This window comes from Chenopodium album, chromosome 3 (genome assembly GCF_948465745.1).
Source record: "Chenopodium album chromosome 3, dcCheAlbu1.1, whole genome shotgun sequence".
NCBI lineage: Eukaryota > Viridiplantae > Streptophyta > Magnoliopsida > Caryophyllales > Amaranthaceae > Chenopodium > Chenopodium album.
Window position 1 is genome coordinate 25,107,541 of NC_137836.1, and position 72,089 is coordinate 25,179,629.

Below are 72,089 nucleotides of genomic sequence, written 5' to 3' on the forward strand. Positions count from 1 at the left end.
GTACATGATTCACTACTGGCATATTTTTATACTATTTTTTCTATGTCCTTTAAATGATAGTTAGGAGTCAATGATGTGGTGTTTATTCTGTATGCTAGTCTCTAGTGAATACAAATGAAAATACGACCATTAGATCTACTGGTTAAATTTGTTACCTTTAGTTTGACTGGTGTTCTGAACTGCTCGTATCATACTGTCATGTCCTGTTTTATTTGAGCCTGTTGAGCCCTGTTCAATATTAGAATAGTTGAGGAAATAAGTGAAATGGATGTGAAATATGTTTCGTACCACTTATGAACAAGTTTCAAATTGGTTATTTGGTTTCTAATTTTCACGTTTGCTTGATGTCCAGTTCTCATGATTGCTCAGTCTTTGCTTTATTACCTATCTGTTTCTAATTGGTCACTTGGTTTCCAATATCAATATTTATCTGGTGTTTTCCCTATTTTTATCGTGTGGCTAATTTTGATGAGACCACATGCTTCTTTTCTAAACAGCAGCATTTTTATGATAGTCATTTCTTATAAATTGCCTCTTCTCATGCTTTTTTTCTTTTCCTAATGCTTTAGGTTTTGGTTATTGCCAACCCTGCCAACATCAATGTCTTGATTCTAAAGGAATTTGCTCCATCAATCCTAGAAAAGAACATTTCATGTCTTACAAGGCTAGATCACAACAGGGCCCTTGGCCAGATTTCAGAAAGACTTAGTGTTCAAGTATCTGATGTTAAGAATGTGATCATCTGGGGAAACCACTCATCATCCCAGTACCCTGATGTGAACCATGCATCCGAGGTGCTGCCATCATCAAAGCAAGAAAGCTCTCCAGTGCCTTGTCAGCTGCTAGTTCAGCTTGTTATCACATCCGTGACTGGGTCCTTAGAACTCCAGAGGTTAGTTTTCATTTGTGCTCATTTTGATAACAAATCTACGCTACTAATATTTCTACTGTCGTACGGTGGACCAATCCATAGTGAAGATATTTATGTTTTCTTCTCAACTTTAAGTGTTGTAGTTGTGTGTAATGCTTGCTTGATTACTCTTTACAAGGTACTTGGGTTTCTATGGGTGTGTACTCTGATGGCTCATACAATGTACCAGCTGGAATCATTTACTCTTTCCCAGTGACATGTAAAGATGGAGAATGGAAAATCGTAAAGTTGTGTTGGCCACAAATATTGCAGAGACTCTTCTCTGATAATTGATATGATGGGATTAAATATGTTATAGATCAAGGATTCAACCATGCATGTATATGAGACCGAGTTAAGAACAGAGTGGTGCCGAACTAATTCTACAGTTGCTCCTTTGTTTTTGCGGGAAAATGTATATGAGAAAGACAAGGGTTTCAATTTTTGTGAGAATTTTTAGGGCTTTATAAGACTTTGGGCGGTTGGTTTGTGTAAATGTTGTTTTTGCGGGAAAATGTAACTGGCGGGAATTCTTTTTTTTTTTTTAAAGGATCTTTGTTTTAGTTTTAGTTATTAGGAAATAATTAAAGCAGCTTTTGCTGATTGTACAGTACTCGTTAATTATTAAGTATATACTATACTTGTATAATATATATATTGATAAAATAATTAAGCAAGCTGTTGTCCAGCATGTGCTGGATTTTTTTTTAATTGGATCTCACAGTATTCGTAACGGGCACCTAAAAAGCCCGTTACAAATAATGGGGTTATTTGTAACGGGCACCTGAAAAACCCGTTACAAATAACGGAGTTATTCATAACGGGCACCTGAAAAACCCGTTACGAATAACCCATTATTCGTAACGGGCAACATAAATGCCCGTTACCAACAATGGGTTATTCGTAACGGGCTTTTCAGGTGCCCGTTACGAATAATTGGTTATTCGTAACGGACGGTGCCCATTACGAATAAGAAAGGCTATCCGTAACGGCCGCATACGTAACGGTCGCTGCCCGTTACGGATGGGCCGTTTTTGCCCGTTACGGATGGCCTTTTTTCCACTAGTGTTCCTTTAAAACCAATTCCTCACCCAAGTGTGCACACCCCCCAATCTAGTCTCCTTATGTTACAAAGCTATTCTTGAGGAAAGAGTCGGTCATACAAAGTCCAAAGTCTTATCAAATAAACAAAATCCGCATAGTGGGATTACTAACATGTTTATAAAGCTTTAATAATAATAATTTAATAAACCCTCTTTAAATCCAATACTTCCAACTTTTAATAATAATAATTCAAACTCCTTTTGATTTAATTCCACATGCTTTCAAAATCAAACCTTTTAAACAAGAATAAAAATTTTAATTATCCAAAACATGATATAAAATCAATACTCAAATTTAGTTATTAAAACCAATTATTTAAACATGATTTTATTTCATAAATCATAATTCAATTCAATTACTTTAATTCAATCATCATAAAATTATCCAAACATGCTTATTCAAACCAATCACTTTCAAGGTATCTAGCCACCTAATGTACCTTGATCCTTGCTTAGCAAAACACACCAAAATAACTACAAGAATCTTGATCGAACACACTCTACAAATAAATATAACCTTAACCAATATAAGGTTAACAAATAATTAAAAAACCCCAGCTATGTGTGCATGAACCTTTTAAATTATTTTCTCATAAACATCATTAAAAATATGATTTTATATAATTAAACTACTCATAATAATTATTTATAAATCCCTCATAATAAAAATTGAATAAGAGAAGATCACCAAGGAAAAAAGAAGAATTGGATTTGCATTGGAAAGAATAAGCAGAACTTGCAGAGGTTGTAACTCCTTTGATATTATTTCGAATTGGGTGATTCTTGAGCCTCACATCAAGGATTTTTTGAGAGGAACACTTTTTTGTGAAATAGAAAAACCCAAAAACTGAACAAAAGTGCCTAAAAATTGGCTCCAAAGATTTACGAGCTGATTTTCTTTAGAAAAGAGGAGAAGAAGATCAAGAGTAAGAGAAGAAGAGAATTAGTGTGAAGAATGTGTGAGGTATGTGAAGGAGTTGTGTCTTCGATAAGTGCAATTACTTGATATATCAAGGATCACTATTATGGAGATAATCTCTTGGGGCGTCATCATCTATTGCTAGACTATGAGAGATGATCTTTGGACTAGTCAAATAGTCCAAAGCCCGCTAGAATGGATGCTATGAGGTCACACACAAGGGTATTGGGTTAAGCAAGTTAGAGACCCATTAATAGGCCTTATGAGTAATTAACTAATCATGAAATGGATTGGGCTAGCATAGTTAGATTAGAATTAGGTTTTGGGATTTTGACATGGGCACTTATTTAGAGATGAGATCTATAAATAAGATCCATGCCTAGGGTTGCATGCAAGCAGTCATAATTCACACACAGTGTATTTTGACATCAAGGCAACCAATCCCAAAACCCTAATTCTTCTCTCTAACTCACGGCTTTCTCTCTTCTCCCCTCGTTTGTACGGCCAGCCACCTTGGTGGCGCGTATGGTGGTTCGTGGTGGTTCATGGTTGGTTCGTTGCCCTCTCTTCTCCGTAGAAGGTCAATTGAAGGATTCAATTGCAACTAACTAGCATTAGCGGAAGTCTTAATCTGTGCCCGTGGACCAAGTAGAGGAATCACGCTAAGGGTTCTTTATATCCCATTATTCTTTCTCGATCGCACGTGGAATCACGCTTCAAAGGTACAATTATATGTTCTTTATGTGTTATGCATTAGATCTTGGGTTTAGGTACTATATGAATATGATTCATGTTTTTCCGCAATTAGTACCTATAAACTCCTACAGTGGTACGGTATATTAGTGTGCCTATTGCACTTACTCATATTAACAATAATTCTTTGATAATCCACAATTTTAATTCAATTAGGATGGGGAATAATTTAATTATGGGGTAATTATTATATTAAATGTGATTTAACTCTTGGAATTGATTAAATGTGATTTAATAATGCTCAAAATAGCCATGAAGAGGACCGAATTAAGCCCTAGACCATTCGAAAATTTCGAACTCTTTCGGATTTTCGAAAACCCTAACCCTAATTTCGAATTACTTCGAAAATTCCTAGCCCTAAAATGTTATTTTGTGCTTGATTTTGATTTAATTCAATTTGTCTTATGTTTCATAATTTTAATCGGATTGATTTATGCATAAAAATGTTTTGTGTATGATCATCGATTTAATTTTAAAAGTTAAAATTAAATTGGGATTAATTTTATGATGAACCCTAATTTTAAGATTGAATGTTGATTTTAATTTTAATTTTTGGACTGATTTGATTTAATTTTAATAAATGTTATTTTAATTAAATTGAAAACAAAAAAAAATAGTTTTGAGGCCGGCAGCCGCGGCTAGGTGGCGCAGCCACGGTGGCTGTCGATCTGGTGGCAGTCCAAAAGGGAGGGAGGGGAGGGCGGCGGTCCAAGGTGGCGGTGGGCAGCACCGTGCAAGCGTTGCACGGCTGCTGCCACGCTGCTGCCCTTGCGGCAGTGGCTGCTATTGGCAGCCAGCACCGTGGCTAGCTTCGGCTGGCCAACCACGGTGGCCGGTGTGGTGGTGCACGTTTTTCAAAAAAAAATTATTATTATTTTATTTTAAATATTTCAAGATAAATATGATTTATTTTGGAAGAGATAAAATATTTTGAAAATATGATCTTTTATTTTGAAAGATAAAATCAGTTTTATTTGGATAAAATCTTTTATTTTAAGATAAAATCAAATCTTTCAAAAGTTGTTAAGTTTGATACTCCCTCCTTTTCATAATGTTAGTCCCATATGGAATCAATCACATAAAATAAGAAACAAATATATTTGGAATCTAACATTAAATTTTAACATAATTCATAATTAGTTTACCTTATTTAACTTTTTTTTATTTTTTATTAGAAAATCACAAGTCATAATTACATAATTTAAGATAAAAATTTCCTTACTTAGAGTGATGTCATCAATCCACAATCAATTAATTCCAAAAAAATCAAGTGATACATGAAATATATTCAATGTGGTTAGATCGTTTTGAAACGCCCAAAATAGTATATGGGACTAACATTATGAAACAGAGAAAGTATTATCCATATTTAAAGTGTTAATTTTGATAATTATCCATAATTAAAGTGGTTACTTTTTGATAAGATTTGTTAGAATATTCTTAGCATATTCCAAAAGGATAATAATTGATTTAAATAATGTGATTATCCCATAATTTTTTTTGGATATAATTGATTTAAAATTATGTGATTGGCTAGTAATTAGGATAGAATTTCCTAACTTTGTTAGGATAATCTTTGAGGATAAATATGATTTATCTTTTAAGATTAAAATAAGATTTAATTCTATTTCATGACTAATTAAAAATATACGATATTTTATTGATGGTCATGAATAATATATGATATTATGTAATTGCATTAATTAAAATATGAGATATTTAGATGCCATGTTTCCTTAATTGTGAACATTCGATGTTGTAGTTTAGGAAAGCATGATGAGTGATTTATTATGTGGCAATTTTATAATATATGATGTTGTTTATTTCTATATAATGACTAGTATGACCCAGTAGATTGCTAAATATGATATGCGCATCGTGATGTATTTTTGTAATCTAAGTACGGTTTACGTACCGATAAAGTATTTTTGTAATTTTATTTCATTTTATTTAAGTAGTAGATAGAATAGAGTAAAATTACAGGTTGCAGTTAATCCAAGAAGCCCATGAAGTGAAGGCCTAAAGGAGCAAGGTGGATGAGATCCATGACGATTCAAGTGGGAGCATTTACTTTATTAGTTTTCTTAAGACTAGGGGTCATGTTATGTCTTGTTTATGCATTCAGTTTATTATGCATGTTAGATTTTATTGATGTTTTGTGATGATGCGCTAGAGTTCACTAAATAATCACAACATAATAAATCTAGGCCCCGGTAATATTGAGGTCGCTTTTCCAATTAAAAACCCGATGAAACCTTTGATATTTATGATGGGTCATGCCTCAGCTGGGTGTCATATTATATCTTTGGGGAGTGGGGGTAGATCACGTTCTACGCTTTTGATTGGTTATAATCAACAAGGTTACCTAAAGGGTTTAGAACCTTGAAGCTAAGGGTAATAATTAAACATGTGATGAGTAATTATTCAATCAAGAGTTACAAAGAGTTGTAATCAGTAAAGAGTTTACTCACCTTGAAAATGTAATAGGGCCTCAGTCCGGTCAATTATTGCACAAATAAAGGATCTTGGAATCATTTTATTCAGTAGGGATCAAATTAATATGGAATAAATGACGAGGGGAAAACTAGGTCGTTATCTAATCTTCCCTCAGACAAACTAAATTTATAAACACTTAACAAACCTAAATACGAGTATAAAGGCAAGTCAAGGGTCGAACCCAAAGGAACGGTAATGTTCAAGCACTTTCAATTATGCGCCTAAGCTAGGTCGAAATCAAAGGGTAAAGGGAGAAGACTAACAACTAACAAAACAAGTAACCAAAGAAATAAAACACTAGGAACGGGGATCAACAAGTAATCATGTCAATTGAAACAACTTGGAAAGATCAAGTCAATCAAAGGTTGTGAAGAATAATGATAAGAGAAATCAATTGGAATCAAAGAGCTATCTCCTAATTGTTAAGCTAGGGTTCACTATGAATAACAAACTAAGATAATCACAATCAAAACCAATCAATAATTGCAATTACTAAATCAATTGTTCGTGTCATTAGCAATTACAATGCAATCTAGCATAATTCTCGAGGCCTAATCGAATTACACACATGCAAACCTTCATTAATCACTTTAATCTTAACAATCAATCAACACAATTCCCAAATTAATCACAATTAATCAATCATACAAGTTTCACCCAATTCCTAGCCAAACAACTATTCAAGAATCATCATCTATCAACTAACAACTATGGAAATCAAGAATCAACAATATATCAAGAATAACTACACTAATTAAACATCAAACATCAAAATCAATCCAAACAAACATGAAATTAAACAAAGCATTACGGTGAGATAGAGTTAAGAGTGCTCATTAATAATAGAGATCTTGAACACAATTGTCACCCTTGTATCTTCAATCTCTCAATCACCATTGAAACCCTTCACTTTATCTCTCTAAACTACTCCTAATCTAGCCTAATCTAGAGAGAGAAGCTCTCAACCTAAGAGAGAAACTAATCTAAGACTAAGAATTACATGAATGAATGATAATGAAAACCCCCAAAAACTATCTATAAACAAAAGGAGAAAAGAAGCTTAAAATCGTAAAAGACCCGGAAGCCCGCGCCCTCAGAGAAATTGGTCGCGCCCGCTGAGGGGAGCGGACACCCCAGAAGCCGCGCCCGCGGGGAGCCTGCGGCCAGCCCTCGGGGACTTACTGCCTAAAATCGGCATAAATAGGTTGTGGCAGATTTGCAGGGCCAACTTTGGAAGGATGTAACTCCCAATCTAGGACTTGTATGAAGGCGTGCAACCTATCATTGGAAATCTCTTCAAGTCTAGTTTCCAACCCAACTTGAATCACCTCAATCCGATCTATAGAACTCGAGATATGGCCGAAACAATGCACAAAGGTCCTTTTTGATACTTTGCAAGCCTTCATTTTCCTTTGTTTCTTGGATTGGCTTGACTTGCGTGCTTGGCTTCCCTAACTTGGCTCCGTTAAATTTCTTGAATGCACTTGAGCTCCCTCCTTGATGATTAAATCCCGGGAAGCTCGGCACACCTACAAAACAAGTCAAACAAACGGAGAAGCGAGGGAAATAGGCGAGAAATGAATAAAATAATAAGAAAACCATTAAAAGCACGCATTTCTCTAAACTAACACACAAACACGCAAATCAAGCATTATTCCCTAAAAACACGACATAAACGACTAAAAACGAGCATAGAAATATAAAGAAAACATAGCCTAAAGGTGCCATAAATGGCACGGATCAATAAATGCTTTAAAGTTACCAATATTTAATTCGCTTATGGTACTTTAAATTTTATTAAATATAATTAAATTTTGTGTTTACTTATAAGTAACATGTCGCTCTAATTTTATTTTATATATAATCTCCTCGATTGAAAATAAAGTTGAGAAACATTCTCAAAAGGTTAAAAGATAATCCATAAACCTATATTCCAATTTTACTAAGATAATTTTAAAAGGCAAGTTTTAGAAACCCATGTCACATTTCTAAGGTTGGTTCTATTCAAAATGTTTGAGTAAATTGCCAACACATCTTCATTTTTGAAAAGTTTTTCAAGGGATATAATGAGATGGGAGGTAAAAACCCTCTAAAAGACAAGTATAGAAGTCCAATAAAATCTCTTATCTTCAATATGATTGAATATAAGAAAGTGATTGGAAATCTCTATGATCAAAAGTTGATCAAATGATGCTATTCTTCATCCATTTTATATAAGAGTTAAATAGTTGATTAAACTCTATTATAAATAATGATTGAATAGACTTAGCAAAATCATGAAAAGTGCTTAAAGTAGTTAAGCAAAGCATCATTTTGAACCTAAGAGAAATGTTCTAAATGACTCAAATGGAAAAAGGTTTAGGAACATATGAGGATTACATTAAGAAGTTAGAGGCTAAGTAATGAAAACATATTGCTACTTCTCAAACCTAGACTACTTACATGCTAAGACTTGTTATGAACAACAAATGTTACAAATTAAATGGACCAATTCCAATTGATTAGAAACTACCTCATATAGTTGGAAGGTAAAAGAATGGAAATGTTCCAATTTAAGAATTATATTATAGAAAATGATTTAGATAAAGGAGGAATTAATCTACAAGTTTAGAACCAAATATTGCTGCTTCACAAGTAGAATCTACAAGTCTTGAAGCAAAGTTGCAACTTAACAAGTAGAACCTATATTTCACCTTACCTTATTATTGGCTAGAATTAAGTAAATGGTATTCATTCTTGTCATTATCAAAACACCCTTCAATGTTAGTAGTGACTGAGCATCGAAGATTCAAAGACGTGGAATAAATGTTAATATATGCTTCATTGAATCATAATGTGTTTTGAATTGCTAAATAAGTTTAATGCTCTATATGATAGAAATAATTGAACCCTTTTTATATATATAAATTGTCTCTAAAATGTCAATTAATTCGAATAAAAATGAACATTGCATGCGGAAGATCCAAAGGGATGGACTTTCAATATCATTAGATTATGAATCCATTGATATATGTAAATATCATTCTAATTTGAAAGTATTGACAAAGTCACCATTTAGATAAATGATGATGCAAACTCGAGGTCGAATACATATCGATGTAAGAAAACCAAAGGTTCAAAGGCTAGAGATGGACAATGAAACTTCATTTGTGATATGATCACTATTTATGCTTAGTTGAAGCGTGGAAGTGAAAATTTTGAAAAGTTCAAAATGTTCAGTATGGAGTTCAGTATCAACTTGTGAAAGTTTAAGTCATGGAATGTACTTGGCAACACATTCAAAGTATTGTGATATGATCGTAATAATGAGAATTTAACCAAGACTTTGATAAACATCCAATAGTTGTGAAATTGTTTTATAACAAATTCCATTACAAAACCTTATGAAATGTTCATAAAAAGGAGCTATCAATCTATATGAGATATATTTTGATAATGGATGTAAATTACCTATCTTCTAACCATTGTTCAAGGGATATACTTTTAAGATAAGCTACAAAACTAAACAAACTACATAGGTCAAATCAAAATGTAGAAAAGGTTTCATATGTGATATGGATAAGAAAAGTTCTTATTAAATCTTTCTACAAAATAAGGAATAAAATTTGTATTAAAACTTTTAATGCACGTTCGATTCCTATATAGAGTAAGGGGTACTACTACACAAACCATACTTAGCACAAAATGTTTGTTCCTCAAGTAGGTGCCCTTATGGAAATTGTTCCAAAAGGTCAAATGGGAGTAGTGTAAATCTTAAAAGAGTTCGAGAAAAGCAACAAACAAACATGGTTCAAACCATGGTTGGTTCACCCAATGCTGAATATGCCTCCTCAAAAGGCAAGTGGGAGTATAAGAATCTTGAAAGGTTTGAGAGCATTGAAAGAGTTCAAGAAAAGTTAATTAAAAAATCTTGAAGAAATTCGAGAAGTATTTGAATAAAAGCAACAATATGAGCATGATTCACCTCATGTTACAAATGACAACGCGTGGTCCCATTAAGTGTAATGGGAATAATAACCATGTGTCGAAGGTAGTACATTCCAAGTGCACATCCTCAAATTGTCGTTTCTCATTGAAAACAAAACAAAGATGTTGTATGAGTTTTAATTGTTGCATAAAAACCCACAATGATGATTAGCATATGTAAAACTTAGCAAAAGAAATATGATTTCATATTGACTAAGAGTTCTAAAATATTCATTTTGGAACATGATGATTATGCAAGTAATAAAGATGATTTGACAAGTTATGACTCCAAGTGGTTTAAAAACCAGGAAATCTGAAATAGATTCTAAGTTTGTAAGCAAGTGTATGACACTTGAATAATTTGCCTAATTGGGTAAGACCCATTATAAGCAAAAGAGACAAAAAAGAAAAATGTTTTCTAACTAAGCAAAGACTTGTTAATGGATTCAACAAATTCATAGTATGACTATGATTACGATGAAACCTTTACATTAGTCACGTTGCAAAGATCTATTAAAGATATTTTAGTGATTACTACCTTATGAGATTTGGTAGATGGATTTCAAAACACTTTCTTGAAATTGTTCGTGAAAGAAGATTTGTGTACGATACAATCAGAATGGTTTTGAAAAACAATAATCCTATGGATTCATAAAAGATCCTTAATGGATTGAAGTTAGCATCATGGAGTTAATGTTCTTAATTTTGTGAGTTAATCAAATCGTTTGATGTTCTCGTAAAATGAAGAAAAGGTGTTGTGTGTACAAGATGTTTAGTGGGAGCTATAAAGTCTTCTAGGTCTAGTATAAAGAGCAAATTATTCATTTCTTGAAGAGTCAAGTGGTGGGTAGTGCATTTTGTATGAAAAACCTTGAAGAGGATGATGAGTACATTTGGGATTCAAGATCTACAGTGATAGGTCTCGAAGGATGTTTGAGTTTGGTTAAGAAGCTTATATTGATAAGATTCTTATATTGATAAGATTCTTATAAGGTTCAACATTATATTGAAAGGAGTTTCAATCCCATGTAACATGACATGTTGCTTAATGATTCAATGCTTTGAGAAAGGTTGATGAAATTAAGGTTTTGAGTGATGATCCTCATGCAATATGCAAAGGATGCATCATGCATGTCATGGACTATACTCGTCTATTTGATTCACGCGTTTTTAAGAACAAGTGATGATAGATTTCAATCGAAATCCAATGTGATGTTGGAATACAAATTAGAAATTCCTAAGTTCCTTGTATAAGGACGAAGGAAAATCCTCAGTGTATGGAGATGAATATGATTATAAAATTTAGAAAATGCGAAAATTCATGTTTATGAGAATTTCTTGTGAACTCTACTTACTAAACCCCTTCCATGAACAAGGTATGAGAGTCATACTAAGATTCTTGGATTGTAGCAAGTTATGTAATTTGAGTTGTGTATGTTTTGAGAAAACATGTCACATAAGTAATACATTAACTAGCAGAATTATGTTTATTAATTGAAACAAAGTTTCAATCTTATTTAATCGTGGTTTCAATATTAAATAAAATGTCCAAAATAATTATGGATTGATGGGCTTATTAGGTTAATGACCTGGTGAATGAAACCCCACAGGTGAACAAAATCCATATATTATTATAGTTCCTAGTTCGGAATCATGAAAGTGGACATAAATGATTTTCATAAAATGAACTAGCATGTAAGATTGATTGGATAGCGCAGTTTCATGGGCTATAGGAGCATAGTGATGATGCTCGGTCAATCTCATGGATATGCATGAATGATGCATGATCGAACTATAGACCTACTTTGAAGTTCAAGTATAGCACTTTCGGATATATTAGTGGATTTCTTTTACATGAGTGGAGCACTGATTCCATTCAATGGATGATTTGACTGTGGTACATTTCAACGTCTGCCCATAACTGGAGATTATAAAGGATGTTTCCTGGTTACTTCAAAAGTTGAGTGGGAGCTTTGGTTGCCACAAGATTGGATTGAGTCTACCTATTTAATTAGGAATGTGTCTTGGCCCCTTGAAGAGGGAGAATTCTGAAAATGCATGGTCGTGCTCAAATGCATTACATAGTAATAATTTGTTCTGTGAATCTAACTCAGTTTTTCAAGAAAAGATTTGTACACTAATATGATCACAAAATGAGATGCAATCATATTACCAAATCGACACACATTGACTTAAAGAATTTGAATATTGCGCACTTGTCTCAAACAAGTGGGAGATTGAAGGAGTTGTGTCTTCGATAAGTGCAATTATTAGATATATTAAGGATCACTATTATGGAGATAATAAGTTTGTTCTCTTGGGGCATCATCATCTATTGCTAGACTATGAGAGATGATCTTTGGACTAGTCAAATAGTCCAAAGCCCGCTAGAATGGATGCTATGAGGTCACACACAAGGGTATTGGGTTAAGCAAGTTAGAGACCCATTAATAGGCCTTATGAGTAATTAACTAATCATGAAATGGATTGGGCTAGCATAGTTAGATTAGAATTAGGTTTTGGGATTTTGACATGGGCACTTATTTAGAGATGAGATCTATAAATAAGATCCATGCCTAGGGTTGCATGCAAGCAGTCATAATTCACACACAGTGTATTTTGACATCAAGGCAACCAATCCCAAAACCCTAATTCTTCTCTCTAACTCACGGCTTTCTCTCTTCTCCCCTCGTTTGTACGGCCAGCCACCTTGGTGGCGCGTATGGTGGTTCGTGGTGGTTCATGGTTGGTTCGTTGCCCTCTCTTCTCCGTAGAAGGTCAATTGAAGGATTCAATTGCAACTAACTAGCATTAGCGGAAGTCTTAATCTGTGCCCGTGGACCAAGTAGAGGAATCACATTTGGGGTTCTTTATCTCCCATTGTTCTTGCTCGATCGCACATGGAATCATGCTTCAAAGGTACAATTATATGTTCTTTATGTGTTATGCATTAGATCTTGGGATTAGGTACTGTATGAATATGATTCATGTTTTTCCGCAATTAGTACCTATAAACTCCTACAGTATTGTAGGCGTCGCTCGAAGTGTGCCTACATTAAAGCATGTTGTGAATATGCTTGGCATTCATAGGAAGTGAGAATTGACATTACGATTAGGGACAAATAAAGTAGGGAGTCGCCAACAAGTTTTTAAGGAACTTGTAAATCGTTCACGGATCATAAAAGGCAACCACGATAAGGGACAACGATAGGCAACAACGATTGACCCGTAAAGGTTACACCCCATTCATAATCCATGAGATTACTAACTCCATATGGTTCGGAACCACGAAAGGAAGATCGGGGATGATGGTACGAAGTGAGTCATGGAGTCACATTCGCCCGTATTGGCCTCGACTCGATTCTTATAGTGAAAAGTGATTCTTGCGATCTCAAAGGCATACAAACAAAATATTCAATTTGCTCCAAACTATTATTAAGCTAAATTGGTTGAATATTAATGCAAAATATAATTCTAAAATATTGTGATCACTTGAATTAATAACAAGATTAAAATGGAACCTAAACCGGTTGTCCAAATTATCTTATTAGGCGTGATTTTCAATTACATATTCCCTTTAACATACAATATGATGATCAATAAATATAACAGAATAAACATTAATATTGGAAGCAATTCAACAATAATAGTGTTAGTCAAATCAAATAATAATAATAACCCTAATCATGATACTAGCAACAAGAATAAAAATAAGAATAATTAAGTGAATCAATTACTCACTTTCCGCATTTCCTTTAATTGCTACATCATGAATAAACTGTTAGTAACTTCAATAAAAAATATAAAGCAAATGAAAATTAAATTAAATAAATGTAGATTTGATTTGGTCCAAACCCACAGTTATTTGTACCTTTCACACCTTGGTTAAAGTATATAACTTTGGGTATTGTATGAACTCCTTGGAATGCTTAGGGAAGGAATGGAAGAATAGGGAGGCTAGTGTTTAGGCCAAAGAGGGAGAAGAGAATGATTTGATGATCAAGCTTCTTGATGATTGAAAAAAGGGGAGATATGACCTCTATTTATAGAGAAAAAATAAGGGTCGAAGAATTAAGAAAAGATAAGAATTCGATTTGAAATAGTACTCTTGCGATAAACAGCAGTTTTAGCGGCTTTTTTTTTATCATATCTTTTGATCCAGAAATCTGAATAAGATAAATAAGATGTCATTGAAAATCTCTTGAAGTCTACTTTCTAACCCAATTAGAATCAGATTAAAATATTATGTAGAATAAAAGATATGGCCGAAATAGTGAGACGGTGTCAGTTTTGGATAGAGTTTGACATTTAGTTCATATCTTTTCCGTTATAGCTCGGAATTGATATTATAATAAATCACTGGAAATATAATTTCATGGGATATCCAACCATATAAAATTTGGATAAAAACTATGAGGCAAGAAAATAATATCTGTCTATCTTTGAACGTCTTTCAATTCGGATAGAAATAGGATTTTCAAAAAGAAAAGTTTTATTCAATTTCAAACTCTTTAATCTTATCTTTTCAAAAAGGATAATTAAGATCTTTTAGAAACTGGTAGAAGCTTCTAATTAATACTAATTGATTTAGGAATGGGATTAAATAATTTGGACCCTCCACATGATCATTGGGTCGTAGGTAAGATGGGTTTAGGTTCGGTTTGGGCTCAGTTTAATATTTTGGTCATAACTTATTCGTTATAACTCGGATTTGGGCTTATAATATATCGTTGGAAAGCTCTTTTAAATCCCCATCCAATTATAATATCATTGGACCCAGATTATGGACCAAAATAAACTGGATTAAACGTTTTTATAAAAAGGACACAAATTAATGATTTTAAAGGACACGAAATGAATTATTTTGGGTTAAAAAGCACGAAAAGAGGAAAATAAGTTATGGTTTGGGGAATGGGCTAGGAATTGGGTTGGTTTTATGAAATGGAAATATGGATTTAAGCACTCCAAGATTAAATACTCAACCCGACCAATAATGGCGGTGAAAGGTTGTTCATCATCAGGTTTGGTTTTGGGAAGACATTTTTAGGTGTCTACAAGTATGAAGGGGTATTTATAGACTAGCTCATGCGAGAATTATGACTAGAGAATTTGGGAATAATTATGGAAAGTAGGGTTTATGGAATTACTTGGAAAAGTGAATAGAAGAATTAATTAAGGAAGGTTTTGATATTAAGGTGATTGTGTGTAATTAAATATGGAAGGTATGTTTGTCATGAAAAATAATATGGAAGTTAGAAATACTTGGGGAAGAATTAGGAAGAATATAAGTCAAGAAAATATGATGATCAAAGATTAAAAAGATTGAGAAATAGAATTAAGGAAAATAAGAGATTTTGGGAGATAATTAAAAATACAATTTTACCAAAATAAATTCTCCCAAAATAATTAGAGAGGGCCGAACATCGAGCTTCCCATAGGTCAGTTTTCGGGATTTCTCTAGGATTATTTAGGAAGATTTTTGCTCGATTTTAAGGAATAAATAATTGTATTAATAATATAGAATAAATAATTAATTAATTAATTACCAATTATTCACCAATAAATAACCAAGAAAAATTATATTTTCCATACATGGATCCCACCTGAATCCCTGTGCCAGCGCCAGCGTGATTCTGACCTCCTTAAACCAGCCTAAACCACCATTCTCGCAACCGAAAACCCATCCCTTCCTCGAAAAAACCTCCTTCCCCACCTGCGCTCCAAACCCCCTCCCCCATTCGACCCTTCAGTAGCCCCTTTTCCCACTTCACCTTACTGGTTGCAAAAAATTACCACCATGAAACCTTAACCCAAAATCGAAACCCCTAATTTTAATTTTAAGGTTTTGATTTTGGTTTAAATAAGGTTTTAGCGTGTTGATTCAAGGGGAAAAAGGGCGAAAATGGATGGTGGAGTAGCGAATTCAGTTCCTTGGCGCAAATGAGGAGGTTTGGGTGTCGGTAAGTTGTGATGAAGGGTTTTTGAGGAAATAAGGTGGTTTTCAGGTAAAGGGAGGATGGTTCAGGGGAAAGGAAGGGGCGACGATGATGCAAGGGGTGTTGGGGTGGCACCGACACTGAGGTCTAAGGTGGAGCGCCGAAGAGAAGATAGTTAGGGTGGTGAGCATGTGGCTGGCTGAGGAGTTGTGGGTGGTTTTAGTGGTGGTTTTTTTTTTAAAAAAAAAATTTCGAGGTTTGTTTAGTTAATAATTAATAATCAAATAAATTTAAACTAAAAACCCGATAAGATGCAGCCACGTGTCAAATATTAGCCTTACTGACTAACGTTGTTAACTTTCGTTAGTCATTTGGGCATTTAGTGACATTTTTATCAAACTCAATGATGTATGGTGAATTTGAAAATTTTCATAGGTATATGGTGAATAAAAAAAATAACTCAGGAGCATTTGGTGAAATTTCTGTAGTTAGAAATTCAAATTAGTTCTGGCTTAACCTTATAAAAAAAAGTTTAAGGTCTAATAAGTTTAAATAAATTCATATTAGTACATACTTCCTCCGTTCTTTATTACTTGACCCGCTTTAACTTTTACACTATTCACCACCCCTCCTTTGACCGTCTTTTGTGAATAATATGTGAGAAAAAATGTATTTATGTATGATTTTTTGGATTCGTCTAAATAAGTACTATCATAATATATAACTTTTATAATTTTTAATTATGGAGAATTTAAGTTATTGATCATTAAAGTTTTGCATTGACAAGCGTGATAAAAGAAACAGATCAAGTAAAAAAAAACAGAGGAAGTATAAGTTACTATAAGTTTATAAGGTCCAATAAGTTTAATAAGGTCAATAATAAGTTCCAATAAGTCAACACAAAATCTAATAAGTTCTAATCAAGTCTAATAGTAAGATTCAATAAGTTTTAATAAGTTCAATTAGGTCTATAAGTTCAATAAGGTCTAATAAGTTCTGATAAGTGCAGGTCTAATAACGTGAAGAGATTACACCGTACGTAAAAAGCGGAAAAGAATTTAAAGGTAACACTTTAAAAAAAAAAAAAAAAAAGAGTAGTAGTAATGTAGGGAATAATTTCAAGCGTTAATCCCCTATCTTGAACCCCACTGTGATCATACACTAAAGTACGGTGGCGTCCAAAAGGTAAGAAGATAGAGCAAAAGAGTCGTCAACAAGTTTTAGGAACTTGTAAACCGTTCACAGGGTGAAGGTTACACCCCTTAACGATCCAAGAGATCGTCAACTCCATCAGGTCTTGAACCAAATATGGGTTCGGGGATGAAGGTACAAATCTAACCTAAAAGAGATTGAACCTGCCCTAATAATAGGCCTCTACTTTATTCTGATCGTATTCATGTGCGCTTTCTGATTAACATGCAATCAATAGGATTAACCCTAAACCTGTTTAACTATGTTGGTTGAATTTAATGCACAAATAAATCTATTATTGGCGATCACTTGAATTATAATCATATTAACCCTAACAAGATTATTAAATATCTTATTATGCGTGATTACAAGTACCAAATTCCCTTTAAACATGTATAAAAGGTGTGATCAAGCAATAACAATAAATATCAAGCAACATAATAATAATCATAACAATAATAAATATCATCATAAAATTATAATCATAATCAAAACAATTATAAAAATAATCATGAATCATGTTAAAGAATAATAATAGCAAGATCCTAGACATGATACTAACAAGATTAATAACAAACCCTAGCATGTCAATAAACAATAAAAATTAAATATTTAGCCCTAACATGATACTAACAATCATAAATATTAGGAAGAAAATAAAAGGCATTACACTTTTAATCATATTTGATATTAAAGTTACCCTAGACATGATACTAGGAATTATAATAACAATCTAAACATGATTTCTACATCATAACATCAATTAAAACCATTAAAGCACTTACTTTGATGTCTCATACCTCTTTCTAATAACAAAATACACGCGTTAGTAACTTCAAGGAAAATAATGAACAAAACAATCAAATTAAATAATGTAAAGAGAGATTTAGGACCAAACCCTCAGAAATTAAAGCTTTCACGTCTAGGGCGAAGGCAACTTCGAATATGGCTAGGTGTTTCTAGATCTAATGAATGCGGAATTTTTATATTTGAGAGAAGCTAGTTTAGAAAAGAGAGAGAGAGGGGGAGTAATCAAGAGAACCGGTAGATTGTAGATGAATGTAGATTAAAACTAGTTAAAACTGGTTTTTAGATTAAAACTGGTTGAAACTGGTTAATGAAAACGGAGTTTTTAGCACGTTATTTATAGAGAAAATCAGCCAAAAAGATAAAATATCAAAACAAAGTCTGGCGCACAAAAAACCGAACCAGCGCCAACGCTGGCTGTTGGCGCCAGGCGCTACAGCTGGCGTTTGGCGCTGATTTCAGAAATTCACGCGTTTTCTTAAAATCAGATAAAAATTGCCGTACAGGAGGATAAAATCGTATTTCCCTCAAAAAATGCTCTTTGATTCTAATTAAAACTCTGAAAAGTCAACAAAAGTCAATTTTTCAATGCTAATTGAATTAGGAATGAAAAGAACTTTCTAGAAGAATCTAGAAGACTAAAACCATTCCTAATTGCATTAAGAATGATAAATCTATATTAGGCCCTCCCCTAGATCATTGGGTCGTATATAAAGCTCAAACCGGGCCCAGTTCAGTAAATTGGCCATAACTTCCTCATTATTCATCGGAATTGGGCTTATAATATATCGTTGGAAACTCTTGTCAAGCCTCATCCAACTACACTACTATTGGACCCATATCACGGACCAACCAAACTGGATTGGCTGTTTTCTTAAAATAAGTTTTAAAAAACAGAGAGAAGAGAAAAGAAATTAAAACTATCCGCAACACTAAACTTTCCACACTTTCGTTTCATTCGATTATGATTCAACGTGAAAGGTACTCATCACTGGGTTTGGTTTTGGGGAGACACAAATGGGTGTCTACAAGTAATAATAACAATAACAAGTTCTGATAAGTGTTTATTAAGGTAAAGTAATTAAGCCCTAAATTAGTTAATTAGGTTATTTTGAGTATCTGTTAATTTTATAGTCGGGTCATTTCGGGTATAGTTCGGGTCTCTTCGGGTCAGTCGATTTATATCGGGTTGGGTCAATTTAGATATCGAGTCACTTCGGGTTAGGTCAATTCGGGTATTGGGTCAATTCAGGTCGGGTCAATTCGGGTATCGGGTCAAGTTCAGGTTAATTCCACTTTGGGTCGAGTCAGCTTTGTGTTCGGGTCAGCTTCGTGTTGATGTTTTTGGGTCAATTTCGGTTCACGGATCGGGTCGTTCGGGTCGGGTTAGGATTGCTAGCTCTATTGACAATGATTATTGCAAACACCCTTGCTATAGATCAGTCAAGGGACTTACAATTAAATTACAAGGATATTTTAAATTATGAACATAAATAATATTGTAAGTCATTAAAAAATTAAATGAAAATAAAAAAAAAAATTCAATTCTTGCAATTTTTTCTGTACAAAATTACATTCGAAGATCGAACTCATTTATAAAGGACAAAAGGAGAAGAATATTCACAAGAATCACAACTTCTCTCCGTGTAAAACAAAATAAATGACTACCTCCGTTACAGATTATGTGAAACGATTAGACATTTTCTCTCTCTGCTTTATGTCAAATCATTGTGCATATCTGTGACGGATATAGTAATACGAAGTTAAAAAATACATTAAAAAAGAAAGATAAAATTACTGTAATGCTTAAAGTATTGAAGAAAAGAAAAAATAAAGTTAATGAAGAAAAGAGTAGCATGTGCAATTGTACATCTATACGGAAATCAAGGAATCCTATGATGTGGGTTTCAAATTTTCAATTATCTAATTCCAAGCTTCGCTTGGTCCAGCTGTCAGACTTCTGTCATTTAATGACTTTTAAGATTAAAACAAAAAAAAAAAAGTAGAGGATGCCTTTATCCACTTGCTCAGCCAGCTCGATTTGACCCTCTCTTATAACATTGTTCGTCAATGTTACAAATTTTTGTAACATAAAAAAAAAAAAAATTTGGCCATGTTCTTATGGCGAACATTGTTGATGTAATGATCTATCACATTATTAGTGAAGTGTATTTGTCATTGCTTTGTAGATTGAAGTATAGTTCCAATGGTTTCGAGTTCAAACCTCTTGATACTTGGGGTGATCAATCTCATGTTAGTTTCTAGAACGAAAGGGGTGTCGTCTCCTATTGTTATTGAAGTGTCGTTGGTAAATTGTTGACATGTATCCCGGCGAGTGGCTATTGTACCATGATAGTGAAAATACTTGATGAGTTTTTCGGTTTTATGAGCAGACTCACCCTGGAAGTTCTTAGACAAGTGAACGCCGGTGGCAAATACGTTTCGTGGTTGTACCGCGTACTTCCGGTCCCTCCTTGCTACTTTCTTTACGTTTCTATATACAAGCTTCTCCATCACCCATTTTCTGAAAATGATAGTGTAGGTTAACCAAAGTGAGTATTGTGTCAATTAGAAGCATCAACGGTGTTGCAAAAGGAAAGATCAAGTCAAATAGTGGGAAGTTCAATGGATTTATTACAACACTGTTATTATTATAATAAATGATGCTTTTCAATCAAGAATCTTATCATTAAGGCATTTTAAGAGAAAAATCAAATGCCAATACTCACACGTTTCCCTGTCCCTACAAGCGCAGCTCCTTACAAAACATTGAAAACAACCCTTTTTTTGAATTTTTTTTTTTAAGTAATGTTATATGTAATTCTAAAGGCTATATATTCTCTAAAATATTAATAATAATAATAATAATAGTAATAATAATAAATTCTACTCTTGAATTTTGTAAAAAATTATAAATTTATGACAAAAACACGTGTAAATCAGTGTATTAGTGTTTATTTTTATGATATTTTTTTTAAAAAACTTTTTACAATTTTCAAATGTAAATTTAATTATTATATGTAGCCGTAAGGTTTATGTATAACATTTTTTTTTTAAATGTCTCATTTCTCAAAATTGAAAACCCTAACATTATAATATGTATACTATTTCTCCCTCTTCTTCTAAACCCCACTAACATTCTATAATATTTTTCTCCCTCTCTTTTTAATTGTAGTAATTCCCATTCATATTCTCTCTTACTTTTTCAATTTTTTTAATTCTAAACCATATCATCTCTTTTACGAAGTATTATTTTATTCTTTTGCCTAAAACTATATAGTTAAGGGTATTGGGACAATTTTAAAAAATGTACTTTTTTGGTCACTTTAGTTGATACATTTACTTAAAGTATGTTTAGATCACATAATTTCATTAACTGGTTTCATATTAGATTATAAAAACACGTCTGTGTATGCTGCACATAATGTCTTTAATTTTTGTAATAAAAAAGTTTAAAAATATGTATTTGAAAAATAAACATTAATACAAAGCTAAGACTTAATTTTATAAGTCTTCTATTTTTTTCAAGTGCACTTAAATTAGTCTTTTTTAAGTTAAGAAAATTTTTCAATTGCAGCCATTTAAAGTTTTTTATTTTATTTTATTTTTTTTTTAATTTTTGCCAATTGAAGCCATTTAAAATTAAAAAATCCAAATTGCAACCCAAAAGTACTAAAAAATTGTAAATTGCGATCCAGTTTGATTTTTTTTTATATATATAAATTTTCATGCCAAAAAATGTTCCGTTAAAATTTTAGGGCCATTTTAGTGTTTAAGGTAGGGGCGGAGCCAGGCATATTAAATCGGGGAGGAGGGGGGATAGATGAACATTACATAGTTTGACAAAAATATTCGGGAAAAAACATCAATACTTACGTGTACAACTCAAAAATTCCAAAATACTACTTGATAAAAATTCAACACCATATACCAATTTTTCCTCCAAAAATAACCGCTTATGAGTTCGGAATTTTTGAAAAATTCGAACATTAAATAATATAGGCTATTAAATGCGGTAGTCTTAATTCATAATATCCTATGACAAACGTAATTTAGGGGGTTTTGTTCATGCAAATTCATAATTAAAATTATTACTTAAATATATACTTAGGGTCTGTTCTCTTCCGTTGAAATTCAGTTCAGTTCAGTTTAGTTCAGTTCAGTTCAGTTCAGCTCAGCTCAGCTCAGCTCAGCTCAGCAACAACAATATTAATAATAATATTAACAACAATAATAATAATAATCAATAAGTAATAAATAATAATAATAATAATAATAATAATAATAATAATAATAATAATAATAATAATAATCAATAAATAATAATAATAATCATAAATAAATAATAATAATAATAATAACAATAATAATAATAATACTACTACTAATAATAATAATCAATAAATAATAATAATAATCATCCATAATGAATAATAATAATAATAATAATAATAATAATAATAATAATAATAATAATAATATGTACATTTGTATATACACATATGTATAGTAATAAATAGTTAATAAATAATCAAAGATCACTAATCCGTAGTTAAAAATCACTAATTAATAAGTTCAGTTCAGTTGAGTTGAGTTGAGTTCAGTCAATCGGAACAGACCCTTAGTATATACTTAGTATATGTTAATAAAAAATAAAATGGAAGGAATACTTCTTAAACATTAAAAAAAATGTGAATGGAAAATACTTCACCAAATGACAATCGTAATTTAGAGGTTTCGATCATGCAATATCACAATTACAATTATGTAATAAATATACTTAATACTTGTTAATAAATAAAATGGAAGGATTTTTCATTAAAAAAAATTAGGGGAAAAAACCAGAAGAATGGAAAGAATACAACACCAGGATTGAATCTCTAGTTTCTTGTAAACAATTCCACTCATCACCACTCCATCACATTTGTACGGAGTATCCTATACTTCCTCTGTTCTTTATTACTTGACCTGATTTGACTTTTACACTATTCACCCTCCTCCTTTGACCGTCTTTTGTGAATAATATGTAAGGAAAAATATATTCATGTATGATTTTTTTGGATTCGTCTCAATAAGTACTATCATAATATATAACTTTTGTAATTTTTACTTATGGAGAATTTAAGTTATTGATCGTTAAAGTTATGCATTGGCAAGCGTGATAAAAGAAACAAGTTAAGTAAAAAAGAACAGAGGAAGTATATACTATCCTACACAATAATGTATGTAGCTAATTTTTTTGGGGAAGTGAGGGGCAGTTGTTCGTGTCCCCCTCTAGCTCCGCTAGTGCCTTAAGGTTCCGAATTAAGCTCAAAATCGACATAATATTAAAATAACGTAAGTGCCTCATTTTGCATATAAAAATATATCAATTTCTGTGCAATTATTTTTTGCCGCGAAAATGAGGCACTTACATTAATTTTTTGACAATTTTGAGCTCAATTTGGACCCTTTATTGCTAAAATGACCCTTAACAAAACATTATTTTGGCATGCAAATCAATGAAAAATTGAAGTAGGCTGCAACTTACAATTTATTAGTACTCTTGAACTGAAATTTGCAATTTTTTTTAAAGGCTACAATTTCCAAATATAAACTTTAAAATTTAAATGGCTGCAATTGTCAAATTTTTCTAAGTTAATAAATATATTCATTTTGTTTTTTCTAGTGTTATGCTCGCTAAAATCGATTCTATTTTAGGTTATCATATACACCAACAATAAAAATAGACACTTTAAAAAACGAAGGGAGCATTTTTTTCATTAGAGCATCCACAATAGTTGTGCATAAGAACCTGCTAGCAATTTCTAAATAATTGCTAGAGACATGCTAGCTATTGTGGAGCCACAACCTCTCTTGTGGCTAAGCCAACTACATAGCTCTATAGAGCTATATAGTTTTACTTCACCTAATGTTATTAATTTTTTTTGTTTAATGTATTTATATATTTTGTGTCATCATGTGGGATATAATAAAATTACAAAAGAAATAACTTGTCATAATAGAGGTTGTAGTTAAATCATGTAGCTTGAGAAATAATGATGTAATAATCTTTAGCTACATGTACATGTAATTACCCATTGTAGATGCTCTTATGTACTACGTTCGTTAGCGCAGCATACATATTAGATCAAAATTTAGACCAAGCTGGATATTTATTATTTAATGGGGTCCAGTACTTTGCACCAAAGTGTGTGCATTGCATAAACTAGGTTAGCTAGATGCCTAGATATTGTTCCCCCCTCCCCCCAAAAAAAAAAAAAAGTATTAACAAGAAACAAGGCCATCATATTATCAGTAAAATAACTAATCCTCCAACAAGTCTTGACATGTTTCGATAGACAAGAGTAATTAATTACTATGAATAATACGGATTATTTATTTGCACATAATTATCAATCACATTCACGTACACATGCAGTACGTCATGTGATAAATGAGTCATTGGACAAAGTTGATAGCCATTAGCCACATAAATTAATAAAATTGAAACTAGTACAGCTGTTTTAATTTTTGTAATTGTTCGGTGCAAGTTGTTTAGAGGAAGATGGCTAAAATAACATTAAATAAAGGGACAAAATATTAATATACAAATCAAAATCTACCTCAGTTTTGGTGTTAAACTTGCAAAGAATAGGTAGAGCCGTAGAGGCATAAGAGCAAGTTTAGCCCCAACTCTTAATTCTTTTTCCATTTTTTTCAACACTCCCAAATACTTAAGACTTAATATACAAATCAAAATCGACATGATTATTTCGAGTCTTAAGATTTATACTTAACACATTTCCCATTTTTTTTCAAAAATCTCACGCAAGTCTCAAGTTGAGTCTTGAAATTTCAAGACTCAACTTAAGACTTGAGATTGAGACCCGTTTCACCTACTTTACTTTTATTTTTATTATCCTTTATTTATTTTTTTTACACTTTTCTACATATAATATGTCAAATATTTAAGTCTTAGGGCTAAAGTGATAAATTTGTGTAAGTCTTAGTGAGTCTTAACAAGAATTTGATGACATCATTTTTAATGGGGACTACCGAAAATAATGTCACATCCAAATCTTAAAACTTGGGCTAAACTTGCTCTTAGAAGCAATATGGTAAAGAACTAAAGATGTATCTAGAAATAATTAAATTCTTAATTAAGTATTTAATACGAGCAATAAAATATTTATAATGAACTCAAACGAATTTGAAAACAGTTACAATTTGTCCTTTTCAAAATAATTTGATATCTTGGCACAAAATCAAGCTTTGCCTATTGTGGACTATGAAATTAGTTAAGTTCCGTCAAATATCAAAATTCTAGAATTCAATTACAAAGCCGAAAGCACCATCCAAAATTAATTTCAGAAAATATCAGCATACCAACTTCGGTTATCCACAGCGTTTGCTTAGCATGTTGGCTAATACGGAATAGATTTATAGCATGACTTTGTAGGGAAATTAAATATAGTCTTTGTAGGAAAATTAAATATAGTTATTAAAAAAAAAAAATCTACAAATTCAATACATGTTTTAATTTCTTAAAGACTTACCAAAATAACTATTCTCTTCGTCCCCTTTTGATAGTCCCTTATGGACAAATTTTAGTTCTAAAATGTTTACCCCATTTGCCTTTTCCAACAACTATTAATATGATTCCCTTCGTTTCTGAAAGAACGACCCATTTAACCTAATTTTAGTCCCAAAAAGAATGACCCATTTACATTAAAACATTCACCAATTTGCAACAATATTTGTGTAAAATTAGCTTCCCCATATAAAAATTTGATTTTCTATGTAATTTTATTACTTTCTCTTTCTATTTTTTTTACAAACCTTATGTAAATTTATCTTTTCAATATACTTTTGGATAATTTGCCAATTACTACCACAAGTTAATACCACTTTGTAAATTACCAACGCAAATTAAAAAAGTTGTGAATTACTACCGCAAATTTTTTTGAGATATTGCGATTACTACCAAACCCCCATTAAACCCAACTATGACGTCATTATAGCCCTTTAACCATACGGAGGGAGTATATTATTTTTTCGGAAAATAATTTTGACACACCAAAAATTGATTTTCGCACAACTTTATGTGAGAGCACACTTTTTTATGCTTTTCTCACTGGTGTGCCAAAATTAATTACGGATGTACCAAACTCGATTTCCCTATTCTTCTTTTTGTTTTATTTTATTTTATTTTATTTTATTTGTTTTGATTTATTTTTATTGTTTGATTACCAAATTTACTCCATAAGTTTGATGAGATTTGATTCCAAACCTCATGCCCAGAAATAGGAGGCCTAGCTAAGACATCTAAGCTTCATATCTATGTTACTCTGCCATCCTATTGTGAGGGAGCCTCAAATCTAGTAAATCAACCATGTCCATTACAAATTTAAATGATAACAATTTCTATCAATAATAATCTTAATATAAACATATGAACAGAAATAAAATTAAGATAGAGTAAGAAATTGAAACGTACTTGGATGTTTTGCCAGCATCTTGGGTAAGACAGAGCTTATTAGACATGGGAACCTGCTCAATTGTGAACTGAGTAAATTCTTCGAGCGAATCAGTGACGGATCTAAGTGACAACTTCGGAGGAATATAAATGTACTCATCCACATCGAAGAAGAACATCCATTTAGCATCGAAACGATATCGATGCAAGCAATCATTAACAAGAAGGAATTGATTATGATAATACCCGTCAAATCTCTCTTGCTCCTTAACATCCTGCAAGGAAACATACCCAAGGTCCATCCAAGGTTTCAACACCTCGAAGACCTCGGGGTGGATCCCTCCGGAATCGAAGATTACGAAATGAGACTTCTCCCCGAACAACCTCACGTGGTACGCGATCCACTCTCGCATCCTCTGAGGACTGAGGGTGCCGTAGAGTGGGGAACCGCAGTAGAGGTAGTCGTATTTCGGAGGGGAAACAAAATGAGATACATCCCATGATTTCGGTGGTTCCACTACAGCAATGAGCGAGTTGTTCCTTCGATTAGTATCCGGGGCATGAAGAATAAGCTGGCCACCAACGGATGAATCATCTACAATTCCAGCAGGAAATGTACAGTTGATAATGACGACAGTGTATACCCTTCCGAACCCCCAATCAGGGAGAATTTTATAAGCTTTGACAAAAGATGAGCTGTTATTATTCGAATTTTGATACTCGCAAAGGTACGTAGGGCGAGAGTAGACTTGCAGTGGCTTTGAGGACAGACCAATGATGGAAAAAGTATTGAGCCCGCCGCGGTAGGCGGACATTAAGATAAAGCTATACGCGGCGGACCCAAATGGTTGGAACCATCGTTTAACTAAGCCGTGTTCGAGAATCTGATCTACTTTTGGTGGGGGTGGTTGTGCGATGTTTGTGGTGTTGGCGGTGGCGCAAGAGAAAGGAGGGAAGTAAGTGGGGAGGAATTGGAGCAAAACGGCGCAAGTACAGATCAAGAGGAGGAGGAGGGCGGCGAGGATGAGTTTAAATGCGGCGGCGGAATTGCAGGTAAATCCTAGCAACAAGTTTTTGTCAGATGATTTACGAATTCTCTGATCTTTTACCATTGTAAGGAGGTGAAAATGAAGAGTTTTACGATGGAAGATCGCCGTCTACAAAAAGACTCAGAGAGGCGGGGAGTTGGTCTGAAAATGTTAAAGAAGCATCTTGCTTAGTTGTCTTGTACTTTTGGAGTTACCACGTCAATTCCACCAACTTCAACTCGTTAGACATTTTTTAAAACGATTACTACGAGGTTTATTACGCGAGAAAAATGTCTTTTGCTGCGTTTGGTTAAGACTTAAGAGCGTTTTCAAAGCTGATTTTTTTTTTTTTTTTTTTTCAAGAGAAGTAGAGAACTGTTGGAAGTTCTTGATATAAGAACAAGAGTGTTGGGGAAAAACAAAGTCCCACATTGATTGGGGAGTGAGGTGTTTCCTTGTTTTTATATTGTAGTGCTTTATCACTACTTAGTTGAGTGAGTTGGAGATGTGTGTTACTCCACACACACACGCCCGAGCCGGGTCGGGCTCGGGCCTCGGGGAATGCGATGCGCGGGCGTGGGTCCTTGTTATCTTTTTGGAGAAATTTTATTTCCCTTTCTTTATTAATCAGAATATTCCTTTTTGTCTGTTGGGATTATTCTTTCTGACTGTTGGGATTACGGAATTAATTCAGTCATTAATTCCTTGATTGTAGCTGACTGATTAATTCCTTGTTTCTTGCCTCGGTTGTTGACTAACTAAATTAATCTGGTCATTTTCTTGGCCAGATTCTTTCCACCTTTTATGCTTCCCGTTTTTCGAAAGTAATAAAATATAAAGGTAGTGGGGTACTTGAGAAAATAAAAAATTAAAAAAGCAATAGGAGGAGAGAGAGTATTATGTTGGGTCCACTAAGTGTGAGAAATAAATTAAATATTGTGAAAACTTTCCAAAAAAGTAAATGGAGCAAGTATTTAAAAACGGCCGGAAAAGAAAAGTGGAGCAAGTATTTAAAAACGGAGGAAGTATATAAATTAAAAAATTTTACAAGTTTACAACCTAGGAGAGCTAAAAATAAATAAATAAATAAATAAATAAAAAACAGAAGTGGGGTTCTCAACATCTAGCAACTAGAAACGGAAATAGTTCTAGCAGGGAGTACCATTGTAATTTCACCACTATTTTAAAAATAAAGGCAAATAAAAGAAAATAGAAAGGGGACACGTGAGTGTAACGGGAAACGATATTTTATAAAAAGAGTGATAGAAAATGAGGTGAACGAGGCCACTGGAGGAGGAGATTGGAGGAGTTAAGTAGCTTCACAAAGGAATTCGCTTGGAGTTCGCCGACAATAGAGGAGGAGAATGTTCGCGTCAAGCGTCGACTAGTTCTTGTACGTCGTTGTGTTTCCTTAAATAATTAGAATTTATATTTTGGAATTTGTAGTTGATTTAGATTTGCAAAATTGTAAGTGAATGTGAATGTGCCTTGATTAGCTATAAGTAATGGGTAATATGAGTACTGGGTAATTGTTAAATGCTATTTGTGTGGAGTGAATTTGTGTTGTATTGTTTTGTTGGTGGTAAATCTTTGGTAGTAAATTTGTGCAATGAATGTGCTGATATATGTGTAAAGAATCGACTGAATATTGTTAAGATCCATGTAATTGCTTCATTTGATAAATGCTGGTTGAAAGTCTTGATTATGGGTCTGTTCTCATTGACTAAACTCAGCTGAACTGAACTGAGCTGAACTGAACTAAATTGAACTGAACTGAAATAAATATTTTATAAGAGAAGGAAATTAGGAGCTAAAGTGAACTGAACTGAACTGAACTTAACTGAGCTGAATTGAACTGAACTGAATTGAAATGAAAATAAATGTATGAGAACAGGCCCTATCGCCTTTCGAGTTGTAAAATTGATAACATTATGTATTTGTTGTTGGTATACTTTTGTAGTTTGTTGGTAATTTTTTTAAAAAATGATATAGTATATTAATATGTTATGTTGGTATTTTTTTTACAAGTTAATTGTTTGTTGGGAAAGGATTGAATTAGTTACTGGTACATGTACTGTATGCAGAATATTGAGTTGGTAAAAAATGTACATTTGGAAAATGATGTTGATTATTGTTTTGATGATGACAAGTTGGGTGACAATGATGTTGAGGTTGACGAGGTGTTGGATGGTGATGAGGATGAATGTATGATCACTGATTTTATTGAAGGCGGTGAAGAGGATGATTGTATGATTACTTGTGGTACTCGTGTAAGGGAAAATGCTGTGGATAAGGATGATGGTGGCTGTCTTGCTATGAAAGTGGATGCACCTACAGTTGGAATGGTGTTTTCCACTTGGGATGAACTGTATAGTTACTATAGGGAGTACGGGAAACAAGAATGATTTGGTGTGGTGTGTGCTGGTGGCACAATGCTTAAAAAGGATGGGTCATCACCCAAAAATGTCTGCAATTATGTGTTTAAGTGTGAAGTCTATGACACAACAAAGTATAAGAGTGTAGTAAATGGGAAGAGGGTGGTTGTGACTCACGACCCTTTGGTCAAAAGAAAGTCTAAGAAGTGTGAGTGTCCTATTGTTTTATATGCATCCATGAATGAGTTTGGTGAATGGAAGGTGGTTAATAATGTAAATAACAATCATAACCATAGAGTAGAACCCCAGGACTCAAATCACATTGCAATGTACAAAAAAGACAAAATAAACAAGGTAGTGGAGAAGAGAATTGAAAATGATTATGAAACCGGATCCTCTATTCCTCATATTTTCAATAATCTAGCCCACCACAGGAATGGAGCAGAAAATGTGGGGTTTTAAAAAAAAGACATGTATAATATTGTGAATAGGAAGACATGGCTGAAGTTGAAAGACGGAGATGCGATGACTATGCTTGATTACTTCCATAAAATAGCTGAAGATAACCAAAATTTTTACCATATGCATCGGTGTAGGGAATATTTCAAGTCATCCCTCACTTGAGCCCCGCAGTGATCATACACTTAAGCATGGTGGCGTCTAAAGGGAAGGAAGTTAGAGTAAAAGAGTCGCCAACAAGTTTTAGGAACTTGTAAATCGTTACAGGGTGAAGGTTACACCCCTTAACGATCCAGGAGATCGTAAACTCCAATAGGTCTGGAACCATGACTGGAAGTTCGGGGATGAAGGTAAAAATCCAACCTAAAAGAGATTGAACCTGCCCTAAAAATAGGCCTTTACTTTATTCTTCTCTTATTCATTTGCGCTTCCTGACTAACATACAATCAATAGGTTTACCCTAAACCTGTTTAATCTATGTTGGTTGAATATTAATGCACAAATAAGTCTATTATTGGCGATCACTTGAATTATAATCATATTAACCCTAAACAAGATTATTAATTATCTTATTAAGCGTGATTACAGGTACAAATTCCCTTTAAGTATGCATAAAAGGTGTGATCAAGCAATAACAATAAATATATCAAGCAACATAATAACGATCATCATCATAATCATAATCATAATTATCATAATCATGTTAAAGCATAATAGCAAGACCCTAGGCATTATACTAACATGATTAATAACAAACCCTAGCATGTCACTAAACAATAAAGATTAAAGCTTTAGCCCTAACATGATACTAACATGATATTAGGAAAGAAATATGAAGCATCACAATAATTATACATGATATTAGAAACTTAATTATCCTTAAACATGATACTAGGAAGCAATAAAACATCCTAACATGATACTAGGAATCAATAAAACAATCTAAGCATGATTCCATATCAAAAGAGCAATAAAATAATTAAAGTACTTACTTCGATGCCTCGTACCTCTTTCTTTCACGTCTAGGGTGAAGGCAACTTCGAACATGGCTAGGTGTTTCTAAAGCTAATGAATGAGGAATTTTGTAAGAGGGAAGATTTAGAAAAAGAAGAGAGAGAGAAGATTGTGAATGTAGATGGATTTGAAAACAGGGAGATGAGACCCCTATTTATAAGAAAAATAGCATGGAATTGACGAAAAATCATATTAGGAATAAAATACCTCATATCGCAAACGACAGGAGCCAGCACCAGACGACAAACTCGTCGCTAGGCGACGAAGGTCAGCGCCTGGCGACGACTTTGTCGTCTCGCACTGGTCCAAAAATCAACGCACTTTTCCACGCGTAATTACCTTTAACACCGGTTGCAGGTAATTAAGCGCCCGAGCGGTCTTTGAAATCAGATTTAATATATTTTATTCTAAATAAACCATTCTTTAAAAATATAATTAATAGGCCCTCCTCTATATCATCGGTCCACCTTTAAAATCATTGGGCCTAATCTAATTTAATCCATAACTTCCTCATAAGTCATTGGAATTGGGCCTAAAATATATTGTTGGAAAGCTCTTTTCGAGCCCAATCTAACTACACTATTATTGGACCTTTATTATTGACCAAACAAAATTGGACCGGCTATTTTTCATAAATAGGAGTAAGAAAAGAAATATTTTTGAAAACAGAAAGAGAAATATTTTAATAAAAATATCCACATCACTAGACTTTCCACATTTTCACTTCGTTCGATACTCAAATGACGTGAAAGGTATTTATCACTGGGTTTGGTTTTAGGGAGACACATTTGGGTGTCTACAGAAGCCCCCACTTTGACCGAGTTTGGAGAAACGCAATTTTCGAAAACAAAAGTCAAAGTAGCGATAGGGACGGAGAATGATTCAGAACGTTTTGCGATCCTAAATCATTCTTGTAACGCTGATTGACAAGGGAAATAAACGCGTCGTCAATTGTCTATCCCTAGATCAAATACAATTTATACAACCTAAACAAACCTAATATGATTATAAGGCAAGCATAGGGGTCGAACCACAGAGAACGGTAAACACCACCAAATGTTATCAACAATTAAGCTAGTCCGGAATAGGGGATAAATAAACTAAAGTCTAAAAATGCTAAAACAAGAAATAAAACATTAAGGGAAATGGTTTAGGTATAGCATTCACTTGAACATAAACAAAGGCATAGAAATTGAATTAATTATGAACTAAACATGCTCGAATATCGAAATTAAGAATCCAATCTAGCCGCCTTCCGGGGTCAATTGGCTTCTCCTAACATAGCCTCTATGTTTCCACATTAGAACCATATACTAGGAGGTACTATTAAATAACAATCGATAGTAATGAACCTTAACTAAGTCAACTTCCGTTTCTTGTTAGCAAAGATTCACCTTTAATCAACCAACAATGTGCACTTGCAAGAAGATTAAAGAATATCAAGCATATAAAGACTTTAATCACAAATAAATCAATTCTAAACCCTAGAACATGCTCAAGGTCCAACTACACCACAACCATCCCCTTAATGGGGAAATTACTCACTAATCATGATAATAACAAGATTAATCAACAAATAATCAAGAATCAACATGATCAACAAGCAATACCAACAACTAAAATAATAATCAAAATAAACAAATAAAAATAGAGGAGAGAGAGTAAGAAATTGCTCATTAATTGAAGATGAAGATCTACAAAGGATTGAACAAGCTCCTTCTTCAAAATCCAAGTTCATTAATGAAGAAAACCTCACTTTCTCTCTCTACCAAAGAAGACTAATCCTAACCTAACCTAAAACTAATTAGAGAGTAGAATAATTGGTTATTCCATGTTTTTCTAATTACCCCAAAATTGGGTATTTATACTAAGCTAATAAAACTAGGAAAAATAAAGGAGAAATAAAAGAAGGAAATAAAATAAAGAAAGAAAAGGAAATAAAAAGAAAATAAAAGAGAAAAGAAAACAAAAGAGAAAAGAAATAAGAAAAGGAAAAGGAAAAGAAATAAAAAATAAAAGAAAAAGAAAAATAAAACCAAAATCCCCCAAAACATCATCTACCCCGATTCCCCTTTTCTTCCAAATTCATGGCTGCTCTATCATCATCAACCATCAGCAAGCAATCATCTCAATCATCACCGCTTATCATCATCATCCTCATCAAGCATCCAAGATCGTGGGCGTCCAATTTTCATTAAAAATCACGCGAAAAGGTCGTGAAATGGTTCGATCGAACCGTGGGTTGGTGCGGCCGAACTACGGGGTTGGTTCGGTCAAACCATGGGTATGTTTGACCACTCCTCTTCGATTAACGAAACCCACAAAGTCTCTGTCTTGAAGTTCGATCGAACCACAAACGGTATGTTCGAACTTGATTGATTTTCAATTTGTTCTTAATTGCTTAATTGCGGGGCCGAAATGCTTGTGTGAATTGGTGGATTGATGTTGCCGGTTTAGGTGCGGTTGATTGCGTTGGTGGTTTGCGTGGTGCAGGTTGTGTTGCTGTTGGTGCTGGTGGCGTTGCTGTTGGTGTTGGTGGAGCAGGGGATGTGCGTGAATTGGTGGGTGATTGTGGTTGTTGTTGCTGGCAACTGGAAGTGAGGCAGGGGCAGCGAAATGCTTGTGTTCGTTGCTGTTGCTGTTGTTGGTGGTTGAGAACGGTGGTGCGGCTGGTGGTAATTGGTGGTTGATTGTGGGCGGTGCAGTGGGTTGTTGGTGCTTGCGGAGCTGCAGGCTGGTTTTGGGGTTGGGGCTGCACGTGAAGGTGGTGTGTGGTGGTTTGTGGGAGGTTGCAATTGGTGGCTGCTGTGTGCGGCGGCATTGATTGGTGGCTGCGGTGCTGTGAGAGTGGGGAGCTAGGAGCAGGGGAGATAAGTATGTGCTTGGTGTGGTGGAGGATAGGTGTGGTGGGGTGAAGGATAGGTGTGGTGGCAGCAAGGGCAGCAGCTTGACTTGATTGACTCGGGTCTCGAACATCCAATGCAAACCACTTGACTTTGAAATCTGTGCTTGAACCCGAAAACATACCTACACAACCAAAAATACACATTGGAGAATCGGGACATAAAATAAGATAAATGAAATAGAAATAAATAAAATGAAAATAGATAAAGGACGAAATAAAATAAAACCAAGACAAATAAAATAAAATAAAATAAATAAAATAGGAATAAATAAAATAAAATAGAAAATAAGAGACATAAAACTAAACTAATAAAAATAAAACAAAAACTATACAAGCAAATAAAGTAAAATAAAATACGAAAATAAACTAAAGCTAATAAAATAAAGAAAATAAACTAAAACGCTCCAAAACTACCAAAAAAACAAGAAACTTATTAAAGAGAAAACAAGAGAAAGAAAGGGAAAATAAGATAAAATAAACACGAAAATGACTCTAAAACTACTCCCTAAGAGTGACATTTATGTCACTCATCAAATTCCCCCAAGCTAAACCTTTGCTCGTCCTCGAGCAAAGCTAAGGCAAAAGAGAACAAGATGGAATTATTAAAGCAAAAGAAACAAAATAGAAACAAAGAGAAAGAATGTACACTAACTCACTGTCGTAGGAATCACGGATGCATTTAGCGTATGCATCAAGCCCTTTAAACCCCTATGTCGCCAAAGAGGACGAGTAAGCTCTCGTGAGGGTTTCCTAAGAGGTTTAACCCACAACTCTTGGCAACACATAACATTCAAGGCAAAGGTGAAATCAAGAAAACTCGAGTTTTGATATTTCAAACCAAACACAAACAATGGGCTAAATGCACAAGAATACAAACCTTTCTAGACATTAAAGGTAGCCAAGCAAAAGAATAGTTAAGGTTGGTACACACATAAAGCATGCAAAGGGTAGAGAACTTAGAGGGACTTACACTCCTCCTTATCTCCAACCAAACTCCCGCATCCTCACTAGTTTTGCATCCACTTTTAAGGTGATATCTCGAGATTCCTCGAAGGAATCGGAAGAAATAATCAATGAAAAACATTTAGGCTACCCGACATCTTGGCATTGATAGCTCGCTCAATAGGCTTGGCTTGATTACCCTCCATCGGTAGTAACTAAACCTCACTAAGGTCAAAAGGTCTTAAAAGGGTTGAAACGTTTAGGCTAGGGTAAAGGGTGTGGAAATAAATTTGGAAATTGGTGGTAAACTTAGAAGTGAAGCAAGGTTGATCATTCCTCAATTCAAACTCAATAAACTACCAACTTTCAAATCAAAAATTCTAGCAACTCTTCCTCCAAGCTTAATCTTTTTCAACCAAACAACAAATATTTTTGTATTTTCTCAATATTCTCTTTTTTTTTTTTTTCATTTCTTTTTATTCTTTGCTCTCGCCTCTTTTAACTTTGAGCGGCTTTTTCTTTCATTTCCTTTATTTTCTTCTCATTTACTCAACCCATTCAACATAACAAATATAAACACAAGTACCAAAATTTGAGTTTTTTCACTTCTTTTTCATTCTTTTTCTCACTTTCATTAACCAAAAATACAAATCAAGTCCCAAGAATGCTTCACAAAAACTAATAAAGGTGAAAATAAAGCAAAGGTCCATTGGTTTGTAATGTGGTTATGCCAAAGAAGGGAAAATGGCTCAAATTGGGTTACTAAATGAGCAAAAGCAAAAGAAAAATAAAAGAAAAGAAAATAATAAAACAAAACAAAAATCCTAATTGCCTTTGTCTTCCCCTAGGTTGGTTTGGTCTCGATCTTGGGTAGATTAAGCCAAATTCTCGATATAAGCTAGCAATGCCAAGGATCCAAACGCCACACATGCAAGAAATGTAGAAGGCTAGAACAAAATAGACACATCCTCACAAAAATCTTTTTGGTTGGCATTATAACTCTTTTCCTCATCAACAATGAAAGAGTTTGGGGCTTCGGAAGCATGAAAAGGAAGAGGATCCCTAAGAGGTTCTTTGAGAAAAGAAGGGAGGAACATAGGGTAGTAGGAGATATGGTTAAACCTTTGGGAAAAAGGTGTATGAGAAAGGCAAAAAGGGGTAGCTAATCCCTCATCACAAGATTTCACATCACTAATGAAGGAATGAAAATCAATCATGGAATCCTCAAATGAAGAACCCTCATGTTCTACATCTCCCTCAAGCTCAAAAACTCCAAGGTAATCAACCTTATCCTCCTTTTCACCACGATGAACAACCTTTCCTTCTACTATCTCAACATCAAGAGTGAATGGGGGCAAATTTCTCTCAAACTCATCTCTTTCTAATGAAGCCTTATCAATGAACTCACTCATAAGGTTATGGGCTACCGTCATTTATGGCACTCATTTGGTTCTCTTTAGGATGAATTTCATGCTATTTTATAGCTCTTTTACTTAGCTTTTCCTTGATTTTACTCTCTATTTCTTTTAGTTTGCATTTTCTTAGTTTGATTTCTTTCTTTATGCATTTGTTGGTTTATTTTGTTATTTTCTCTTTTATTTGCTTGTTTTCCTTTATTTTTCAGGTTAAGGTCGTTTTCCAAGTTTCCCGAGTCTCTTCCTAAGTTTGGCATTGATGAGGATGCCTAGTGGTCTCCATTTGAAGCTCAAGAATGGAAAAGTGCAAGTTCCTAAAATCCTTGAGCTGTGCATTCAAGCCGTGGGGGCATGATTTCTAGTCTTGAGCCCGCAAACATGGAGTTTAGAAACTGCAAGGTTTCGTGTTTATCAAGAGCATTAAGTGGAACACACGAAGAGCATCGGAATGATAGGGAAGAGGGCTCCCCTGCTCCCAGGGGCGGGCGCGTGCAACCATGGAACGGCCTGGTGGCGCGGGCGCGCCTCCCTCTGGCGCTGGCGCGCCTGTCTGGGTCCCTGTTCCGTACCCAGTTTTGCGCGGTCGCGCTCTCCCTTATGGTTGGCCGCGCCTGTATGAGTTTATTTAGGGATGATCTAACTAACTTCTCTTAGTTAGTTTTTCTATATATAGATTTTCTTTCTATTTTTAGAGAGAGAATAATGAGAGAATCATTAGAGAGAATTAATTCGGAAATTAGGCTAGAATTTTTGAGAGAAAAACTCTAGATTGTAGAGAGAGAAGTTCTTGATTGTTGATTAATGATTGAAGATTGTTAATTCTAGCATTTCCTCCATTGAATTGAAGCAAGTTTGTAAGGATTTCTTTTACTTTAATGCAATTCTTAGCTTATCATTTCAATTGTTTTGTTGATTGTTCAAGTTTGAATTGAATTTGTGATTGAATTAGTTCTATTGATATGATGATGATGAAATTTTTGATTAGCTTAGTTTTGATCTTAATTTCAATGGATTGTGAGTAGTTCTCTTGCTAGGGGAATGGTGAAGCATGTATGAGTGATGGATTGATGCTAATTGGGGGAAATTGATGGAGTTGATGTTGTGATTAAATTGGTTGATTGATTAAGTGCTTGTGTGTGATTAATTGAAGAGTAGCTAACTTTGATTTATTGCACTAGAATGCATTGTAAGCTTGTATTGATACGAAAAATTGATATGTGGCTTGCTTTTGTCGATTGAGTAGGTTTGCAAGGTTCCTAGTTAGAGTATCTCGTAGTTGGTGCTAGCTTGACCTCTAGGAGATTAGCCTACCTTACTCTCTTGATTGTTTAGTTGATTTTCCCTCGCAACACTTGACTTAGTCATCTCCAATCCCAATTAGCTATGTATATTCCGAGTACATGCGGATCCTAACTCTAGTGCTTGTTAAATTTGATTTCAATTTGATTGTTTGATTGTTTTGGATGCACACACCTCACTTTATTGCTTCGAAATAGCTTAGCTTTGACTTTAGCATTCATTTCCCATTCCTAGTGATTCGACCCTCGACTTACTCTATGCTTTGTGTAGGGGTGTGTTGAGAGATTATAAATTTTGTTTTGACCAAGGGTAGATTAGTTTTCAACGACCTAGTCTCGCCTTAGGGTCAAAAATGGCGCCGTTTCCGGGGAATGGCGTAGATGATTGCTATTGTTGTTGACTGTATTTCACCTTAATCTAAAAAATACAAAAAGATTTTTCTCTTTAGGCTACATTTGAAGCCGTGCTATTGATATTTGCTTTGAGTTTTTGTATGCGTAGGATAAGAGGAAGGACTTTAGTGCCATTTGATCCGGAAATCGAGAGAACAATAACAAGGATAAGGGTTGCTAATCGTTCTTTGAGTCCAAGCTCTCCAAGAGAAGAAATTCACCAAGAAAGAGAAGAAGAGGATCAAGTAAGCATGGGAGATAATCCAAGAGTTGCTTTGAAGGAGTTGGGAACTCCCGGTGCATATAGGTTTGAAAGTGGGATTGCTTTGCCAACAACACCGGCAAATGAATTTGAAATAATACTGGCCATGATCACTTTGATTGAAAGAAGATAATTTAGTGGGGCTAAGCTTGAGAGTTCGCTAAACCATCTCAAAGGGTTTGAGAAGTATTGCAACACTATCAAAGTGAATGGTGTTTCTCAAGAGTTTATTCGGCTCAAGTTGTTCCCCTTCTCTATCATAGGTCGAGCTTTGGAATGGTTAGACAAGGAGGTCAAGCCAAATTCTCTTAGAACATGGGATGAAGTTACCAAGGAATTCTTGTCTAGGTTTTACCCCCAAAAGAAAACAGCGAAGGCAAGAGCTTTGATCCAAAGTTTCAAGCAAAAACCTAGTGAGAGCTTGTATGAAGCTTGGGAAAGGTATAAGGAGTATCAAAGAGAATATCCCCATCATGGCATCCCAACCTATTAAATCATTCAAATTTTCTATGGAGGGTTGAGTCCTCAAGGAAAATCGTGTCTTGATGCGGGAGCCGGAGGCCCAATCATGAACAAATCCGAAGAAGAGGTTGTGGACATTATAGAAGATGTGGTGCGCCATTACATGGATTGGCAAGAAGGAGAAAGAGAGTCTTCAAGCAAGAATGGATCAACGGTTTACTTGGTTGATCACCATATCACCATAATGCCATCAACAATCTATCCTCTCAAATTGCAAGTTTGGGGAAGGAGATGACAACAATCAAGGCCAAGCTTGTGAGTGCAACTTCCAATGCACAAGGTCATCCCTCCAACATTAAAGGGAGAGGTACATCTTCTAACTCTACTCCTCTTTCTACTTCTAACAATATGCCCAATGGATGCTTGTTTTGTGATAATTGTGGGCCTTATGACCATGATGCTTCTACTTGTTCAAATGAGTTTGAAAATCTTGATGATGGTGAGAGTAATGAATGTGAACATGTGAATTTTGTCTCAAACAATAACTATGGTCAAAGGTTTGATGGACCAAGAAACTTTGGAAATAGAAATTCTCACCAACAAGGTGGATTTGATAACTATAACAATGGTAATTATAGGAACCAAGGAAACCAAAATTTCCGAGGCAACTATAATAACCAAGGTTATGGGAATTAAAACCAAGGACAAGGGTATGGAAATCAAAGCCAATCTCAAGGCTTTGGTGGCCAAAACCAAAATTTTGGCAACAATCAAAATCGAGGCAATTTGAACAATCAAAATAGGGGAAATTTTCAAAACAATCAAAGGGGACCCCTACTCGGATTTGGTCCAAAGTCTCAAGGTGTTGGTGAAAATTCCTATTCTCAATCATCCAAGTACAATTTGGAGGAGATAATTGAAAATCAAACAAAAATTTTGAACACCTATATGGCGGTGAGCGAAAAGAAATTTAATGAGATCATGACACATAACAAAATGCTTGAGACAAAAATCACCCAACTAGCAAACACTTTGAAAGATTGAGCTAGTCCTTCTTCATTTCCTTTTAAAGGAGTTGATCCAAAGAAACCCGTTTATTCCATCACCACAAGGAGTGGAAGAGTTCTTGAAGAGAGAGTTTCTAGGGATTGTGAGGAGGACAAGAAGAAGAGTGTTTCAAGTGAGCAAAAAGAGGAGGATGTGTCAAGAGATGTGATCAAAGAAGAGAGCCATGAGAAAAAGCAAGAGGAAGTGAGAAAACCCGACCTTCCATATCCCCAAAAGTTTATGAGGAACAAACTAGATGAACAATTTGGGAGATTTCTTGAAATGTTGAAGGAGGTCCATCTTTCTATCCCTCTTATCGAATCCATGACACAAATGCCTAGATATTCCAAGTTCCTTAAGGATATCTTGAGTGGCAAGAGAGATTGTAATGAGATAGATTCGGTGGAGCTTGGTGAGTGTTGTAGTGCTTTGATTCACAATGACCTCCCTAAGAAGATGAAAGATCCGGGTAATTTCTCCATTCCTTGCAAAATAAAGAGTAAGATGTTTGAGAATGCTTTATGTGATTTGGGTGCTAGTGTGAGCATAATTCCCTTCTCGGTCTTCAAGAAGCTAAAGCTAGGAGAACTTCCTACCAACATGACTTTGCAATTGGCCGATAGGTCCATTAAGTTTCCCAAGGGAAAAGTTGAGGATGTTCCCCTAAAGATAGGTGGTTTTATAATCCCCGTTGATTTCATTGTGCTTGAAATAGAAGAAGATGACCACATCCCTATTGTCTTAGGGAGACCGTTCCTAGCTAAATCGGGAGCTTTGATTGATGTTAAGGGAGGCCGAATTACCTTGAGAGTTGGTAACAAGAAAGAGAGTTTTGAGCTAAAACCAATGCATGAGTCCTTATCCGATCCCTTGTGAAAGGAATCAAGAGTGATGTTTCCCTTCGTTATTTTGATAGTGTGTATGTGATTGATTCTTCATCTAACAATGTTCATGATATTTTTGATGATGTGCTTGTGAGTTTCGATTGCATGAAAGTTAGTGAAGATAAGAAGGAGCTTCCAAAGGCTATGAGCGAAGAGGAGATCAACATTCCTCATTGGTTTGAGCTGTACCCTCGAGAGGAAGAGGAGGATTCCTTGGAGGTAGATGGTGTGAAACCGTCTACAAAAAGAAAAAAAATCAAGAAGAAAGCACGAGCTTCGAGGAAGAAGAGAATGAGATTGAAGATGAGAAATGAAAAGATTGTTTTCGATGTGCAAGTTAGTGAAGTTTTGTCAAGCAACAATGAGAGGTTGCTTAAAAATGAAGGAGAAGTTTTTCTATCCGCTACCTTTGACAAGGTGGTGTTCATTGACCCTCCGTGATTTAGAGGAAGGGTCGAGCTAAGGACCTTAAGCAAACGCTTCCCGGGAGGCAACCCGGAGATTTCTAACCTTTTCTTTTGATTTCAATTTTTCTTAATTTCCTTTCTTCTAGTTTCTTTTCTTTTCTTTCACTTGTTTTTACTTTAGATATATAGGTTGAATTCTTGGAGTTGGATTACATCAAGTGGAACGAGCTATGGAATGGTGTTTCGCAGTTTTTGATGTGTTTTATGTTCAATTTTATTGAAATTTTGAGGTAAAAGGGGTAGGAATTGTTAGAAAGGTAAGTTAGGAAATGTGTGCTTAAGTTTGAAGAAATTGGAACATGGTGAGTTCATCGTGGTGCTACCATTATTTGGGGTGTTGAACCCATATTTTTTACATTTAGAAACTGATCGTTATGATGGGGTCAAAAATCCCGGAATGATAGTTATCGATGTACCCACGCATGAACGCACTAAGGATAAAGGCAAGAGGAGCTGCAGCTGGCGCGGGTGCGCCTAGCCCGTGTGCCGCCGCGCGCGACACTGGCGCGGGTGCGCTTCCAGGCCCCAGCCATGCCTATCTCTTTCTCTTTCTTCTTTCTTTTCCCTCATTTCCCCTTCACCCTCATTTTCTCACGCACACAAACTCCTTTACCCTCATCAAAACCACACCATACTCTACTCACATTCATCAAATTTTCACTCAAATTCAACCAAATTTCCATCACAATTCATCAAATCCTTTTGTAATTCTTCCAATTTTAACAAATTCATACTACATTTCACCCATAACAACCACCATTCTCTCTCCTCCATTGTTGAAGCTTATTTGGGGTTTTTCGTGTGAGTGGAAATTGGTGGCTAAAGATTGCTCTAACTTGCTTCTTGTATGGTATAATCATCTACTCTTACTCTTAATTGCTTTATTATACCATATAATTGCATGTTTTAGTTAATTCATGGGCATGAATAGTAGTAGTATGTATTTTGATGGTTTTAATGTTTGAAATTGGATTTTGGTTGGTTATTTGTGATGAATGATGATTGTTTATTGCTTACATTGTGTTGTTTGTTGTTTTTGTGGCAAAATTGTTCGTTATTGTTGAGAATTGTTGTGATCGGATTTTTGGTAGTGGTGCTTCGTTGGTAATGTTGAGCCTTGGTTCTTGATTTCTTTGTGCTTGGTATATGATTTGAATGCATTTGGTGGCTTGAATTGGTGGTAATTGTGTGTATTTGGGATTGCTCAACTTTGGTAGTGAATTGTTGCTTGTCGGTTTTGGTTAAGGAGTTCGATTAAAGCATTCAAGATTGTTGGTTGGAGTTTCTTGGGGTGATTGTGGTGTATTGAATTGCTACATTTGAAAATCATCATGTCTAAAACCATCAAAAGCCTCTGCAAGAAATGAAAAGCCAATGAATAACCCGCTCCTTCTCCTTCTACCTCACAACAACGTCAACCTACCCCTATACCCAAACTTAGAATTACCGACCTAATCCAAACATCTAGACACTTCAAGCTCAAAGCAAGCCGTTCCCTCAAGCCTTCCAGTCACTATTATCAAGCGGACATGATTAAATTGGGGATTGATGAAGACTTGAGGGAGTTGCTCAACAACCTTCGCATGGGGTCTTTTGTGAGCCGGAGTTTCTGTACATATGTTCAACCAACTTTGGAGTTCTTGGCCATGTTTGATCTTGTGGTGATTGAAGGTGGTATCTACCGTGTCCGATTTTAACTCTTCAACATTCAATTTGATCAATCTTTGGAAGATTTTAATGCGGCTCTTGACTTTGATCCAAATTCTGATATTTTGGATCCTGTGTTCTTCTTCAACGATGAGTATGATCAGAATTCGTGGTGGGACGATATTTCTGGTTGCGGTGACTTTGTACCCGGTATGCCAAGATTAACAAGGTATACTAACCATGTCTCCGGGTTCTCCATAGGCTATTGGGATATTCGGTGTTCCCGAAACAAGAATTGGGAAAGATGAGCCTATTGGAACTTCGGATTTTATGGGTGGCTACTTGTGCGGAGTACCAGGGTCGCCTAAACTTGGGGTACACTTTTGCAAGCTATTTCAAAGGGTTGCAAGATAGGGATTTCGGCGAGATCCCTTGTGGGCGCATGGTCACCAGGCTAGTGACCAACCTTGAGCTAGGGCATTATTTTCCATCTTGCACTCCGGTGGGGGATGCTGATTCTCTTTATCTCGATGTCAAGCAATTGAAGCAAATCCATTTCTTGGCAAAGAATGATGACGACGAGGTATTTGATTGGTTAAGGGATAATGAGCATTGGTGCTATCTCCCGAATTCCTCCTTAACTTCTCTCCACCGAGAGAATGTAGCAAACATTTGGCATGTCCCCATTAGTCACCGCCCGCCCTACTATGATGATGATGAAGAAATGGGTGAAGAAGAAGAAGAAGAAGAAGAGCCGCAACAACAAAAACAACAACAACAACAACAACATCAAGAGCAACATCACCAATATGCCAACTCCGACTTGGATGCCCTTAGTGCTCAAATGAAGGGCATGCAAATTCGGTTGGAGGGCAAGTATGATCAAGATTTTGAGGCCCTCTATACCCATATGAGAGGGATTTCGGAGATGCAACAAGGTATATTTCTCCAACAACAACACTTGTATGATGCGGGTGTTAATCGGGGAGAAATCACTCCCCCGGTTAACTACCCTTACTTTCCACCCCAATATGGTCCTCTACCATATTTTGGGGGTGATGGGGTACCTACGTACCCATATTGGTAAGGACCCCCGGGGTCCAACACCGAGACTCGCTCATTCCCCGATGAGCATGGTAACTACGATTATCGTGTTCCCGGTGGGAGCGACTATAGGGGTGATCCTAACTACCCCTATAAACACCCCGATCATCCACTACCGCTCGCTTTGCCCGAGCAATTCACTCCCCTTGCCCCTTGGGAACAAGATAACTTTAGGGGGCATTATTGTTGGCCACCCGGTTACACCGGGGGATGGGATCCTCATGGTCCGCCATCCGGGTTTTCCTATGATGGGGACAATAATGATGGCTCCGGGCCGAGTGGTAGTGGTTGCTAGTTCCCTCATTTTTGTGTTATGTGCCTCCATCCCTTGTCTTATGTGTTCTTGCTTTGTATTGTTGGGATGTTGAGATGTATTTTTGTTTAGCTTGGGGAACTTTTCCTTTTCTTAGGGGTTTTATCTCGGTGGCCAATTTGTTGTTGAAACTAATCTTGCTTCTCTTGATTCTTTGTATGATGATCTCATTCTTGATTCTACTTTGATGATGTTTGCTCATTCTCGATCTTGTTGTTGTTGTGATGATGATGTGTGTTTGCTCCCTTGAATCCAAACCCCCATAATCCAAATCCCATGAATCCAAATCCCTTGAATCCAAATTTTGTAGTTTAGTATTTCGTTGTTTAGATAGATGTTTAGTTAGTTCTTTAGTTCTTATTTTCTTATTTTGCTTTCTTGATAGTTTAGTTATGCTTATTTTTGCTTTTTATTTTCTTTCCTTTTTGTTTTCTTTTGTTTTCTTTTGTTTTGAAGTTACTAACCGTTTCCTTTGTCCATAGTTTTCTTCTCCATTTTTGTTCTCACATGGCTTTGATGATGATGCTTTGTTTCTTGGAGCTTCATGAGGTGGTTGATTCTTCACTTTACTATTTTAGCATTGCTTGAAAGCCGGTGAGATCTTTCTTATTTTCCTTTATTCTCTTTTATTTTTTTGAATGCATAGTTTAGGATTAGTTTTAGGAAAAGTTGAATGGTTCGAGGATGGATGCTTTTAACACCTAGAGTGTTTGGGATCATTAACGATGTTGTCATTTGATCACTTGTTTGTCGATTGGGAATTACATGTTCTACTTGCATATTCGTTCCATTCTTTACTTTCCTTCTTTTCCTTTATCTATGTTTTTCTTTTCTCTTTTCTTATCTTTTATTTTTCTTTCTCTTTGTTTTTGGATTTTTGTATATTTTGAGGCTTTATTTGTCACCTTTTTGTTTTTCTTTTTGAATTGGACTATATACAACCGATTTTTGCTTTTGAATGAATATCTTCCTAAATGGTAAGGGTATGCACGGTTTGAGAATATGCTTGGTTGACTCTAGGATAGTTGTATGCTAAGGTAGCATGTTCTAGAACTAGGAGGATCATGAAACCGGATTCTACTTGTTTGTGGCATATTGGTAGTTGCTTCCTATGGTCGATTTGACACCTATAATGAGTTTTTGCTACATCCATGTGAGGTTCTTCATTTTTCAATCCTTCTACATAACTTGCATGAGTGGCATGGATCCTTGACTATTGCGGATCTAATCTTGAATCTTGACTCATAATTCTCAAACACGAGACCGAATCATCTAGGGAGGACAAAGACATCTTTTTGGGGTGGTAATTTTTTTTTTCTAGGTTAATCTTCTTTATTTTTAGTTCATTTGGGTTTACATTTGCCCTCTTGCTAACCATTTGAGCCTTTTCCTTTCTTTTCAAGCCACATCTTTAGAAATTTGAGCCTTTTGTTTCTTTTTGTTCCATTTTTGGTTTTTGTGAAGCTAATGGTCATGTTTTTGGAGTTTGTGGTTTATAAATATGGATATTGGTTTCTTTTGTAAGCAAGCTTGTGTTTTGTAAATATTTTTTGAATAATGGTAAATGTATGATAGAAAAAGCCGTCCAAAGTTAAAAAAGGCAAGGACATAATAAATGCAAAGTTGTAAAAGCCGTCCAAAGTTAAAAGAGGTGAGGACAATTGCTTTGAAGTTATGCATAAAAAAATGTTGAAAATGAGAAAAATCAAATATATTTTGATGTGAATCTTTTCCCCTTTTCAAGAATTGAGGACAATGCTTCCTTTAAGCGTGGGGGAGAAGCGTTTACGCTTTTTGTAAATATGATTGTAATTATGGCTTTGAATAATCTTGGGGGAGTTAGTTTGTTTTTGTTTGGTAACTACTTGATTGTGATTCCAAGAAAGGGCCCGTTCTTTGCTTCACTATTAGGGATACCACCAAATTTTAAAATTTTAGACTACCCCTAACCCTTTTTGCCCTTAAGTTACAACCATGGGAAAGACCTTTCGACCTAAAGGTTGATTCAAATTTCGAGGGAGGGCATTATGAGTTAAAGCCTAAAGAGAGGGGATGCATAGTCAAGACGTCGTGAAGCCCAAAAGTGTTTCTTTTCCGGCTCCTTCGAGGAGCTATTGAGATGCTCATTAGAGGGAGATTTGAGACTATAGGGAGAATGCGGTAAGATTGAACGGGATGAAAGTGAATTGTGATAACTAGTTCTCTATGCTTAGCATACTCTATGTTTCAATCAACCTCGGATATCTTGAAACGTGCATACCTCTATTGCTTAAGAAAGATGTTTATTCATTTGAAATGTGGTCATTTTGTAGAGTCCAATTCGTAAAGGTTTCAATTTTGTTTTTCTTTCTTTTACTTTTCTTTTTGTGGATTGCCTCATGTTTGTTGGTGGAGAGTTATAGGTTAAGCTCTTAGGAAACCTTTACGATACCTCACTCGTCCTCATAGGTGACTTTGGGGTTTAAAGGGCTTGTTGTAGCTAAAAACAACCGTGATTCCTACGAAAGTGAGTCTTAGTGTATATTCTCATCTTATGTCTTTTTTTTTTTTTCTTTTTGAATAAGTCTTTCATCCTTATTCTTTCTTGCTTTATTTTGCTCAAGGACGAGCAAAAGTTTAGCTTGGGGGAATTTGATGAGTGTCATTTATGGCACACATTTGGTTCTCTTTAGGATGAATTTCATGCTATTCTATAGCTCTTTTTCTTACCTTTTCCTTGATTTTACTCTTTATTACTTTTAGTTTGCATTTTCTTAGTTTGATTTCTTTCTTTATGCATTTCTTGGTTTATTTTGTTATTTTCTCTTTTATTTGCTTGTTTTCCTTTATTTTTCAGGTTAAGGTCGTTTTCCAAGTTTCTCGAGACTCTTCCCAAGTTTGGCATTGATAAGGATGCCTAGTGGTCTCCATTTGAAGCTCAAGCATGGAGAATTGCAAGTTCCTAAAATCCTTGAGCTGTGCATTCAAGCTGTGGGGGCATGCTTTCTAGTCTTGAACCCACAAACATGGAGTTTAGAAACTGCAAGGTTTCGTGTTTATAAGGAGCATTAAGTGGAACGCATGAAGAGCATCGGAATGATAGGGAAGAGGGCTCCCAAGCTCCCAGGCGCAGGCGCGCGCGACCATGGCACAGCCGCGCGGCCTGGTGGCGCGGGCGCGCCTGTCTGGGTCCCTGTTCCGTACCTAGTTTTGCGCGGCCGCGCTCTCCCTTATGGTTGGCCGCGCCTGTATGAGTTTATTTAGGGATGATCTAACTAACTTCTCTTAGTTGGTTTTTCTATATATAGATTTTCTTTCTATTTTTAGAGAGAGAATAATGAGAGAATCATTAGAGAGAATTAATTCAGAAATTGAGCTATAATTTTAGAGAGAGAAACTCTAGATTGTAGAGAGAGAAGTTCTTGATTGTTGATTGATGATTGAAGATTGTGAATTCTAGCATTTCCTCCATTGAATTGAAGCAAGTTAGTAAGGATTTATTTTACTTTTATGCAATTCTTAGCTTATCATTTCAATTGTTTTATTGATTGTTCAAGTTTGAATTGAATTTGTGATTGAACTAGTTCTATTGATATGATGATGATGAAATTGTTGATTAGCTTAGTTTTGATCTTAATTTCAATGGATTGTGAGTAGTTCTTTTTCTAGGGGAATGGTGAAGCCTGTATGAGTGATGGATTGATGCTAATTGGGGGAAATTGATGGAGTTGATGTTGTGATTAAATTTGTTGATTGATTAAGTGCATGTGTGTGATTAATTGAAGAGTAGCTAACTTTGATTTGTTGCACTAGAATGCAATATAAGCTTGCATTGATACGGAAAATTGATATGTGGCTTGCTTTTGTCGATTTAGTAGGTTTGCAAGGTTCCTAGTTAGAGTCTCTCGTAGTTGGCGCTAGCTTGACCTCTAGGAGATTAGCCTACCTTACTCTCTTGATTGCTTAGTTGATTTTCCCTCGCAACACTTGACTTAGTCATCTCCAATCCCAATTAGCTATATCCACTCCGAGTACATGCGGATCCTAACCCTAGTGCTTATTAAATTTGATTTAAATTTGATTGTTTGATTGTTTTGGATACACACACCTCACTTTATTGCTTCGAAATAGTTTAGCTTTGACTGTAGCATTCATTTCCCATTCTTAGTGGTTCGACCCTCGACTTACTTTATGCTTTGTGTAGGGGTGTGTTGAGAGATTATAAATTTTGTTTTGACCAAGGGTTGATTAGTTTTCAACAACCTAGTCTCGCCTTAGGGTCAAACGCCGATACCTGTAAACTAGCGTTAGTTAAAATAGATAAGAGAGTTAAGAAATGCGTATCTTGCACCGTCAACCACACGTCTCTGAGGGTAATCAACTTGTTGCTTCATTTGTTGTTGTAGTCGTGCTTTGCCGCTATTGATGTTCACTCGTCTCTGAACATAAGAGCTTCTTTTGAGGATTGTTCACTTGTCTCTGAACAATGGAGCTTTTGGAAGAAATGTCCACGCGTCTCTGAACAAAAGAGCTTTGAATGATACGCCCACGCGTCTCTGAGCAAAAGAGCTTTTTGTTTGTTTGATGATCTTCCTCAAGCTAGGGGATACCGCCTGAAGACTGCTATGCCTGTAACAGCCTCTGATTTCCGATGTGATAATCTTCCGTAATCTAGGGAACACTATAGAAGATTGCTTCGCCCGAAACGACCTTCTACCACCTTGTGACCATCTTCCGCAAGCTAGGGAACACGATCGAAGATAACTCCGCTGACGAGAGGAAAACTAGGTCGTTATCTAATCCTCCCTCGGTCAAACTAAATTTATAAACACTTAACAAACCTAAATACGATTATAGAGGCAAGTCAAGGGTCGAACCCAAAGGAACGGTAATGTTCAAATGCTTTTGATTTGGGTGCCTAAGCTAGGTCAAACCCAAAGATAAAGAGAGAATACTAACAACTAACAAAACAAGTAACCAAGGAAATAAACCACTAGGAATGGGGATCAACAGGTAATCATGTTAATTGCAACAACTTGGGAAGATCATGCCAATCAAAGGTTGTGAAGACTAATGATAAGAGCTATCAATTGGAATAAAAAAGCTATCTCTTAATTGTTAAGCTAGGGTTCACTATGAATAACAAACTAAGAGAATCACAATCCAAACAAATTAATAATTGCAATTCCTAAATCAATTGGTCGTGTCATTACCAATTACAATGCAATCTAGCATAATTCTCAAGGCCTAATCGAATTACACACATGCAAACCTTCATTAATTACTTTAATATCAACAATTAATCAACACAATTCCCAAATTAATCACAATTAATCAATCATACAAGTTTTACCCAATTCCTAGCCAAACAAGTACTCAAATATCATCATCTATCAACAAATAACTAAGGAAATCAAGAATCAACAATATATCAAGAACAACTACACTAATCAAGCATCAAACATCAAAATCAATTCAAACAAACATGAAATTAAACAAAGCTATAAGGAGGAGAGAGAGTGAGAAATCCTCATTGGTTGATAATGGAGATCTTCAATACAATTGTCATCTTGAATCTTCAACCTCTCAAATAACCATTAAAATTCCTCACTTTTTCTCTCTAAAATCTACACCTAAAACTAACCCTAAAACTAGAGAGAGAAGCTCTCAACTAAGCTAATAATATGTGGTCTAATTTTGGATCTCTAATTCTAATTGTTTTCTCTCTAACCCAAAAATGGGTATTTATATTTACATGAATAAAATAAAATAAAAGAGAAAAGAAAATAAAAGAAAAATAAAAGAAAACGAACGGAAATAAAATAAGTAAGAAAAGAAAAGAAAAGGAAAAAAAAAATAGAAATAGAAAATAAAAAGGAAAAATAAAAATGAAAAATAAAAGAATGAAATTAAAAGAATAGAAAACAAGTTTTGTGGACTTCAAAATCGGTAGCTCTAATATGGGAAATTATCCTATGCTTCGCACAGCACACCAAATCACTATCATCATGGTTCGATCAACACACTTCATCACAATCAAAGGTTTCAATTGGAACCCAGCTGTGCGCATCTCTGATTCTTCCATTAGAGTGCAATATTAAGGTCAGTTGCTGTTGGATTATTGGTGAAATTCGGTGGCGGAATTTGGGTGGCTGGTTCGGCTGGAAGGTGGTGGTTGTTGCGGCTAGTTGTGACTTGAAGGTGGCAATTAGTAGCTTGTTTGTCACGGTGGTGAGGACGGTGGTTGTTGCGGGCTGATGTGGCAATAAATTGGGGATCTGTTGTGTAAATAGGGGAGCTGCGTGAACAGAGCACGACGACCGCGCCTGTGGTTCAAGAGCCCGCGCCCACGGGTTTGGGGCCGCGCCTACGGTGAGCCCGCGGCCAGACCACGCTGATTTACTGCCTGATTTGGTGCAGCTGAGCCCGCACCCGCGGTTCTCATACCCACGTCCGCGGCTGGCTGGGCTGCTATGCTGTTGCGTTGCGGTGGCTGCTTAATGGTGAAGAGGCGCAGCAAGCTGTGGCTGGTGGTGATGTAGTGCTGGTGGGTGATGGTGGTAAGACTGCTCTGTTGTTGGTAAAATAACTGTTGAAATCAATAACAAACAAAAAGATCAGAACTTTCCTGGATTGAAGATCCCAAACTCATAGTCGCGTCGTGGAACAAAATCCACTGCCTTAGAAGCGAAATACGCCACCACCGGTACAAGTTTCCTAGTGACGCACGCCCCCCAAGTTTAACGCAACTCTCTCCGTAATCCGTGCACCCGAACTCGAAGAGTGGAATTGCTCAAGAACGGTTCAGATCTCAAAAGGTAGGTTTGTGTTTTCGGCTAGAAAAGTGAATGAATCTCATGAAAAGACAAGGCTCGTATTTATATGAGTCCTGGAAAAAGGAAACACGCAAAGCAAACCGACCTAGGAAAAAGGCGGGCCCGATCAGGCAAGCTGCCGCCCGATCGGGCGCGAGATTAAGTTTCTCCACACCTAGTGTCGCGCCCGATCGGGCAAACACCGCCCGGTCGGGCTCCCGGTCGGGCGATCTAGAAACCCCATCCCGGGCGAGCCATCGGGCGAAGCCGCGCGATTGGGCTCGTCAAAAACTCAAGTCCGCCACCCGGTCGGGCGAGGGCCGCCTGATCGGGCTCGTTAAAAACTCGAGTCCGCCGCCCGGTCGGGCGAGGTCCGCCCGATCGGGCGCGAGAGTTCTCCTATTTTCCTTGGCCACCTCCGCCTGATCGGGCGAGGGCCGCCCGATCGGGCGCGAGCATCCGTTTGCATTACCTATTTCCAACTATCCTTCACTAATGCGAGCGGATCTTCAACATGAAATCTGAACAGTAAATGAAAGTCTTAGTACTTAAATGCTAGTATCCAAATGTTTGAACTAACACATTAGTGCACAAGGTTTTCAACACTTCCCTAGGGAGTATCCTAAGATTTGAACTACTAGGAGCGAGGAAGGGACCTTGAATACACATACCTTGACTTTAGAGCTTAAGCAACTCCGCCAATCTTGGCCAACACTTGGGCTCTCATGAGTACTTCAGGAAAACAATACTCCAGTCTTCCCTTGAGAAAGGCCACCTCTCGTACTCACGTAGGTGTTCATCCTATGTGTTATTCACACACGTTCCTAGCAAATTCAAAGGTCTTTCCCTGCAGGCTTAAACATGTTTAAGCACATTGCAAACCAGAGAATTACATGCAATGGAACTAGAACATTAAGAACATAAGTTCAACCCTTCAACTTTCGGTGTCATTATCTATCCTTTTTAAGAACTACTGGGACAAAGGTCTTAACTCTCTTAAGAACCTCCATCTATCCCTGCTCAGAAAACAACTGTACTAATGACATTAAGAGACAAACTCATCCTAGCAGAATCTAACTGGTAAAACTTACCACTCTTATAGAGTAATAGATTCAAACACATGATACATATATAACAAATCCACATGATTCATGCCGATGAAACAAATAAACCAAAACAGGTTCCAAATTTATTAAAACCAATGTATCATGTCACATAGCTAGTATAGCTACCATTTCAAGTCATTACAACAAGGGTCCTAAACCCATACCAGTTGATGACTCCACCACTAGTCTACGACTTAATCCCTTAGTAAAAGGGTCTGCCAGCTTTTTCTCTGTTCGAACATAGTCCAACGAAATAACCCCATTCACAATAAACTGCCTCACAGACTCATGTCTGAATCTTGTGTGCCTTTTCTTACCATTGTAAACGCTGTTTTTAGCAACACATATAGCAGCTTGTGAATCACAATGCATAGACATAGGTGGTGAAGGCTTCCCCCACAAAGGAATATTAATAAGCAAATTTCTCAACCAATCTGCCTCTTGAGTAGCAAGATCCAATGCGATGAACTCAGCTTCCATTGTTGACCTAGCTATACACGTCTGCTTTCCAGACTTCCATGAAACTGCACCCCCACTAAGGGTAAACACATAGCCACTTGTTGAACTTGTTTCATCGCTATCCGTTACCCAATTTGCATCACAATACCCTTCAAGAACCAAAGGATGACCATCAAAATTCAATCCCCAAGACACGGTTCCGCATAGATATCTGAGCACACGCCTCAAAGCAACACAATGTTGCTCACTAGGACAATGAGTATAGCGACTAAGTCTACTAACTGCAAAAGCAATATCAGGGCGAGTGCAGTTCATCAAAAACATCAGACTACCAAGCACCTTAGCATATTCAGTTTGAGACACACCGTCCCCTAAGTTTTTCACCAAAGTTCCAAAAGGATCAAAGGGAGTTCTCAATGGAGGCAAATCAAAACAATTAAAGTTCTTCAGAATTTTCTCCACACAATGAGACTAAGACAAAAAAATACCCTTTCTTGGTTTTAGTAACTTTAACACCAAGGATCACATCTACCTCTCCCAAATCCTTCATCTCGAACTTTGAATTTAAATACTTCTTAGTTTCATTTATGACATACATGTTTGTGCCAAACAGGAGCATGTCGTCAATGTACAGGCATAATATCACACATTGCGCACCAAACATCTTAGAGTACACACATGCATCACTACCATTGACAACAAAACCAAAACTAAGAACAGTTTTATGAAATTTTTCATACCATTGCTTCGGAGCTTGTTTCAAGCCATACAAGAATTTCTTTAGTCTGCACACCTTATTCTCCATCCTAGGAACTACAAAACCCGGAGGTTGCTCCATGTAGATCTCCTCCTCCAAATCGCCATTCAAAAAAGCTGTCTTAACATCCATCTGATGCACAATCAAGTTGTAAGAAGAAGCTAAGGCAAACAAAACACGAATAGTGGCAATTTTAGTCACAGGAGAATAAGTATAAAAATAATCAAGGCCAAATTTTTGAGTGAATCCTCTTATCACCAATCTAGCTTTGAACCTTTCCACGGTGCCGTCAGTTCTCATTTTTCTCTTGAAAATCCACTTGAACCCAATAGATCTGCTCCCTTTTGGCAGGTCCACAAGCTCCCAGGTTCCATTTGACATGATTGAGTCAAGCTCACTGTTCACAGCTTCCTTCCAGAAGGTTGCATCTACTAAACTCATAGCTTCTTCAAACGATTTTGGATCTTCATCCACAACCTGTAGACACAACATGATCTCATCTAGATCATCTTCGAATTCACCTAGATTTCCGCACTCTGCTATAAAGGCTGTTAGGAAATCAAGTCCAAAGCTTGTCTCCACTCTTTGCCTTTTACTTCTCCTAGGTTGAATCTCACTTTCAATCCTAGGGGAAGCATCTTCTGGCTTTGCAGATGAAGAAACTGAAGAAACATCGTTAGTAACTAAGTTTTTCTTCAAAGGGAATACTTGTTCAAAGAACTCTGCATCACGAGATTCAGATATAGAGCGATATTCCAAACTCATAAACCTATATGCGGCACTATTCTCAGCATAGTCAATGAATACTGTATCATAGGTCCTAGATCCTATAGTTGAGCGCTTTAACGATGGATAGCCCACCTTAGCTAGACACCCCCACACTTTCATGTGATTCAATTTTGGAGCATAACCCTTCCATATTTCATATGGAGTCTTGTCTAACTTCTTGTGAGTTACTCTGTTCTGTACATAATTAGCTGATAGAGCCGCTTCACCCCACAAATTGTCTGGCAACCTGGAACTCAGAAGCATTGCATTCATCATTTCTTTCAAGGTCCTATTTTTCCTCTCTGCCACACCATTTTGCTGCGGAGTATACGGGGCATATACTTCATGAATGATTCCCTCACTTTCACACAAGTCTTTGAGGAAATCGGAGCCATATTCTCCACCCCTATCTGAGCAAACTCTCTTTATTTTCCGCTCCAACTGATTTTCTACCTCTGCCTTATACACAAGAAACTTGGACTCAGTTTCATCCTTCGTCCTTAAAAGATACACCTTGCTATATCTCGAACAATCATCAACGAAGGTGATATAGTAGCGTTTCCCGCCTCTACTTTCCAAATTCTTAAAGTCTACTAAATCTGAATGAATTAGCTCAAGTGGTGTGGTCTCTCTCTTCGTGAAAGATTTGTAGGGTTACTTCACGAATTTAGACTCCGCACACACTTCACATTTTTCAAATCCATCTAATGACATATTTGGGAGAAAATTTAAACTTTTCATTTGTTTTAATTTTGTTGCACCAACATGACCCAATCTACTATGCCATAATTCAAAGGACTCAACAATATAAGTAGAAGTAGAAATCTTATTCATTGAAGGAACAGTTACAATCTCAAGAACAAATAGGCCCCCACTAAGGTAACTCTTTCCAACATACTCCCCATTACGGGTTAACACAAGTTTATTAGCATCAAAGACTAACTTAACTCCTACTTTGTTCAACAAAGCACCAGAAATTAAATTTCTATGAAGAGAAGGAACATACAGTACATTGTGAAGAGCCAAGGTCTTTCCTGAAGTCAGCTTCAGAACCACTTTGCCCTTTCCAAGTACCTCAGAGCTGCTTGAATTTCCCATGTAGACTTGTTCACCTTCCTTTGCTTCTTCCATACTGACAAACAGGTCCTTGTTAGCACAAAAGTGTTTAGATGCACCAGTTTCCACGATCCATTCACTGTTGTTCTCAACAAGGTTGACTTCAGAAACAACTGCAGCGTTGACATCTTCATCCTCATTCTCAACCAGATGAGCCTGACCCTTGATTCCTCCACTCGATTTCAGATTTTTCTTCTTCTTGTTTTTGCATTGTGAAGCAAAGTGCCCCACTTCACCACATGACAAACACTTGACAGTGACTTTCTTTCCAATCTTGCCCTTAGCTTGGAGATTTCCCTTCTTCTCAGAGCTCCCCTTCTTGGCACGATTATCACCTGCTTTCTTGTCAGAGTCAGCACCAGATTCAACAAGGTTAGCCTTGATTGCTAACACATTATTTGGCTTAGAGGAAACATCCTTAAGCCTGTTGGCTTCCTCAATCTTCATGTGGCTCACAAGTTCTTCTAGGGTTAAATACCTCTTTTTATGCTTGAGGTGATTTCTATAATCAGACCAGGAATTAGGTAATTTTTCAATCAAAACATTAGCCTGAAGGATTTCACACATCTTCATACCCTGAGCAAGAATTTCAGCAACATAATTCTCATACACATGGACTTGGTCCATAATAGGCTTTGTATCAACCAATTTGAAATTAAACCAATTTCCAATCACATACTTCTTTTTCCCAGCATCATCAGCACCATATTTCTTCTCTAAAGACTCCCACATCTTCTAGGCAGATTTCATATTAACATACAAATCAAATATGTTGTTTTTCATGATGTTCAAAAGATGACCTCTAATAAATTTATTATCACGATCAAATTTCTTGATTTCAGATTCATTAGCAATAACAGTAGTGGTTCTTTGACTAGAGCTAGATTCTTTATTCTCAGGAACAGGAGTACTAAGAATTTCAATCATGGTATTAGTTCGCTCAATAGGTTTTGGAGCATCCCTGAACAAAACATAATTAATTTCTACTTGTTCAAAAGCAATCAACATCCTTTGTGACCATCTCTTACAACTAATTCCATCAAGAGACTCAACCTTAGACAGATCTAGGTATAAACGAGTTTGAGAATTGCTAGTCATGATATCAACAGAATAAATCAAAACTATTTCGCTTCTAAATTTTTGGTAAAATAACTGTTGAAATCTATAACAAACAAAAAGATTAGAACTTTCCTGGATTGAAGATCCCAAATTCACAGTCGTGCCGTGGAACAAAATCCACTGCCTTAGAAGCAAAATACGCCACCACCGGTACAAGTTTCCTAGTGACGCACGCCCCCAAGTTTAACGCAACTCTCTCCGTAATCCGTGCACCCGAACTCGAAGAGTGGAATTGCTTAAGAACTGTTCAGATCTCAAAAGGTAGGTTTGTGTTTTCGGCTAGAAAAGTGAAAGAATCTCATGAAGAGACAAGCCTCGTATTTATATGAGTCCTGGAAAAAGGAAACACGCAAAGCAAACCGACCTAGGAAAAAGGCGGGCCCGATCGGGCAAGGTGCCGCCCGATCGAGCGCGAGATTAAGTTTCTCCAGACCTAGTGTCGTGCCCGATCGGGCGAACACCGCCCGGTCGGGCGATCTAGAAACCCCATCCCGGGCGAGCCATCGGGCGAAGCGGCCAATCGGGCTCGTCATAAACTCGAGTCCGCCGCCCGTTCGGGCGCGAGAGTTCTCCTATTTTCCTTGGCCACCTCCGCCTGATCGGGAGAGGGCCGCCAGATCAGGCGCGAGCATCTGTTTGCATTACCTATTTCCAACATCTCTTTGTTGGTTGCTTGGTAGTGTGGCTGTTGTGTTGGCTGAGACCGGGGAAGTTGCTTGTTTGGGACCCGAAGTTTCAAACGTTACTTCAAATATTTACACATACCTTGATCCAATCCACACCTACATACATGAAAACCCGAGGGGGTAAATCAAGACAAAATAAAATAAAATAGAAATAAATAAAGTAAAATAGAAAATAAAAGAAATAAAAGTAAAACAATGAATTAAGGACTAAAATCATGAAAAACTAATTAAAACTAATCAAAACTCAAATGAGTCATTAAAATGGAAAACCAAGGAAAACTAAGAAAATTATGAAAGGAATGGTGTCCTTCGAACAAGGGTACTATTCCGTTAGTGGGTTCAGAATTATTAGAAAGCTAATATATTCAGTAAGGTCAAGTGATCGGAATGCCTGGGTGGAGGCCGCTTCCGATCAGTAATATTAATGCATAATTAATATTACAGCTTAATCTTGACTGAACCCTTCGGGTCACACTCAAGCAACTAACGAACCGAAGCGACGAATTAATTATGAATTAATTAATAAGTCAACCGAGTAATTAATATTTAGACGTCGGGAATTCGAGCTTAGAGCGTCGAAACCGAACGTCGGAAGTCGAGTCGAAAAAGGGTAAAAGACGAGACATGAAATAATAATAAATCAACAAAGACCAAAATACCCCTAGCATCGGAACACCGAGTGCTAGGGGTATAGCCGAGCTAGCAGCCCGCACCTAGCAGCTCGCACTAGGTGCGCGGCATGCTAGCAGTAGCAGCCCGCACGCAAGTGCAAGGGTGCTGGCCGAGAGAATGCGAGCAGCAGCCCGCATTTGTGTTGCGGGGATGGCTGGGCCGAGAGAAGGGCATCAGCAAAATTGGAAGCCGCTTGGGTGCCTTTGTGCTCAAGTGGGAGTTGCCAAGTTGCGCAACGTGAGGGAGAGAGTGGGGAGTAAGTTTTGGCCCCCTCCTCCAAATGGTCCTCACCTAACCTCTCACATGAGCTTGCCACTTGTTGATTTATTATTAGTTTGATTATTAATTTTATTTTAGCTTTAAAATAAATGGAAAAATCAAAATTTCCCACATTGACGGGAGAGCTTTTCACTCTCTTATTTTTCCTATAAATACCCAAGTTGGGGTATTGGGAAAATCGCTTGAGTGAGAGTTGAAAAAGGCATCACCATTGTGAAAACCTTTGAACTCACTAATCACTTGGATTTTGGTCGGGCCTTTCTAACTTCAAGGCATTGGCCCATTTTCGGTGGTCGAGTTGTGGTTGGACTATCGTTGGAGGACGTCGTATTTTCGAGGCTAGCTTTCGAAGTAAGAGCCCCTTCCGTTTGGGCGAAGCACGCTCCAAAGGTAATTATCTTGTCTTAATCTTGCGATTAATTTATTTATGTTTATGGTTTTATTTATTGCAAGTGCGGTCTTGGTTTTGGGTTTGTTTTCGTGGTGAGTTGGACTCATCAAACCCCAAAAGCGGTATCGGAGCCTCGCTCGTTTATTTTTAAAATTATAATATTTTTCTAGGTGTTTTTATGGCATGATTTTTCTGGTATTGAGTTGCTAATTAGATAAGTAGCTCGTTTTATTTATTTTAACCTTGTATTAAAGCTGTCATCAGCCCCGAACCCAGATTTCGACCTAAAAAAAGTGAATTTTGTGTGGAAAAGACGTTCTGGAAATGTTTTTACCCTTTTAGGACTCGGTTTTTAGCCAAAAAACGACCAGAAATGCACTTTTTGAGGGATTTTTCATTTTAACGAAAATTTTTAAGTCTTTCTAACCTTGAAAATTAATTGCATATTTATGGTGGTTATGTAATTGGTTCAATACATATTTTATATGCAATTTTAAACCTCTTTAGGCATGATTGCTTGGTGGTAATTTGTGTTTGAAAGCTTGGTTTTATTTTTTACATAATTGCAAACTAATTGCTTTAAGTTTGAAATTGTTGTTCTTTGTGGCTTTCAAGTACTAAAGATTCAATCTTTAGTTATGTTAAGTGATTGAAACTTTATGTTACTAATTTCCATGAATTTTGTTAAACTTTGTTGATAGAAAATATTTTAAGGATATAATTTTTCAAGAATTCACAAGTATTAAAGTTGAAATCTTTATTGAACTTATGTTCATTTTTCCAACTCCCTCTTATTTTGTCAAAAACTCAAGATTAATTTAAACTAATTAAATTAATAGTGAGTAATTGCCCTCTTATTTTTGTTGCACCAAGTTAAACAAATTTAATTAAAGAATGGTTCTTGGGAATTATTTTTGTTAAATGCACTTTGAAATTTTTTTTTTTTAAGTTAGACTTGTTTAAATTTTTCATTTTGCTCAATAAATTAGTTCTAAAATTAATTTAGAATTAATTATAATGTCACGGAAAATTTTGGGATCAAAGTCCCGTGACTATGGCACGCAAATCAAGGCATATGCACCCTTGGCTAGCCGGGCTGCATAGAAGCCCGCATGTGGCTGCCAAGGGGCTTCCTTGATGGTGCGTGCAGCCAAGCCGTGGCTAGGTGCGCACAGCCGCATAGTAGCAGCATCACAGCAGCAACACGCTGCCTTGATAGTGCGTGCGTGCGTGCGTGCTGTGGTGCATGGTGTATGTGCTGCTGTGGCACGGGTGTGGTGCACGAGCATGGTGTGCTTGGGCTTGGCGCATATGTCGTGTAAAAGGGAATATGCATAGACGTTGCTTGCGAAGCAATGTAGTGCAATGATTTCGTACAACATGGCCATCAAGGGCCACGTTATTGATGTGTGAAAGTTCGCTGATGTGGGCGGTGTGACGCTTAGCGACATCGGGCCCTCTCCCAAGTTCATTGAGCATCAAACGATTGTGCGGGATGTGAGCACTCCATGTCTTATTGCTAGGCACTTAGACATTTTGGACTACGTAATTTTTGCTTTAATTGTCGTTTTAATAATTTTATTAATCTAATTTGGTTTTACTTATTTTAATAAACTTTGGAGGCTAGGCCTCGGGTTTTGAGCGGCATTGGCAAAATTTATTTTGACAAATTTTGTGTTTTAACGGCTAAATTAATTGGATAAATTGAGTTGGATGCGGAATTTAGTGGGAGCTTGAAATAATAATTGTGCTTATTTACATAACCGGTTATAACAACTTTGACTAGTTTTAATTAGGCGTGTTAATTGGATTAACCAACTAGATTAGTTACTATTTCTCACGTGTTTATGCATTGTTACTTGTTTATCGTTGTAAAATGCATGGGCCATTCACAGATAGTGAATGGATGAATGGAATGTATATTCTCTCACAGGTTTTATGAAATGCAAACTAGTGGGGCCCGATTAGGATAGAAAATACGGAGTGCGATCCGTGATGTATTTTTGTAAATCTAAATACGGTCTGCGTACTATTGAGTATTTTTGTACCTTAATATTTAGATTAGTCCTAATCGTAGATACTAGTAGTTGCATTTAATTATGGTCAAGTCTTGAAGATGGAGGTTTTTGGAAGACGAAGCCATGAAGTTGCAAATGAAGACCTTTTGAAGAATTGAAGATCTCAAGAGGTCATGCTAGTTGCCAAATGCATCTCTATTTATGTTTTCGATACATATATATATATATATATATATATATATATATATATATATATATATATATATATATATATATATATATATATATATATATATATATATATATGAATTATATGTTAGATGCATGTTTAGGATTTCGAATGTTGTGATGATTAATTAAGTTCACTTAAATCAACCAACATAGAAACCCTAGGTCCCTAAATATTGAGTAAAACTTGCTATTCCAAAACAACACTTACCAATCGAACGAGGGTAGTGGTGGGTGAAAGGAATGGTGTCCTTCGAACAAGTGTACTATTCCGTTAGTGGGTTCAGAATTATTAGAAAGCTAATATATTTAGTAAGGTCAAGTGATCGGAATGCCTAGGTGGAGGCCGCTTTCGATCAGTAATATTAATGCATAATTAATATTACATCTTAATCTTGATTGAACCCTTCGGGTCACACCCTTAGAAGTAAACGAACCGACTCGACGAATTAATTTGGAAGAAGTTAATTCGTCGCTCGAGTATTAAATATTTAGACGTCGGTAATTCGAGCTTGGAGCGTCTAAACCGAGCGTCGGAGAATCTCAAATGTCGAGCCAAAATTTAGGATTTGGCGAGACAGGAAAATGCTTCAAGTAACAAGTAAAATCCTAGCCACACAAAAGGCTAGAAGAGCGTGCCCAATAGGAGCGTGCCACGTGGCAGCACACGTGCAACCACCTAGTGGCAACTGGCCATGTTGCAGTGCGCCATTATGGCGACACATGTGGCAAGGGTCGTGGACCGGGGCGATGGGTCATGGACACGGGCCAAAATAATATGGCCCAACCGAACCCAACTTGGGGCTCAATGTTGGGTGACACATGGTTAGTTCACATTGCATGTGAAATGCCTTGGGGACCAAGTGGGAAAGTGGTCCTCACCTAACCATGTGACACTTATTACTTGCTCCTTGGTTTATTTAACTAAGGATTGAATTCATCAATCTTTCCATGTGGGATCTTTTTGTGAAAAGTCCCACATTGAAAGATGAGTGGAATTCACAAGCTATCCTTCCTTATAAATAGCCAAAGCATGACATGAGAATTGCTTGCTTGTGTAGGAATTCAATAGAGCATTGCATTAGCAAAAGCTCTTAAACTCATATAATACTCGTGTTTTGGTCGGACCTCTCTAACCTCGAGGTAACGGACCTAAAAGTCGCTAGTAGTTTTTGCGGGTGGATTTCCGTAGGAGGCTCGCGTATTTTCAGAGCTTAAGCTTTCAAGTAAGAGCCTGACTTTGAGGGCGAAGCACGCTTCAAAGGTAAATTCCTATTTTATCCTTTTATATTTATTTGTTATGCTTTATGGTTTTATTAATTGCGAGTGGTTCTTTGGGTCGTGGTGGTTTCCACGGTGAGTCGGACTCACCAAACCCCAACAGTGGGCTACGCCAAAGCAAGGCATCACTACTTCTCCAAGGAACGTAAGGCATACCAGTTATGCAAGTTGGTTTTGGTTGTACTCAACGATATGAGTGATGGAGTCCTAACATGTCGTGGCAAAGTGAATAAATTGTTGAGAGAGCATTAGATGCAACGATTTATTTAACCAAGAGTGGCTTGGAGCCATTAGCAAAAGCGTTGCTTACCTTAGGAGATTGAGTGTTAAGACAAGCCAAAGCATGCTTAACCACTCTTTGTTTTTTTGGATCTTGGAATCGACTTATTCTCGCGAAATAGGGACAATTTTAATGCGTGGATAAGACGTTAAATAAGATTGAAAATTTGCATGAATACCTTTTAATTTTCAAGATTTATTATGTTATTTACTTGATAAATTGTTATACTTTGCACATATATTTGTAGAATTCCAAATCAAACTATATTACTTTCCATGATTGGTAAAGGAAATCTTTGAGAATTGTTCTCAAAGAAAAGTAAAGCATTTCTAAAATACAATTCTCATAAATGACTTTTATAACAAAGTCCGAAAGGACGGTTGGACATCATGTATTCAAAATACTTGGTAGTTTTGATAAAACATGAAGTATTGAGTTGCAAACTCAAATTGTCAATATTAACAATTGTAGGGAATATTTCAAGCGTTATCCCTAGCTTGAACCCCACTATGATCATACACTAAAGTACAGTGGCGTCCAAAGGGAGAGAATATAGAGCAAAAGAGTCGCCAACAAGTTTTAGGAACTTGTAAACCGTTCACGAGGTGAAGGTTACACCCCTTAACGATCCAGGAGATTGTCAACTTCAAAAGGTCTTGAACCATGACTGGTAGTTCGGGGATGAAGGTACAAATCCAACCTAAAAGAGATTGAACCTGCTCTAATAATAGGCCTCTACTTTATTCTTCTCGTATTCATGTGCGCTTTCTGACTAACATGCAATCAATAGGATTAACCATAAACCTGTTTATCTATGTTGGTTGAATACTAATGCACAAATAAAAATATTATTGGCGATCACTTGAATTATAATCAAATTAACCCTAAACAAGATTATTAATTATCTTATTAAGCGTGATTACAAGTACAAATTCCCTTTAAACATGCATAAAATGCGTGATCAAGCAATAAATAATAAATATAAATCAACATAATAATCATAATAATAAATTATAACAATAAATTATAACAATTATAATCATAATTAAAATAATCATATTAAAGCTAAAGCTTAGCAAGATCTTAGGCATGATCCAACAAGATTAATAACAAACTCTAGCATGTAACTAAACAATAAAAATCAAAGCTTTAACCCTAACATGATACTAACATGAATAAATATTAGGAAAGAATATAAAAGGCATCACACTTTTAATCATACTTGACATTAGGATTTTTTAGTTGTTACCCTAAACATGAATAAAACATCCTAACATGATACTAGGAATTATAATAACAACCTAAGCATGATTTCTACATAATAATATCAATAAAAACCATTAAAGCACTTACTTGGATGCCTCGTACGTCTTTCTAATAACAAAATACACGCGTTAGTAACTTCAAGGAAAATATTAAGTCAAATAATTAAATTAAATAATTTAAAGAGAGATTTGGGACCAAACCCTCAGAAATTAAAACTTTTCACGTCTAGGGCCAATGCAACTTCGAACTTGGCTAGGTGTTTCTTGGTCTTTTGAATGTGGAATTTTGTTTGCAAAAAGGTTGGTTTAGAAAAGAGAGAGAGAGAGAGAATAAGCTTTAGCTTCGAGAGAGAAGCGAATTAGGGAGTTGTTTATAATTCGTGAGAATTGGTGATGAAAAACGGAGATTTTAGGAGGCTATTTACAGAGAAAATCAGCCAAAAATATAGAAAAACAAATCAGAGTTTCGACGAGAAAAAAAGAAGTTAGCGCCAGGCGCTGAACATTAGCGCTAGGCACTAACGCAAGCGCCAGGCGCCAGGCGCTAATGTTTGTCGTCAGGCGCTAATTAATTTTTTCACGCGTTTTCTAAATTCAGATAAATTTTAGCCGTACAGAAGGGCAAAAATGTATTTTCCTTAAAAACACTCTTTTATTCTGATTAAAACTCTAAAAAGTCATGAAAAATCTATTTATCAATGCTAATTGAATTAGGAATGAATAGAAACTTCTAGTAGAATCTAGAAGACTAAAAGCAATCCTAATTGCATTAGGAATGATAAATCCATATTAGGCCCTCCTCTAGATCATTGGGCCGCATATAAGGCTCAAACCGAGCCCAGTTTAGTAATTTGGCCATAACTTCCTCATTATTCATGGGAATTGGGCTTATAATATATCGTTGGAAACCTCTTTTCAAGCCCCATCCAACTACACCATTATTGGCCCTTTCTATGGAACAAGAAAACTGGATTGACTATTTTCTTAAAATAGGTTTTCAAAAATAGAGAGAAAAGAAAAGAAAATAAAACTATCCGCAACACTAGACTTTCCACACTTTCACTTCATTTGATTATGATTCGGCGTGAAAGGTACTCATTACCGGGTTTAGTTTTGGGGAGATACAAATGGGTGTCTACAGAAGCCCCCACTTTGACTGAGTTTGGAGAAACGCAAGTTTCGAAAAAAAAGTCAAAGTATCGATAGGGACGGAGAATGATCCAGAATGTTCTGCGATCCTAAATCATTCTTGTAACGCCGATACCTGCAAACTAGAGTTAGTTAAAACAGATAAGAGAGTTAAATAAACGCGTAACTTGCATCGTCAAGCACACGTCTCTGAAGGTAACCGATTTGCTGTTGTACTGTTGTATTTCTGTATTTTTGACGACCTCCTGCAAGCTAGAGAATGTCGCCTGAAGACTGCTATGCTTGTAACTGCCTCCAGTTCCGCCATGATAGACTTCTGCAAGCTAGAGAACTCCATCAAAGATTGCTTCGCTTGAAACGACCTTCTAGCACTTTGTGACCATCTTCCGCAAGCCGGGGAACACGATCGAAGACAACTTTGCTTAAAATCACCTCCAGTTGTTTGTGACAACTCTCCGCAAGCTAGGGAACGCTGTCGAAGATATCCTCACTTGACGCTATCCTCATTTGTTGCGATAATATTCCGAGAAAAATTACCGAAGACCCACGCTTGTCGATCTTTAAAAGCTCACTTGAACTTTGCTTCCGCTATGCTTGTACGTCGGCGCTTTTGCTGCTTTTGAACCTGTATGTCGGTGCCTTTTGCTGAATTTTGAACCAGTATGTCGGTGCCTTTTGCTAAATTTTGAACCAATATGTCGGTGCCTTCTGCTATATGAACCAGTATGTCGGTGCCTTCTACTTTATGAACCAGTATGTCGGTGCCTTGCGATGAGCCAATGCTTAGGCGCTTTAAGCTAAGTGAGACGATCATTCTTCAGGTCGATCACTTTATGTAATTGTAATCGAGCCGATTATGTCAAATTGCTTAGGGGGGCTAACTGGCGTACCAAGGAACCCAAAATGTTGTAAGAGGTCGAAACAACCGCACTGAGTGGCTGAACATTCGGTCGCTGCTGATATAATGCTAGCGCTGCATATTTGGCTGTAGCGCTAGACGCTGGAACTAGCGTCAGGCGCTAAGCATTATCGTCTGGCGCCAAGGCCTGTCGCTTGGCGCTAGAGTCGAGTTTTCCATAAATACCCCTTTCTTCTTCATTTCCGCTGCTGCTGCTCGTTTTTTGCTTGAGAATCGCTCGAAACTTCAAGTCATCCGTTCTTGCTCGTTTATCAACCGAATTCGCTCAAATTTGTTGCAAATCAAAGCTTATTCCATCCATTTTCTCGATCTATGTAAGTTTTCTTCAAACTCACTCTGGTTTTAGTGAATTTTGCACAAGTTTGCTCACGAATTTCTTGAAAATTCAAAACTTAAATTGCTTAATTCACTTTGTTTGTCAAGTTTTATGCCATGAAATTGCTTGATTATGTTTATATATTGCCTTGGAGTAATTTGAGACTTGTTTGACTCAATTTGGTGAAGAAACGAACAAATCACCATTGTTAAACCTTTTAAGGTGGGGAAGACAATGTGGCTTGTTCTTGATGTTTTTGCTAGAAATTCTTGTCCAATTTGTCACAATAATTACTATAGTATTGCTACAAATTGTTTGAATGCTTGAAAAATGCCGTATATGCTCAATTTGAATTTGTGCTCTGTTTTAGTGCTACGTACTCTGTTTTTTTTAACATAATATCATGCAGCTAGGCGAACCTTAGAAACTATAGGACCTTAATTTATGATGATTTTGCACAATATAGTATGGATAGACAGCGAGATTCGGGTTCACGGTCCCGAGACGTACGACGGGAGCACGAGCCCGTAGCAGACGACGTCGACCCGTCCACTTCTCTCGGTCCTCTCCCTGAGTGGGATGAGCGGACTCTGTACTGCTCCCTTGTCCACCACATTTCTAAGAGGTGCGACGTGGGATTACGGTTGGTAGGATGCGCTGCCACGGTTCAGGTTGCGATACCTTGGGCGACCTGTACAAGATGTATATCGGCAATGACGGAGAGGTGATACTTCTTTGGGAGTCTTGCAGACTGGCTGCGCTTTTTGAGACCTCAGAGGCCATGATTGCGTCTAGCAGAAGTCATCACATGGTTCGTGCCCTGGTGGAGTTCTTTTGGGACACCACCAACACTTTCCACTTTCCTTGGGGTGAGATGATGGTCACCCCGACCGGCTTCAGTCTTATTACGGGACTGGAGTTTAGCTCTGTTGCGCTGCCGTTTGACAACGAGATCAACGTCTTTTCCCCTGAGGTCGAGGAGCTTTTGGGTCCGATTGCTGTTCGGGCTCGTGCTGAGGTAGAGTCGACTCAATTCAGTGCCAAGGGGATTTGCCGTTCGACTCTAGCAGCGACTTTCAATGATGATGCGACCACCTGAGAGTAGAGGGTGCGCATCTTTGTGCTTATTTTGCTGTCAGGGACGTTCTCCCCTAACAAGGGTAGTAGCGTGCTTCTTTACTACCTACCTGCGGTCCGTGATCTACATTTGATTGGGTCTTATGATTGGGTCAGCTTGGCCTATGCTGACTTCATTCGAGCGTTACGAGACTCGTGTCGACACCGATCCTTCACGGGGAACGTCGCTGTATCCGGCTTTTGGACGATCGTAGAGGTATAATTTATCTCCCTTTAAAGTTTAGCTCTAAGCTTTGATTAGCACTTGATGATGCTTTTTGCCTTTTGTAGATCTGTTTCTACGAGTACTTTCCCTCGGTTGCGCCGGCGAGACCGTCGTCGCGTAGGTTTCCAGTGAGTGCCTCCTGGGGAAGCCGCCGCGCTGCGATGTCTATTTATTATGTCCGAGATTGGATCATCTCGGTATGGTTCTTTATATATTTGAACACTTTCACATTACCTTTGATGGATTCTTATCTGATAGGCATTCTTCAAAGGAGCCTGACGTGCTATACCAGCAGTGGGTTGGCTTGGTTGTCCCTGGGTTAGCCACTCAGTATACTACTGAGCGTTGCTACTTCTTGGGGACATATGGAGTAGTTGCATACCTTGGAGAGAGGGTTGCTATTTAGCATTCTTCGGACACTTTTGTCGTTCCTGCTCCTCCACCGCGTCACATGTTCAACGCCGCGAGGTTGGTGAGCATGTTAGAGAGAGCTGGTACCCCTTGGCGATTTTATTGTTGGGGTTTGGTGAGTCCGACTCACCGCGGAAACAACCCTGACCCGAGGAACCACTCGCAATAATTAAAATCATAAAGCATAAATAAATAATCACAAAGAAAAGATAACGAATCTTACCCTCGAAGCGAGCTTCGCCCAAAAACCGGGGCTCCGACGGTATCCACCCACAAAAAGGCGAACACAACTTTAAGGTCCGCTACCTTGGGGTTAGCAAGGTCCGACCAAAACCCGAGTGTTATATGAGTTTAAGAGTTTTCCCAAAAATTATGGAATACTCTTTTTAACTCCCACTCAAGCACTTTACTCCAAATCCCAAGGTTGGTATTTATAGAGGAAAGTATGAGTGGGAATTTCTATCCCATCAATGTGGGATCATGAAATTCCACAAATTAATTTAAAGCTAAATTAAATTAAAATTGCAAACTAATAATAAATCTACAAGTGGCATTACCATGTGAGATGGGTTGGTGAGGACCACATGGAGAGTAGGGGACCATACTTGCTCCCCACTCAATACTCTCCTTGTGCCACATGTCCTCTCCCACTTGCTCCCATATTCCATGCTTCCCCTTAATCCACAACCCTATGGCCCGAGCCAAGCCACGAGCCAAGCCCGAGCCCGGCCCGCACCCAGCCCGCACCCAGATGCTGCTGTGGCGCGGCTGCTGCTGTGCTAGCGTGCCTAGCCGCGGCAGCTAGCTACTGCACGCACCACGTGCTGCGGCTGCTAGCATGGTGCGCTAGCACGCACCAGCCAGCCATGCTAGGCTCGGCTTGGTGTTTGCTAGCCACCTTTGCTAGGACATTTTTGCCCCTAGCATTCGGATGCTCGGGGCACTCCGATGCTAGGGGTATTTTGGGAATATGGTCGATTTATTATTATTTTTGCGCGTCTCGTCTTTTATTATTTTGACTCGACTTCCGACGATCGGTTTCGACGCTCTAAGCTCGAATTACCGATGTCTTAATATTTAACACTCGGTCGATGAATTAATTTCTTTCGAATTAATTCGTCGAGTTGGTTCGTATATTTTGCTTGGGTGTGACCCGAAGGGTTCAGTCAAGATTAAGCTGTAATATTAATTATATTAATATTACTGATCGGAAGCGGCCTCCACCCAGGCATTCCGATCACTTGACCTTACTGAATATATTAGCTTTCTAATAATTCTGAACCCGCTATCAGAATAATACACTTGTTCGAAGGACACCATTCCTTTCACTTATACAATCCCTGGGGGGTGCTATGAGGAGGAGCTACTGCCTTTGTTAGCTTTAGTCCCTGCACTGGCTGAGGAGGTGGCGGTATGATTTTCAGCTTTTACCTTTCGTTAAGTAGCCTCCAAGTAATGTTTTACTTACTTTGATTTGCTTTTGTCAGGATGGACCTACTGAGTTCGTGCCACCTCGTATCTCCATCCATTATCAGGGGACATACAGGCCGATCGAGGAGATGATTCCTCCGGCTCCTGAGGGTGAGCGCTTCGTGGAGCGGTCGATCCCTCGTCACCAGACTCGGGTAACCTTATTTATTTGCAACTAGTGTCCATATATGTTATGCATCATTACTGACTTTATTTCCTTGTCAGTTCTCGCGCGATGTGGTCACGACGATGACACGGTGCATAGATGCCTTCTAGAGCCAGCTCGTTCGGATGAGGAATGTGGCTACGTGTCGTCGCGACGATGCCGTTTAGGAGGTAGTTTCCTTTCTTATTTTTGCATTACTGCTTCTATTTTGCTTTTTCTGATTTAATTTCTTCTTGTAGGGTCAGCCCATTCCTTCTCGTACCCGTATGAGACCTGAGGTGCGGAGAGAGCCGGCGAGGTCTATCTCAAGTCGTCGCCGTACTAGTTCTGGCGGTCGGGGTGGTCTTTCCGAGGCTGCCCGCACCGAGGGGGTAGAGGGCTCAGGCTCTTCATCTGAGGGCGCGCATGCTGCGCCGGTAGGCCAAGGAGAGGCTACCTCGGCTCTTAGAGGTGGTGGGATGTACGAGGTCGGCTCGTCATCGCAGCAGCCTCCGCAGCCTCAGCCTCAGGTTGATCTTGGGTGGACAGGTCCTGTGCTGAGTTTTACACTTCCCGAGGAGACCGGAGCTGGAGCTGGAGCTGGTGGAGAGGTCACTCATGGTACGGCGTAGTTTTATGACAAGATGGGTGTACGTCCTCCGGCGCCGTAGTTTATTCCCGTGCTTTTTTTATTTTGACTTTGTATAGAACTTCGCCTTTATTTAGACTCATTATTTAGACATGTTTGTATATACATACTACTATGAGTTGATTTATCTATTATTTTATTAATTTTTCATTTTTATGTGCATGTTTGTGTGTGCAAAGAATTGTGGTAATTAATTTTGCGCAAAAATTCTGTCATTTTTATTATTGATGGAGGGTACCCGACTTTCTCCCCCAAAAAGAAAAAATGAAAAAAATAAAAGCCAAAATATTAGATTTATAAAAAACATAAAAGTTAAGTCTAAATAGAATAAAAAAAAATATAATTAATATAATGGATATATTAATTAAGAAGAAGGAAAAAATAATTTAGAAAAAGGTATAAAAAGAATAAAAATCGTAAAGTCTTTGGTGAGACTCGAATCAGGCAAAAAACGCGGTTTTTAGAAGCTCGTATGATAAGACACATTAGCGCATTCTGGCGCCACGCTTTTTGGGTTAGCGTCAGGCGCCAATGTCTGGCGTCTGGCGCTAATGAGCACTGACTCCGAATCCTTTTCGGATTAAAACTGCGCCGATTTTGTGCATAAATAGCCCCCTGCGTAGCCGATTTTCATCATAATTTCAGCAGATTAAAAATAACCTTAGCTCTTGAAAAAATAATAATTATGTCTCTAGTCTCTAAAAGTTTTACCAACTTCACCCATGAATGGTGTCGTTCTCTAACTGCCAAGGAGAGAAAAAAGTTAGATGTTTTTCATATGGGGGGTATTTATGGTGTCAAAGGGGTAGATCTTGATGTAGACTTTATTCATACCGCCCTAAAATATTGGGATGTGGATACTCATTGTTTTAGATTAGGGAATGATGAAATTAGCCCTTTGCCGGAAGAATTCGCTGCTATCTCAGGCTTCCCTGCATTAGATCTTGTAGTAATCCCTAGAATAAAAGAATAATATTATAAGGATTTTGAGCGCTTCTTCAATTTAAAAGACAAAGAACTAACAAATATAGTAGATGGTAGCATTGTTAATTTGAAAGAATTTTCTCGCCATTATTTTGATAGACCTTATTCTGAGTCTTTTCATGTTTATAGAAGAAGGGCTTTTCTTTTTTGCATGCTTAATCAATATCTTCTCACTAGTGGTAGAACTAATGAGGGTCAAGCAATCATATCAACTGTTTTGGAGCAGATTGAATCTGGGAGAAATCCAATGCCTTTAATTGTTGGAGAGACTATGCTTAGTCTTGATTAAAGAAGAATCCAAAAGCGCCTTTTCGGGGCTCTCCAATTTTATTACATGTAGAAAAATAATATTTTTAATACAGAAATCAAAAACATATTTTTGTATAGTAATAATAATTTATTTGCATTGAATGTTTTTACAGATGTGGCTAATGGAAAGACTAGAATTAATTAGTCCTCCAGACAATATTGAAAAGTACACTCAAAACTGTTTTGTGAGAAGGAAGAAACGATTCTCTAAGATGGGGCGCCATGAATGGAAGAAAGTTTTCGGATCTTGCAATTTTGTCATCAAGTGGGTCATCCCTTGGTGGAAAATAGAAAAGATGATTGGTGTCAACAAGCAACCGTTCCGTCGTCTCCCAAGCTTATCTAGAATGACTTTTTATTACCCCTACAGGGTAAAAAGTCAGTACGACCTACTTCAAACAATTCCTTCCGGGGATCTTCGTCGTCCCTATGAATTTCCTGTCTCTCAAGAAGTAGAAAAATTTGATACTTATTGGAGCGCTGAACCTTTATGGGAAGTGATTACCCAAAAGGTTCCTCCTTCCTTGCCCAATGATGTTAAGAAGTGGCTTCTAAAGAAACCTTCAAAGGACATGAAGAAAAATCAGAGTAAAACTGATGTGAAGAGTCGTCTAGGTGACAA

General features: G+C 36.8%; 1 protein-coding gene and 1 non-coding gene across 4 annotated transcripts; both read right to left on the reverse strand.

Annotated features, from left to right (window-relative positions):
- Nucleotides 1-19,575: 19,575 nt before the first annotated feature.
- Nucleotides 19,576-27,996, reverse strand: LOC145623908 (galactan beta-1,4-galactosyltransferase GALS3-like). 3 transcript variants are annotated; one of them, XM_081676820.1, is made up of 3 exons: nt 26,561-27,995; nt 20,481-20,605; nt 19,576-19,819 (listed from the first exon to the last, which is right to left on the reverse strand). In XM_081676820.1, the coding sequence occupies exons 1-3, from the start codon at nt 27,649-27,651 to the stop codon at nt 19,797-19,799; spliced, it is 1,239 nt and encodes a 412-aa protein (XP_081532946.1). In that variant the 5' UTR covers nt 27,652-27,995; the 3' UTR covers nt 19,576-19,796. The 3 variants fall into 3 exon arrangements, with proteins under 3 accessions (XP_081532946.1, XP_081532945.1, XP_081532943.1); XM_081676819.1 differs by having other exon boundaries at nt 19,577-19,749; nt 26,561-27,996; XM_081676817.1 differs by lacking the exon at nt 19,576-19,819 and having other exon boundaries at nt 20,076-20,605; nt 26,561-27,987.
- Nucleotides 27,997-39,004: 11,008 nt separating this feature from the next.
- Nucleotides 39,005-39,110, reverse strand: LOC145625767 (small nucleolar RNA R71). The gene has a single exon (XR_014110671.1). It is a non-coding gene; the product is annotated as a small nucleolar RNA R71 (small nucleolar RNA).
- Nucleotides 39,111-72,089: the final 32,979 nt, after the last annotated feature.

What these genes read in the sequence shown, in the direction of transcription:
- LOC145623908 (XM_081676817.1), bottom strand. Translation starts at nt 27,651, where the DNA reads ATGGTAAAAGATCAGAGAATTCGTAAATCATCTGACAAAAACTTGTTG. An exon ending in GATGCTGGCAAAACATCCAA is followed by an intron (nt 20,606 to 26,560) that starts GTACGTTTCAAT and finishes TATCATTTTCAG; the next exon opens with AAAATGGGTGATGGAGAAGC.